The sequence below is a fragment of the Marmota monax genome, unplaced genomic scaffold (genome assembly GCF_021218885.2).
Source record: "Marmota monax isolate L192 unplaced genomic scaffold, Marmota_monax_Labrador192_F-V1.1 WCK01_AAM20220418_F8-fsc00099, whole genome shotgun sequence".
Taxonomy (NCBI): domain Eukaryota; kingdom Metazoa; phylum Chordata; class Mammalia; order Rodentia; family Sciuridae; genus Marmota; species Marmota monax.
The window spans coordinates 3,368,680-3,431,292 of NW_026692126.1; the positions used below are offsets into that span (position 1 = coordinate 3,368,680).

At 50.6% G+C, this 62,613-nt stretch overlaps 1 protein-coding gene across 1 annotated transcript; it reads right to left on the reverse strand.

Annotated features, from left to right (window-relative positions):
• Positions 1–14,317: 14,317 nt before the first annotated feature.
• Positions 14,318–48,597, reverse strand: Igfn1 (immunoglobulin like and fibronectin type III domain containing 1). The gene is made up of 25 exons (XM_046464402.2): positions 48,524–48,597; positions 46,054–46,104; positions 45,450–45,572; positions 43,907–44,046; positions 42,268–42,367; positions 39,873–39,917; positions 39,605–39,650; positions 38,853–39,030; positions 37,149–37,262; positions 35,600–35,768; positions 34,463–34,735; positions 33,191–33,242; positions 27,960–28,063; positions 27,376–27,500; positions 26,351–26,492; positions 25,691–25,990; positions 24,781–25,080; positions 24,123–24,296; positions 22,966–23,094; positions 21,352–21,654; positions 20,364–20,452; positions 18,749–18,944; positions 17,748–18,047; positions 16,428–16,754; positions 14,318–15,586 (listed from the first exon to the last, which is right to left on the reverse strand). The coding sequence occupies exons 2-25, from the start codon at positions 46,058–46,060 to the stop codon at positions 15,573–15,575; spliced, it is 3,750 nt and encodes a 1,249-aa protein (XP_046320358.1). The 5' UTR covers positions 46,061–46,104; positions 48,524–48,597; the 3' UTR covers positions 14,318–15,572.
• Positions 48,598–62,613: the final 14,016 nt, after the last annotated feature.

Sequence of the window (62,613 nt, forward strand, 5' to 3'; positions counted from 1 at the left end):
CCCGCAGCCCAAGGGTTCTGCTTTGAGCCAGCTGCCTTTCCATAGTTGGGCTTCAACATTTCAGTTGAAACTGGTCACCTCCTGGATAGCAGAACTGTCCCGGCCTCTAAGTCCAACCCTACTGCCTACCCACTGGGCAAACTTAGCAAGACCATTCAGTCCTTCCCACCATACAGGGCAGGGGATGATTGTAGGCCCAGACACACAGAGGGACCCAGAATGTCTTCAGAGAACATTTCCCTGCCATTCTCACTTTGGTCCATGAAACTCATTCCTTCCCTCTCCACAGCCAGAATTCCCCAATCCCACGCCCACCTTCAAAACTCTGAAACCACCTCCCAGGACAAGCTAGAGGTGAAGAGTCTGGGCCTTGAAGCCCTATAAACTTGATTTGAATCAGGGCTCTGTCCCTCACTGGCCATGTGACCCAGGTGAGCTGGTCAACCTCTCTGAGCCTTTGTTTCCTCAACCATAAAATGGAGGTAAGATTGTCTGCCTCATGGGCCTGTCACGTGATTTAAATATCACAGCCCATAAAGATCCCCCAGATGGCCTTTCTGTGGCTCAAAGCCTTAGTGTCATGGCTATTGTTTCCTTCTCACTCCTGACCCTATTCAGATGGGAGGCCGCTGGTGGCCTTGGACAATGAGGGTGTCTCTCTGGGCACAGTTCTTCACCAGCTCTGACAGGCTGCATGCAAGTTCAGCATGATTTCTGGGCCTCTGACCACCTGACTTTTCTTTCAGGCCTGTGCCTCAGACCACGTATTTCTGCCAGTCCAGGAGCGTGAGGCTGGGCTGCATGCTGGACATAGCCCCAGGAGTCCAGGGTGGGAGAGAACCGTATATGGAATTTTAATTTTTCTAGCAACTGCACTAAAAAAATAAAAAGAAAGAACAGGTGGAATGCCATGGTGGCATACACCTATAATTTCAGGAGGCTGGGGCAAGAGGATCACAAGTTCAAAGCCAGCCTCAGCAACTTAGTAAGACCTTGTCTCAAAATAAAATATTAATATTAAGTGCCCCTAGGTTAAATCCCCTGTTTCCCCACTCCCCTCCAAAAAGAAAGAAAGAAAGGAAACAGCTGAACTTAATTTTAATAACATATTTCATTGAAGTCAGTATGCCTGAGTGATATTTTGTTATCATTTCAGTAGGTAATCCATATAAAAATTATGGTGATAGTTTACATTCTTTTTCTTCTATAAAGTATGTGAAATCCATGCTTTACAGCCAAGGGTGGTATTGGACAGCACAGGTTTTCAACACAGAGGAACAAAGAATATCATGCTGAGGAAACTGGCGTGGTCCAAGGAAACACAATAAAACATTTGCTCACTCCTCCTGCTCTCCTCCTCCGGCTCCACACCAGAAGCCCCTTGCCCTGTGACTCTCCGGGCCTCCCCCACCTCCCTCACCCCCAGCTATCAGCCATTTCCTCTCCCTCCTCCATACTCCCAGCTCTTCTGTCTCTGCTTGCCCCTCATCCGGGGCAGCTCTAGGCTAAAGAGCGAGGCAGCAAGCCCCTTCCTGCCAGCTCTGCTCTCAGAAAGTCCCTATGTGGGGGAGGGAAGGGAAGAAGAGGGCTAGAGACAAGGCCTCTCTGGGTCTCTTCTCAGGGTGATTTGAGGACACAGGATTTAGCCCCAATACCCTTCCTACAACTTCATGCGACACACATGTGCAATGGCAGCCCCGTGACAGGCCCTGGGCAGGATAAGCCCTGCCCTCACAGAGCTTCTGTTTCCGAGGAAGCTGACTTCCCCTGTGCTCACAAAGGCTTCGTCTGAATGCAGAAGAGCCTGAGATCTGGAGACCCCCAGAGAGCCTGAAGAGCTTCTCACCTCCTGGCTTTCCCCAGAAACCCTAAAACATGGAGCAGAGAGAAGTCAAGCCCTCAGAATTGGGTCTGAGGGGTCCAGAACCCACCCACCAGGAGCACCCTTCTCTCTCTGCTCTTCATAGCTCTAGGTGCCCCAGGGAGATCCTTGAGTTCCACTCAGGAACCCAGTCCCACTTGCTACTCATGATGACATCAGGCCTTTACCAGGCCCCCTCCCATGCCCCCTGCCATCCTGATGAGGCCCCGGAAAACTGATCTCACTGGCCACAGACTTCCTGAAGCAAGGGGAGTTGCCATGTCCTGCTGTCTTGAGGTTGGGGAAGCACAACCGTTGAGCTCCTGGTGACCACAGTTAATGAGCAGACTGCCCCCTTCCTGCCTTAACCCAGACTCCCGACTCCATACCTTGCATGCTTGCTGAGTGACTGTCGGATGATGTAAATCTCTCAACGCGATAGGGACGCCCAACTGGACTGGGACTCTCCCACCCTCTGGACTCCTCACCATGACCAGACATTCCCCGGGGGAGTGGGGTTTCTGCCACTAACAATTGTGTAATCCTGGGCAATTTCCTCTCTACTATCTGAGCAGCCTTCCTCGTCTGTGAAATGGGATGGTAACATCTGCTTTGTGGATGGTCATGAGAATTACAAGATCATGGGTATAAACAGGGCACATAGTACTGGGCACAATGGCACATGCCAGCGATTCCAGCAACTCTGGAGGCTGAAGCAGGAGGAACACAAGTTCAAAGCCAGCCCCAGCAACTCAGCAAGGCCCTAAGCAACTTAGTGAGACCCCTTTCTCTAAATAAATAATTAAAGCAGGGGCCGGGGTTGGCACGGGGGATGTGACTCAGTGGTTAAGTGTTCCTGGGTTCAATCCCTGATCTAAATAAATAAACAGATAAATAAATAAATAAAGGCACATAGTAATGACTCTTTTTCTTCTCCACTTATTGCTAGATCCCTCCACAAGGGAGAGCCCACCAGTCATTGCCTCCCTGCTCACAGTGTGTATCATGGAACCCAAGGATCTCACTGGGGCCAACTAAAGCTACTGGAGGCAGAGGGAGAAGGGCATTCCTGGGGGTTGGGATTCTGGACTCCTCATGCCCAATGCTACCTGAGTGACTCCATCTTCTCTGCTCAATGTATTAGAGTTCCAGAAATCATTGCTTGAAAAGAAAATTTTGGAGGGGCTGGGGTTGTGGCTCCGCGGTAGAGAGCTCGCCTCGAACGTGCAAGACCCTGGGTTCAATCCTCAGCACCACATAAAAATAAAATAAGTGAAACAAAGGTATTGTGTCCAACTACAACTAAAAAAAAATAAATATTTAATTTAAAAAAAAAGAAAATTTTGGTGCCCTGAAAATCTGGAGTCATTCTTCCTAACCTTCTCATTTTATGATTGGAGAAATGGAGGCCTTGCCCAGGCAGGTTTCAATGAAGCCAAAGTGGACTAACGGCAGTCCAGGAGTCGGGGCGGCAGTGTGGGGGACACTGCTCACATACAGGGTCAGCACCCCTGGCTTCCCCAGGCAGCCCTCAGACTCAAGCCTGAGCTGTCAACCCCCTGGCACAGGCAGACGTTCGGCTCCCGGCTCCCTGCTTCCTGATGCCCTGGGAGGCATCGCAGCCAGGACTGAGGAGAAGCATGAACAGGATGGTGCTCAGAGGTCAGGAGCACCGAGATGTGGTGAGTGGATCCAGCTGCACCCCATGAGCTTGGTGGGGTGGCCCCAAGCTTGGGCACCCAGAGACAACCTCTGATAGGGAGAGCGTGGAGGAGGCACCTGTGTCTGAGGAAGGCAGCTTGGTCAAGGAAGGCCTTTCTGTGTACAAACTGCTACCTGGTACCAAGTGTTGGAGGGACACAAAGGTGGTCACAACACAGGCCTTGACCCAGGGCTACTGTTCACAGGGAGGAGCGTGGTTGGAATGTGCTGTGTCTTGGGTTTTATATATTGATTGGAAGCCATCCACATGGACAGTTAAGGACTGGGCATTTTACCGTATGTAGAAGGCCTCTCAGTGGCTTTAGAAAAAGTCACCTGAAGGAGACAAACTCAGAAGGAGGGAAATCATGAATTGGGGCCACCAGACAGGTACGTGCCTTCTTTACAAAGGCCGAGGAGAGAGGATGGCATTGAGAGATGGGTGTGGCTCCCTGGCCCAGCTGGGAGCCCTGGGAGTGATGAGATGGGTTTTCTGTCCAGAAACCAAGGCTGGCACACCCATCTGCGTGTGCACGTTTTACCAGAATCTGTCCTCAGCACAGGCCTCCTTAGTCGAGAGGCCACACCAAGACCTGCGCTCCAGCTTGGCAGGCTGGCTCACCGATGTCCCTTCCCATCCTCTGCCACACCCTCAGGGAGGCTGGGAGAATTCCCGGAGCTACAGGGGCAGGATCTGTCTGATGACAGCTTCGGTTCCCTCTGGTGTCCTGGTGATCCGTAGACTGACTCCCTCCTGAAGAGGGTCAGGGCCCAGGGCCACTCTCTGCTGGGAAAGTTGGGGCAGCCATGGGTCACTCTCAGAGAGGGGCCCTGGGGAGTGCTGCAGGAGCTGCGGCAGCCCCACAGGACAGGGTGTGAGCCTCCGCGGCTTGGGGAGGCAGGCTGGGAGCTGTGTCTCATCGCTTGGGAAGCTGGGTGCAAGCGCCGACAGCTCCCCTGACGCAGGCCAGTGGGGTGGGCAGGTGCTGCTGCCAGGGGAGCTGCAGATCTCACCCGGGGAGCCTCCCCAGGCCAGGGGAGGGAAGTCCCGCAGTGTGTGTCCCATGTACCCAGTGCACTTTCCCTGGGGGTCCAGGCCCTGGTGGCCCCTGGGCCTGGCTTCCTGCTGGGGAAGGGGCAGCCCTTCCTGCCTCTGGAGTAGAAGGTTCCTGGGTGACACCTCCCTGGGCGAGGCCTGGCCTGGGGGAGGGGTGGGTTCACTAGTGAAGCCCCCGGGAAATAGCCAAGCCACACCTGTCTTACCTGGAACAGGTGAGGGCTCCCCCACTCTGTCCTCCCTGAACCAAGTCCATCCTCTGCCCTCCCTAACCTCTCCTAACTGCTGAGATATAGCACGGCTGGCCCCTGCCAGCTGCCCCCTGCTGAGCTGTCCTGGCCGTAGGAGACCAGCCTCCTGCAACTCTGGAAGGGAATGGAGTGGCCCAAGGTGGGGGGTCCCCAGAGGACTCACGGAGCTGGCAGTGCCTGTGATGCCACAGGATGAGCCACATGGACCAGATCCCTGATGGCTAAAAAAACCAAACACACAACTTTGAGGAAGAAATCTGAAAATGGTCATCTCACCAAAACCAGGGAGCTGTCCTTCCCCCAAGTCTCAAGAAGCAGCAAGGCAAAAAAAAGGTGGGGTGGAGGGGTGGGGAGGGACACAACTGGTCCTCCAGGGGCCATCTCAGTGTGTGCAGCCCTCCCCACCTGTGGCAGCCCTGCCTCTGTCCAGCCCTGATCCTACATCTCACATAATGCCCATGGCTCCCAGGTCAATATATACATTATTACAGCTTTGAGATTGTGAGTGGGCTGGACTGGCCAAGGTTGGCACCAGAGATGAGACAGGACACTCAGTGCCAGTCAGAGTGTCCTGAAGGCCATCACCCTGTGGATGGGGAACTACACCTTAGTGAGGACACAAGTTGGCCCCCTGAGCAGGGACCCAGCCCGAGGTGGGAAGAGCCTGTGCCTTGGCTTTGTCTCTTTAGCGCAGCATAAACCATGGCGGGCTGGAGGACTGGCCCCTGGGTACGTGACCGTTCCTGGAGCTGGGAAGAGGCGGTGAGGGGAAAGGGATAGAGCTGATTTTTGCAGATGAGGGGGATCCGTGCAGGGAGGAGAGTGCCACAGAGAACTGCTCAGCCCTGTCGGGAGGGGTCTGGGACACTGCTGGCCAGGGAAAGGGGAGGTTGGGGATGGTCAGCAGCACTCAGGGACTGAGGAGCCACCCCGAGCTGGAGGCAGTCCTCACAACAGCTATGCGCCGGCAGTTTCCAGTCCAGCCGTTCTGTGGCCGTGACTACACCGACTGCTAGGAGAAGCTTCTGCCCCCTCCCTTGGGGCCCCACCCTCGCCAAGCCTGTGCCCAGCCTGTGCCCCACATCTCAGGCACCTCACCCAGGACACCACGTCCTAGCAGTGCGACAGAGCTGTCAGCAGCCATGGCCACACCCCTCCTGGACAGCACCCCCAGCTCCCCACCACCCTGGGCTGAGACGGGCAAGGAGGGAAAGGGCCTGGTGCCATCTTCCAGGGACAATAAAAACCTCTGGTTAGGCCCCTGTCTCCAGCCTTATCCACAGCCACTCTGTCCCTTTTTGGGGGACAGAAGCCCTGTCCAGGTCATCTGAATGGAGGGCCTGAGGAACTCTGCCTTTCTCCCCAGTGTCCATCAGGGGTAGAGGAGGAGGTCTGGCATCCCGCCAGAGATCCAGGAGGGAAGGAAGAAGCAGGCAGGTGCTGCTGAGGAGAGGCAAGAGGGCCAGACAGGCCCCAGAGCAGCAGGAACAGGAAGATGGCACCCGGCTGCGTCTTGCTCAGGGCCCTGAGCTCTTGCACGTGCCTTTCAGGACACCTGGATCACCTGACCAACCAAACTGCTGCCCTCCACTCTGAAGCCCACCTCTGTAACACCCAGAGCCTAAGCCCCAACCTCCAGAAGACCCCAGGCTGAGAGTCTTCTCAGAGGCTTCTGGGAGGCAGCAAGGGAGAAGCTGTGGAAAGAGACAACTCTCACTTGGAGCCAGAATCAGGGTTCCTGGGTCCAGCAGGCAGTTCTCAGAGCCCACAGAAAGAGAGGAAGGGACAACCTGCTAGTACTGTAGCTTCAGCCATCCTCCTCACCTGGTCGCTTGCTCCCAGGCTGTCCTCCTTTCGCCTTCTACTACCAGGGGCACCAGGCAGGGTCTTCTCTAGCTCTGCTGCAAAGCCTATGGCGCCACCTGGTGGCGTGTCTTGGCTTGCAGGCTGGTAGACACCAGGAACTTGGAGGAAGGGACCCAGCCCTTCCTGCAGGTTCCAGCTCTGCCCACCTCCTCCACCTCTGTGCCCTTTCTAGGGCTCCTGGACTCAGCTGGTTCCAGGCTCTAGTCACCTGCCACATGCTGCTCCTCAGTGATGTTAGAGAGCCCAGCCATACTGGTCTCCACCTGGGGAGACTTAGAAATAACATCAGTGTCATGATATGGAGCAACTGAATTCCCATAACACTCCGGGGGCTTCAGAGTGAAAGGCAGTTGCGGGTCCCTGGGAGGCCCACTATTTTTATGTCCATTTTATAAAGGAGTAACTGGGCCCAGGGATATTCCTAACTTGCCTGAGGCTATCCAACCAGTAAATGACAGCACCAGGATTGCCCCATGCATTCACAGCTCCCTTCAAAACCCTTCTTGGACTCCCTATGAGTCTCCAGCTTCTTTCTGATGACCAGAAGGTCCCTCCTGTCCTTGGAGTCTGCATGGACTCTTCTGCCCTGGAACACTCTCCCTGCCCTCCTGGCCTTGGCCCAGACTGCTGGGCCCCTCGTCTATGCAGCCCCACAGCACCCAGGATCATGGAATTGTCTGCCTGTGAAGTCAGTCACTGGGCCTCGCTAGGTGGAGAGCCCCTCTGTACCTGCACCCCCAGGGTCGGGTACTGCCCAGGGCATGCAACAGATTCGAAATTCTTAAGAACATCTGCAAATGCCCTAATGTGATCATCACCACCTAGTCTTGTTTCCTGCACGTTGAGGCCCTTGACCCATTCTTGCTTCCACCCACTCTCCTGCTCCCTGTACCTCTTCCTGTCATCTACAGAAGGAGTTGTGCCTCCTTGCCTCACAAAGGTTGTGGGGAAGCTGCCGCAGTGGGGACTTCAAACTGGACTCCAACCTGCCTTGGTGGCCACCAGAATTCCATGGTCACCATGCAGCACCCAGCCTGTGCTGCCCTCTCCTCCCCAGGGCAGGAGGGCCCCTTGTTAAATTCTGCGGGGAGGAGGCCCATTCCCAGCCCAACCAGAGAGGAAGCAAAGAACAAGCAGGGGGGCCTCTCATGCACAGAGAAGTAAATCGAGGTACAGACGGTGGGCCTGGGGTGTTGCCAAAGTCTCTCAGAGCAGAGGTCAGGGGCCAGGTGTCCTGGCCTGGGGTTTTTACACTGTCCGTGGTTCTGGTGCAGGAGGGGTCTCCATGGAAATGAGCCCCATGTCCATTTCCTGACGGGGTTGAGTTCTCTAAGATCTGAGGGTGCTGGCTGGGGGAGGCAGGGGTAGGGCAAAAGGGCAAATTGGGAGGATTGACATTCTCTTCCCCTTGGATTCCATTCTTGGAGGCCAACCTCCTGCTCCCCTGGGGGATTTAGAGCTCCAGCAACTTGGTGGTGAAGCCTCTTGTTGCTACTAATAGGAACAGCCTGATACTAATAGTCTCTAGTGTTCTAACAGCAACAAGTGCATTTGCTCATGGAGCCCCCAGAACCCTAAGGCACAGACCGGCCCTAAACCCTCTCCCTGCCTGGTTTCTACACCCTCCAAGGCCAACTCTCCTATCTGAGCCCAGAGGCCGCAGAGGCTGCTGGAAGAGGTCTCCAGGTGGCGGCCTGCGCTCCGCTCCAGGAGGCCCTGTGGGGTGTGCTGCGCCTGCTGCTCCTTGGCCAGCTCCTGGGCCTGCAGCTGCCATAGCAGAGGCCCGGGGCCAGAGGGGCATCAGCACAGGGTTCTGTGGCTGGGCTCGCCGATGGTCACTTCTTCATCCATCTTAGGTGGGATGTCAGTCTGGACAGTGGGGACCCCTGGTTGGGAGTCTGGACCCCCCTGTGCCTTTTCTGGCACTACTTGTCCCTCTTTCCCAGTCTGCCTGTGGTCACCACACTCATTCCCAAAGATACCAAACCCTTCCCACTGGGATGCCCCATGTGGACGTGTAGTCTACCTGGTGGGAATCAGGGGAGCCCAGAAAATTCTTCACTCTGCTCTCTAGAAACATCGCTTAAAGGAGGAGGTGGCACCTGAGTAGATCCTTAGAGGACAGATTAGAGTGGATCCCCCTAAGCTGAGTGAGGAGCCCCACTGATGCTTTTCCCTCAGGGTGGGGAGGAGGGGGATGGGAGACTACACTCTGCCTGGTGCATTCTCCTGTGGTCACTGTGAACGGGGCTCAAGGCTCCTGTCCTTGCTCCCATACCAGCTCCTCAGTCTTTCCAAGGGCCCAGCAGGAGGGGCATCTGCATGGGTCTGATACATTTGGACACAGATTTGGAGAATGGGGGTAACCTGCCCAGGGCTATACAACGAGTGAGCAAATTGGAACAAGAACCTGGCCACTTCCAGGTCTAAACCTTGAGCAGGCTGCCCATTGACCAGAGGACACGTGCCCACTCTTTCAGCTACACTCCAGGATCTCCCTCACCACTGTCCCTATGAACCCTACCCTGCGGCTACCCCGGCCCTGCCTCCAGAGCCCCAGATGCTGTGTGGTGCCCCCCACACCCAGGCCCCAGCTCTTCCTTCTCTGCCCATGAACAACTTGCTCTGTTTTGCAGGCCCCCACCCCCCTGCACACTTGCTGCTGATCTCCCCAACTTCTCTGGCTGCTTCTGAATCCACTCTCTTCCTTGGGGTCCACCCTAGCCCACCCTCTTCTCAGTCTACTCCTTTCTCCAGGGCGATCTCACCACCTCCCTATTCTCCTAGCAGGGACATGGATGCATTCCAAATGTGCATCTCCAGCCTTACACCTGAGCCTTGCCACTGAGATGTTCCAGCGTTCAACAGATTGTGCCTAAAATGGCCTCATCTCCATCCTCCAGAGGGGAGGACCCTACTGCCCCTCTCAGCTGGCATCCAATCATAAAGACTCATCTGCTTTACCTCCCCGCCTCCCAAAATACCAGTTCCCACTGGCACCTGTATCTGGATCTTCTGCCTTGCAACTCTAATCTATCCTCTAAGTGCCACCTCTTCCAGGAAGCCTTCCTTGATCCCCCTAAGCTGAGTTATGAGCCCCACTGATGCTTTCCCCGGGCTACCTGCTCTCATCTAAGCTCTGACCCAGCACTGACCCAGCTGTAATGGACCTGCCTGGCCATGGCAGGAGCCCCTAGGACACAAATCATGCTGTGTTCTTAGCACCCAGATAGTAAGTGCTCCATAACTACAGGTGAGGGAACTGATAGATTAATGAGGATAGCACTTGGGAAACACCCACAAGGGTAAAAGCAAGCCAGACCATGATGTCTCCATCGATGCTTCCCGGCTCCTCCCAGGGTCCACTGCCATGGGCGGCCATCAGTAGGACGATGCAGGATACCCAGAGGGGAGGCAGTCATAACATTACCAGGCCTCACTATTGCTCCGAGTGTGTTCATCTGCATTACCCAGTGAAGCAGGCGGGACAGGAATGTCACCCCACTTAAGGAAGGTCCAAAACCAAGGATGATTAAGTGAGGTGCCCAAGATCCCCCAGCAGGGTTGATCCGACCTCAGTGCAGTCTGTTTGACCCTTGCTCTCACCAGATGTTGTCCAGCTGCTGCACCTTGGGGCCACCTCTCATCAGCTCTGCCACACTGTCCACCTTTCCCAGATCCCACTGGTTCCTGTCCAGCAGTCACCATGGAGCCTGAAACCTGACCTGGCCAGCCTGTGTCTTCTCCACCCCTCCAGTACACTGAGTGGCAAGCCCAGCCTTTGTTCCAGGCATTCTCCTGGCCTCACATACTCCTCTCTCCAGGGGCTGGAGCATCCCCTGGGTCTCCTGGTGGCTGGTGGTCAGGGAGCCTGAGGCTTGGGTTCTGTATGCCCTTGGATGAGCAGAGCACCCAGGTCAGTCTCTCCCAGGCAGCTTTGATCAGCACCTTCTTGGCCAACCCTGTGAATTCTCCAAGCTTCAGCCCCTTCAGTGACCCCCTTCAGCTAGGCCTGCATCATCAGAAGCTCAGCCAGCTCCTGATCCAGGACCTCCCAGCCATGACTCCGAACTCATCAAAGCAGGGGGTCACTTTTCTATGTAAGAAATGTCCCTTGTCATCACTGCCACCTTAATCATTAATGGTTAAAACCCACATAACATTTTCCTACCAGCACCTAGGGAGTCACTGTTATGCACTTTTAATTCCCCCAACTCTGAAAAAGAGCACTGTTTCATGCCAATTTTACTAACAAGGAAGTCAAGTCTCTGAAGGAAAGGGCCTTGCCTAACTTCACACAGCTGCTGAATGCATTGAGACACCAGCCTGATTCTAATGCCTGTAGTTTAATTACTACTCCATTTGTTACTTACTAAATTTTGGAGATTTGAGAATCCGTTGTTTGTTTTTTTTCAAAGCATCAATATATTTCATTTTACTTTTTCATCCTATGTTTGCCCTGGGAATAGAACAATCAACAAAAAAGACACACACAAAAAATGTCCTTGCGGAACTTGGATTTCTATTGGATAAAACAAATACAGGGTGAAGTACAAAATAAATATGTCAGATAGTGATCGATGCTTTGGAGAAAGATAAGCCAAAGAAAATGGACAGAGATTTTGCAGCAAGGAAGGAGCTGCCATTTTAGATCAGGTGGCCAGAAAGGCACTGGAAGTTTGCTGGGCCCCTTCGGCTCCATCTGTGAGCCAATCATCAGCTGGCAGTCTGAAAGGGCTGGCAGCTGGAAGTTTGCTGGGGCCCCTTCGGCTGTGGCTCTCAACATCTCCCCTCTCTGTTTAAACAACAAGCATGTGGCTTAGGGACCGTGCCTGCCTTAGGTTGTCCAATAGTACATATGGTCCTTACCCGTTAGGTAAGGTCCATTGAAATTGGATCTTACCCGTCACTGACTACCGGTCCAGTATACAGCCACACCTGTGGAGAGGTCTTTGTACCAGTGGCGCGGGGGGGGGGGGGTGAGGTTCTTTGCCTCACCTCTGTTGGCCCCCAAATTTTAGCTGAATGATCATGACAAGCAGAAGGGAGGAAGATACACCAAGCCAATTGACGGCTCTTTTGGAAAAATTGTACCACCGATGACATCATCAGCAAAAATACCCCAACACTATCACAAGTCGCTGCACCAACAGATAGTTCACAATGCACACAGGTGAGTTCACAATGTGTCCAGGCAAGTTCTGCAAGCAGTTCAGTGATGGCTATTGCAGAAGCTGTAGATTGGTTTTATCTTTGTCTTCACCGGCACTGGGATGGAAAGGCCTGATGTACTGTTTGAGCTCTGATCTGAAGAGGTGTGGGAGTGAGTCATGCAGGTATCCAGAGGAAGACTACTACAGGCAGGGCACAACAAGGAGACCAGTGTGACTGGAAGAAAGGGAGCCAAGACCAGTAGCTGCTCTTGTTTTTCAGTTTTAAAAAGTCATTTGCTGGGCTGGGATTGTGGCTTAGCAGTAGAGCGCTCCCCTAGTATGGGGTGGGACTTGGATTCCATCCTCAGCACCACATAGAAATAAAGGCATTGTTTTGAAAAAAAAAAAAAAGTCATTTGCTATATTATTCAGAATAGTTTAACTGCTTAACCACCTCCAAATCTCAGGAGGGTAATACAATTCAGGTTTATTTCTCATATCATTTTTTCAGAGTATGTTAGCATAGAGGAACTTTCGAGTTTCTTTTAGCAATTATTTCCACCATACTCTGAATTACAAAGGATTCTTTGTAGATTGTTGATGAAGGAGGGAGGAGAGAGAGAAAGATAGTGGATGTTTGCACAGGAAGTTTGAGTGTCTGACCCGGAAGTTATTCATATTACTTCTCATTCCTTTAGCCAGAACTGAGTCACATGATCATACCTGAGTGTGGGAGACTGGAAAACTGTCTCCAACACAGACCTTAGCTCATCAATACCGCACTTTTGCTTTTCTTTTTCAGAGTAAGCATATAAAACTATAAACCTACATTTGGTTTTTGCTGGATTCTAAATTTTTTTTCATAGTTTTTAAAATTATCATTCAGCTCTAAATATTTTCTTCTTTTCCATCGGGGTTCCTTCTTTGACTAATTGCTCAAAGCTGTGTTTCAAAGTTTCCAGACATATGTACTTTTTTCAATATAGCTTTCATTATTGATTCCCAATCCAGTTGCATTGTGGCTAGACAGTGTGATCTACATGACACTAATCATTTGAAAAATTTCAGGCTACCTTTATGAACTAGTATCTGGCAATTTTCATAAATGTTTCATGTGTGCTTCAAAAGCCTCCAATTATTGGCACAGTGGTCTAGGTGAATCCATTAGCTTAAGTTCACTAATTTTGTAGGTCACAACTTCTTATATCCTTAGTACTTTTTTTGCCTACTTGATAAATTAGTTACTGAGAAGAGTATGGTACAATACCATGGAGTTTATTTTTTACTTTCTTTTACCCAGAAATTTGACTTACACTCATTGTGATTACTGATGTATTTCTATTTATTCATACTTGTTCTCGGTATTTCTGCTCCTCCTCCCTTTCCTTCTTGCCCTCCCTGGAGATACTGAAGTTATTCCTTAGCTATTTATTATTACTCTGACAAATAATGATATACCACCATTATGGGAGAAAATGCAAATTTTAGTAAAGGACATTTTGAAACACTTGAGACAACAATTAGAAAGAAAATCAGTAAGGACCTGAAAACTGAATAACACTATTAACCAACTTGACCTAATTGGTCAGAAAACTCCCCCCAACAGCAGCATACACATTATTTTCAAGTGCACAGAGAACACTGAATAAGGAGGACCATGTTTGGGGCCATGAAACACGTTTCCTCTTTTGAAGGATTAAAATCATAAAAGTATTTTCTCTAACCATAACAGAATCAAGCTAGAAATCAATAATAAATACTAGGAAATCCCACCTACTTTGAAGTTTAGCAACATACCTTTACATAATTTACGGGTAAAAGAAGAAATAATAAGACAAATTGGAAAATGTCTTGAACCGAATGGAAATTAAGGCCCAACGTGCAAAAATATGGGATGAAGTTAAAACAGCACTTAAAGGAAAAATCCTTGAATTAGAAGGGAAGTAAAAATCTATAATTTAATGATCTAAGATTTGACCTTAGCAAACTAGGAAGGGGAAAGAGCAAATTAAACCCCAAAGTTAGCAGAAGGAAGAAAATGGTAAAACCAAGAGTAGAAACCAATGAAATTGAAAACAGAAAAATAATAGAGAAAATGGATGAAATCAAAAGGTGGTCCTTGTAAAAGATTGATAAAATTGATAAATCAATTGACTAAGCATAAAAGAGAGAAGACATAAGTTTTACCAATCTGAAGGATGAAAGAGGCAATATCTCGGAGAGCCTATAGAACAGTAAATGGATTGATTATAAGGGAATGTTATAACAACTTTATGCCAATAAATTCAACAGTTTAGGTGAAATGGACAAATTCTTTGAAAGTCATAGATTATCAAATGTCATTCAAAAAGATGCTAATAACTTGGACAGCCTTATATAGCTATTGAAAAAATTGACTTACGCTTGGTGGCCAAATCCCTCCCACAAAGAAAACTCCAAGCCCTCTGGTTTTATTTGGTAATTTCTACCATATATTTAAGGAAGATAGAACATCAATTGTATACAACCTTTTCCAGAAAATAGAAGAGGAATAAGGAATAAAATGTTTAAAAATACACCCATAAATACATACATGGTCTCCGGGATTTTCAACAAACCTTGTAAGGTTTTTCAAAGCAAAAAAGAAAGGTCTGGTGCTGTCCTCACCCCCTGTCCTGTGATTTTTGTTCCTTTCTTCCTGAATCTGCCACAGAACTGGGGGAGAGGGTGCAAAGGGAGACTGTGGAAAGCAGAGACCAGGATCCAAAAAGAGGGAGTGAAGAGCAGATTGTGTTCCTGCTCTCTAGGATTCTCGCCAGCCCAGACTGTTTCTGTCTCTGGGGAGGGACAGGCATTAGACAGTCCTAGGCAACCAGTTCTGTGGTCCCCTGACATATACCCCCCAAGGCAGGGCTCTAGCCCTGCTGCTTGGAGGATGCTTGAGGGTGGAAGCATGCGGGAGGCCTGGGCCAGGAGGAAGGGAGGCCTCTGCTACACAGAGCCTCTAACCTTTCTGGGCTTTTCTGCCCTTGCTATTAACTGCGTAGGCCTACGCAGTTAGGCAGGAGAGCCTAACTCTGACCTTGTTCTTCCCTTGAACCAGAGCCCACCCCGTCTCCCAGCAGGAGCCTGGTATACATAAACCTTTGCTTTGGAATCTTTCCTACAACACACAAAACCCAAGTTGATTTGCAAAAATTTCTTAGATGTTTTAATGAAGGAAAGTACAGAAGGTGTCTCCCGTGCCCCAACACATACCCTTGATGCCCTTATTCTCACCCAGGACCTCTGACTTCTCTTCCTCTTTCCTTCCTGATGTCACAGAGGCTCAGCTTCTCCCACCCTCCCTCTAAGGGGCCCAGACTAGGCAAACAAGGAGCACCCTGCAGGCGGGCTCTTTCCAGGTCTACTGAAGTGGAGAAGAAAGAAATCCATGTGGGCAGATCTGGGAGGTTTGCTGTCATCCTTTTCAGTGACTATTCTGGGACTACCACTTGTACCCTTCTTTTTCTTCCCCAAGGACTCTCTGTCTTGCTGGGCAAGTATCCCCAGAAGCCCTCTTACTCCTGAGTCTCAAGGCATGGACTCCATCCTTCGGGATCATCTCCCCAGGCCGGCGTGTGTGTCAGAAGTGAAGCTTCAGAGTTCTGTCATCCATCCCGTGGCTGGGGGGCCGGGCAGGGCCATCCCAGAGTAGGGCGAGGCTAGGAGCTGGTTTCTGCAAGACACAGGATATTCCAGCTGGTCTACAAGGGGCAGCTGCCCCTCCCACACCTATCCATGGTGAAGGCAATACAGCTTAGCTCTGCGGGCTCTGCCACAGTGGGCCCAGGTTCAAATCCATGGCCACCACATGCTCTCAGAGCTTGGGTAAAGTCCTTCTCTAGCCCTCTGGGCAACTCTAACACCATCAAATACCCACTTCTTTCTGGAACTATGAGTATCTTCAAGCTGGGGCATTTGAGGGTAGCACCTAAGTGGCTCTGAACAGATGCCCTGAGAGATGCTCTGACCAGTGCTGAAGGGTCATGTTTGCACAAAGGTCAATTCTGAATAACTAAAAATGTTTAGGATTTATTATTTATTTTTTTTTCTATTCAAAATACAATATATTTTCAGTACCACTGGGGGGAAATGTTTTCTTATCAATAAATACTATTTGCTTTACTGGAGATTACAGTGAGAGAGTCAATATGGCCCTGTAGGCACTAAATGTCCCTATCTGGACATATTTATGAGTGGTCACAGAGAAGAAGCCTCTCATCTCTTATCTAGAAGCATGTGGAAGGCCACCATGGGATGCTTAGGTGGGCAGCATGTAGCCACTGAAGTTAAGAGTTGCTCATCTCACCCAGCTGGGCAAGTTTAGGCCACGGAGGGCCCAAGGTGGCAAGTTAAATGATAGTTCACACAGAGCCAGGTAGAGAAGCCTGTCTCCTGACCCCCAGCCAAGACACTCTAGAAGGGACAGCTCCCCGAAGGCAGGCAGGTGGCTGTTCCTCTGGCTCTCTTCCTGCTCCCTTGCCAGTGTGGCCCATTGCCAGGACAGCCACCCTTACCTGTGACGATGAGGGTGGCAGTGCTGACAGCCTGGCCCAGCGGGTTCTCAGCCACAGCCTTGTACTTGCCACTGTCCTTAGGGGAGACACTGGGGATGACGAGGGAGCACACGCCCAGCATATCAGTGCTGTATGCTGTGGGGTGTCCTTCCAGACTCTGATCATTCTTGAACCAGGTGACATGAGGCCGGGGTGATCCCTGCACCGCACAGGTCATGCGACACTCGCATCCTGGAGGCAGCAGGTGGGTCCGCAGGCCCACCAGGAACCGGGGCTTCTGGCTCAGGTCTGGTTCCCGGTAGCTGGGAGCCCTCACTGTGAATCTGCCTGCATGGAAACCAGGGCGACAGGGAGGAGGGTCAGAAAGCGAGAAGACCTGTCTGGGCCAAGTCTATAGAAAGTTCACGGTGCTGACGCCCATTGCCTAACACACATTCACTGCGGACAAATTAGAACTCAGAATCCAAAGGATAAGAGTAAGAACCAATCATGATCTCTCTACCCACATATATATATATATATATATATATATATATATATATATATATATATATATATATATATATATATAAATGACTGAAGCTAATATTTTGGTGTAGAAACTTCTAGATCTTTTTGCATTTTATTAGAAATTAAATCACCCATCTGATTTTATAATCTGCTTTTTCTAGTGACCTCTTTTAAGTTCCACATCTATTTGATTGTAACATACACTTTGTTTTCAGAAACATGATAACTTCTAAATTTATGGCTAAATTTATAGCCCTCATCTCTCATCTAGAAGCATGCAGGAGGCCATTCTGGGATGCTCAGGTGGGTAGCATGTAGCCACTGAAGTCAAGAATTGTTCATCTCGCCCAAATGGGCAAGTCAAGTCCAAGGAGGGCCCGTGTTGGCAAGTTAAACGACAGTTCACACAGAACCAGGTAGAGAAGTCTGTTTCCTGATCCCTAGCCAAGACACTCTAGAGGGGACAGCTCTGATGGGCTCCCTGAAGACTCAGCAGGGCTTCTGCTGTGGTCCCCCCAATATACAATCCACCCAAACACCCACAGGCCAACTTGTTCTCCCTGCAGGGAGGACCCACCCTGAGTCAGAACACAAGGAACATCAGTAGAGGAGGGGTCAGGCAGGAGCTGGGAAGACCAAGCCATGGCTCTGGTTCTGGATGGACCCATGGTCCAGTTCATTGGACAGGCTCCCCGCCATCTCTGCCATAGCTGCCACTCTGCCCCATCCTGCACACTCCACCGCCCTACAATAGGTGGCCTAAGTACAGAGCATAGTCAGCTAAGTTCTCCCCCTCCAGGGGACCCTCACCTCTCTGCCTGGGGAGGCACCAGGGTTCACTGGTGTCTGAGGGTCTGCTGGTCCCCAGCTCATTCTTGGCCACTACTCGGAAGTGGTACTCAATGCCAGGAAGGACGCCCAGGAGGGTGAAGTGGTTGGTGTGGATGCGGTCAGCCACCTCGTGCCAGGAGCCGTGTGACGAGGAGCGCATCAGCACCGTGTAGTGCAGAGGGGGACCCTGGACCTCGTCTGGAGAGGGCTCCCACTGGACTGTCACTGTCCTGGGCACATTCTCCTGCAGGCGGATGGGCCCAGGAGCCTGTGGGCATGCTGCAGGAGATAGGGTAGAGGGAGCATGCACTGCAGGGGACCCAGCAGGGCTTCTGGTATGGTCCCCTCCAGAGCCCCTGAGTCTTCTGGGGGTTGCAATCTTGGAAGGCAGGTAACTGGAGGGCACTTGGTCAGGGGTGCACAGTTATCTGTAGAGGGTAGGAAACCTTTCCCAAAAGAATACGTTTTAATTCACCCGAGTTTTTAGGGAAAATGACATAGGACATGGACAGAGGTTTTCACAAAATCAAGGTACAGACTCCCTCCATTCCTCTGTTTCATCTTGTCTGAATATCCAGAGACTTCTCCAGGGTAAGGGCTGCCTGGGAGTTACTTCAGGGGAGGGCAACCTTTATCCTGTACAAGGGACCCAGACACTTCTTTCCATGGGGTCTTTCCAGTGCTGTAATGGTGGTGACCACCGTTGCTCATGGGCTCCAAATCAAGACTAACTGGGGTCTAGGGAGGGGATGTGGCTGAATTGTCCCTAAGGTCCTGAGTCAGAAGAATAATTAAAGCCCATAAGGGACCCTCCCCCTGCCCTTCTTCCTGTCTTCAAGCACGGAGGAAAAGAAGACAGTGTGCCACCTTGCACACACAGGCCAGTAGAATGGCTGAGACCTGTGCCCAGGCAGGGGAAACCTCCATGCCTCGGTGAGTGGCCCAGACAGTGCTTGGAGCCCAGAGCCATGCCGCCTCACCTGCCACCCTGATGAGGAAGTCGTAGGCAGCCTCCTTCCCCTGAAGGTTCCTCAGCACCACAGTGTAGCGACCACTGTCTGAGAGGCCAGCTGTAGGAATCAGAAGCTGGGTTAGGCCATCCTTGGTGGTGGTCACACTTCTCTTGGACAAAGTCAAGCCATCCTTCAGCCAGGTCACCTCAGGCATGGGGCCAGCCTGGAGGAAAATGAGAGGAAGGAAGGGTTGAGAAGTGGGAGCTTTGGTGGTGGTGTGGAAGTGGAGCTATTCAGGCTGGGCCTAGAGTAGAGGTGGTGAGAAGAGCATTCTGGGAGGGGAAACGTCTGCGCAAACTCAGAGGTGGGCAAGTGCCTGTTCAGAAGCAGGCCAGTAGAGAGGCGGTGATGTAGTGTGGGGCTGGCAGGTGGGGGTGGTGGAATAGGAAAGGAAGCTGGCCAGGCAGGCCAGGCAATACCCTAGCACCCCGCCCATGCAGACATCCAGGTCTTATTCTCTAAGCACTGAGCTGCTGCTCTAAGACGTTGAGCAAGAAAACATCACTGAATCTGGATTCACCTGGTGCTGGATGGGAGTGAGAAGGACCAGGCAGGGGGTGACTTGGTAATCCCTGTGATAGGCAGAGAATGCAGGAGGGCGATTATCGTGGTCTGGTCTAGAACTGAGGTGACCCTGACTGACTGGGAGACCAGTCCAGCTGCTTGATGACCATACTGCCAACCGCCTGTGGGAACCTCAGTGGCAGGCACACTGGGGAAGCTAACAGTAACTGATTGTTAGCACCTGGACTAACAATCCAAGGACTCAAGGAGTTACCAATACTTGGAACGCACAGAGAGCAGGGCTGAGAATGTAGAGAACACTCAGTACATGTTTAACATGTCATCGCTGCCATTGTCCTCCAGTGTCTAATAGCTAAAAACATGTCATTTAGATTAAGGCAGAGATGCATTATGGTTCTGCCACTGCTGAGCCTCCCACACAGGTAATAATGATTTTGATAACAATAAATATGATAATAATAAAAGTAACACATATTGAATGCTGGCCATACACCAGGCTGTTCATGTGCTTTCAGGGGATTGATTCCTTCTGAAAACAACCCTTTCAGTTAGGTTATATTTATCTCCATTGAAAGAGGAGGAAGTTGAAACAGAGAGGTTAAGGTATTTGTCCAAAGTCAGTGATGACATTGGAATTTGAACCCAGGCAATCTATGCTTTTAATCACTATGCTAGTGCTATGGTGTCCCTAGAGCCGGGAGGTGTTAGCATCGGTGGAGGATCATCCTGAGACCCTCTGAATTCGCAGACGAAAGTGGTGAGGAAAAGTGAGAGCCCTAATTTGGAGGTGCAGTACCAGAAGGTACCATTAGAGGGTTGTGTATACTGTACAGGGAGCAGAAAGGCCACCCAGCCACCAGGGATGTGCTATGCCACTAAAGAGGACCCTCCTCCCGCCTTCCTCACCTGTGGCCTGACTTCACTGACTACAGACCCCCACCCCCCAAAACAACAACAACAACAACAACAACAACAACGAAGGCAAGAGAACCACAGAGCTCTCTGTCTCCCTCGGCCACTCTGGATTCCCTTCCCCACACCTTCGAGACCCACTCACTTCAAAGGAGACAGGCACACGAATGGTGTCCCCAACTCTGACCATCACTGAGTCCTTTGCATTGGAGTCCATGAGGAATTTGGGGCAGCCTGGAACACATAAAGTGGCTCGTCACCTCCCTCCACGGTTGGACCCCAGCCCCCGGTCACCAACGCAGCAGAGCAGAAGGGGAGGCCAGGCCAGTCTAATTGCTGCTAAAATCCCATCCAGCGGAAGAACCTCACAGGAGAGGCACTGGGCAGAAGAAAGTGGGGAGGGGAGCCCCAGGAGTGGTGGGGACATGCTGGAGGAGAGGGACAGGAGTTGGGGTAGGGAAGGCAGAGGGTTAGGGTTAGCCTGGAAGAAGGAAGTGACAAACAGTCCATCTTTTTGGTTCTGCAGGTGACATAACCACCAATCTAAGACAGGAGGTGACTTGCCCGGGGTCACACTGAGTTAGGAACAGAGCCAGGACAAGATTCTGAGATTTTGGACTCCGGTGCTGTGTGCTTTTCTCCTTTCACATGATGACTAGGGTCGGCTGGGCTGGCCCAGTGTCAACTTGGGTCAAAGACAGGTCAGCTGGTTCTAGTAACTAAGACCCAAAGGGAAAGACAGTCTGCCTTTTGGTAACGGGGTCTGGGGCATGCTCCACCCTGACCAGGAACTGCCTGAGCTGAGCGGCCCTTGTGCCTTGGAGTCACCTGTTTCAAATCCCGGCTCTGCCTCACACCAAGGGTGAGACATTGGGAAAAGGACCTGGGATCTCAGTTTCCTTCTCTGTATATTGGGCATAAAAATAATATCAACTTTGTAATGAGCTGCAATGAGAAACCATTTCCAACTAGGCCTGCCCGGCCCAGCACCTTGCACATGGGAAGTGTCAACACATGTTACTTTGTTAGGCTGGGGAAGGGGATCCTGGCTCAGCACGTGCATGGTGGCTGCTCGGCAGCCCCCTCTCAGGAAGGGCCTGCAGGGCTCAGTGTGGGAAAGAGGTGGTACTCACCAGTAACAGGCACGGTGTGCACTATGGTGTCCAGGGCAGTGGGCTGGCTGTGGCCCCCGTCATTAACTGCTGTCACCCGCACAAAGTAGCCCTCTCGAGGCCGAAGCCCCTTGACTGTGAAGGAGGTCCCAGGCACAGTGCCCACGTGGCATGGGCTCCACTGGAGACTGTCTGAGCCACACAGCTCCACCACATATCCCTGAGCTTTGTCCCCATCCTGGGCATCTGGCCCCACCCAGCTCAGGGTGATGCTGGTGTGTGATGTGTCCGTGACCTGAAGATCCCGCACAGGCCCAGGGGGTCCTGGTCAAGCACAGTGGAAATATCAGAAATGGCATCAGCCTCTCTTGGTGGAGGTCACTCAGGTGGACATTGATTAGCCTTCCCATGGGAGACAGTTTCTTTCTCTTGGGGTCCTTTCACTTCGTGGCCCCTGAAGCACCTACCTGAACCAAACTCTGCCTCTGTCCAGTACCTGACCACCCTCTCTAATTCTTGAAAATGGGGACTTTAGTGGATGACCTCTTAGGATCCTTTATCCCTGAAGACTAGAACTCTGTGTCTTTTTTTCTGAACTGTAAGCGCTGAGTTAGAACTGCCTCTGGGCACGCAGAGCAGACACATCTGTTAAACAGAAACAATAACAGCACTCCCTACCCCAGAAGGGGGCTGTCTGGAACACAGGAAAGCCAGGGTACATGTAGAAGGGCTTTGGAGAGTGCTGAATGTTGGACCCACCCGGGAGCTTAAAAATATGGGCAGCCCCAGAGATTCTGATTTGGGTGCATCCTGAGCAACAGGGCAGGAAGAGCTCCCGGGTGTCTCTAAATAAATTCCCAGTGAAGTTTGGAAAGTGTTGGTCTAGGGCAGTGCTTTCTGTATACAAATCACCAGGGAATGTTGTTAAAAACACAGATCTGATTCAGTAGGTTGGAGGTGAGGCTGAGCGAACTCTAATAAGTTCCCTGGTGATGCTGCCCAGACTTTGCTCAGTAGCAAGAATCTAAGAAACATAGGGCGAGGGTGTAGCTCAGTGGTAGAGCACTGGTCCAGTATGTGTGAGGCCCTGGGTACAATCCCAGCAACCCCCCTCAAAAAAATCTAGGGAATGTAGTCACCCTTGTGACTACTACCCCAACACTGCCTATCCTATTTGCTATCTCCATTTTCATCACTGATTATAGAGTAGTCAAGAGAGATTTTCCTTGACAAGAAAAGGTGCACAGCCAGTTCTCCTCCCTCATCCCTCCATTCCACACTTTGCCCTTCCTAGGACTGAAATTTAGATGCCCCTTTGAACAATTAAATTTATAAAATATTCTATTCCCAGTGTATTCATTCAAATAGACTGCTGCCTGGCCAACTTTGGGACTGACCTGCCCAGAAGCCAGAGAGCAAGTGACATGGTCAGGAAGGAGTCTTCTAATTCTGATTGATTTCAGTAGAGGGCCCCTAAGATATGCCTCATCCCAGTGGCCTTTTAACCTGTATCTTCCAGCCCTCCTGGCCACTTTCTCCTACCTGTGACCTCCTGTCCTGTCCCACTGGGCTTCAGAACCATCCCATGCTCACCACCCATCCCACCACCACCCCTTGGGTTGACATCCTACTCACTCATGGGGTCTTGGGCAAAGACAGCATCAGATGGGGGCCCAGGCTCTCCAAGGCCTGAGGGGGCCACTGCTGTGACCCGGAACTCATACTGACAGCCCTGCCGCACATCTTCCACAGTGCACTTCCTCTCTGTGAAGAGACACCCTACATTAATCCCACACTGGGGGACCAGGAGATGAACAGACATCTTGGTGCTTCCAAGTTCAAAGGAGAACAAGGCTGGGCCCTAATACTTCCCTTCTTTGGCCATCCACGTGTGACTCAGTTCTCTCCAAGGCGAAAAGATGCTGGGGTCCCAAATCCCTATCTGGTTCTGCCACCAATTTGCTGAAGTGCCTTAATCTCTCCAGATTGTGCTACCTTACAGAGCTGTTCATTTAAATGAAGTTGAATCAGTAGTGGAGTTGGGAGGGTGGTGCCCTCCCTTCATCTCCGTCTTTCTGGAGGTGGAATTATAAGGCCCTGAGAGGGTTCTGCTCCTAAGTAGCTCAGCCACAACTAGAAGCCAGTCTCCTGACTGTCTGCTCTGGTCCCTTCTCTCCTCCACAAACCTGGCTTCCACAGCATGCAAAACACAGAAATGCAAAGGGTCATGGGATACCTTAGCATCTGCCCAACGCTTTGGCTTTTTCAAGTTCTTTCTGATCTCAGAAAGCAGCTGGTTCTTAGGAATCTACTTAATGGGACAGAACCATGAGGATTGTTCTCTTCTCTCTACTTGTGGATGAGGAAATAGATCTAGAGAAGAAGAGGGCTAACCAAAGACAAGGTCAGAAGTAGGGGGCCCAGGACTCACACCTTCATCTCTGGCTCCAACCCAGGACTTCTGTAAACCAGGGTTATTCAACCTCAGCACTGTTGATGTTTCTTGCCAGATAATTCTTTGGTTTTGTTGGGAGTAGGGGAGCTCTTGTGTATTGTAGGATAGTCAGCAGAACCCTGGCTCCTTCATATCAGGTACCGGTATCATCTACTCCCCACCCAGTTGTGACAATCAAAAATGGCTCCACATATTGCCAATGTCCCCTCGACACAAAATCATCCCGGATGAGACCTATTCTATTAAACCAATTTGGACTGGCAACGCTCCTATGCCAAGAGGAAGTCTAAGCAACTTGGAGCCAGGGCAATGAGAAGCATCCCTCAGGCCTGCTCACCAGACATGGGCTGATCGTTCACTGCTGTCCAGGTGTTGCTCCCCTTCTTGCGCTTCTCAACCAGGTAACCCAGGATGTGGGCACTGCCAGGGCCCCGAGGTGCTGTCCATGTGAGAGTGATGCCCTGGCTGGAGGCCGATAGAATGGCCGGGGTGGAAGGGGGCCCTGGGATTGCTGGCAGCAAAGAAGGTGAAGGTCAGCCAGAGGCTAAGGCTCATGAGGAGATTCTGAGGTAGAAGGCACGGAACATCTGGCACCCTACTCTTTCCTGGGACTGTAGGAATTGGCTAGACTGCTCTGGGACACTGTTCAGATGCAGGCATGATAGGTTCAAAATCTTTCAGCCTTAAGTCCCCTGTTAGGATATCCCAAACTAGGAGGATATGATAGAGAAAGATGCTGGCCTCTACTCGGGCCCTGAGAGAGCAGGCTGTGTGCTGGTCCCTTCACTCCCATAGACACCATCAATCTTATTTCCTGTCCTGGTTGCCAGATCCCAAATCAAGCTGAGGCAAGGAGTCTCCATTGGGCTTTAGAAGGACTTCAAGGCCCCAGGCAGAAGCCAGTGTCCTTTAGCTGCAGGGGCAGACCTGCTTGCCCTCTGGCCCAATGTGGATCTAAGAGTGTTCCAACCACCAGCCCCAGCCCTTTCTCTCACCGTCAGGAGCCACCAACACCTCCTCAGACTCCAGGGCCTCCCCAGCCCCCTCCGAGGTCACAGCTCGCACACGGAAAGTGTACTTTCTGCCCTGCTCCACGCCGGCATCGGTGAAGGTAGTGCTGTCAGTGGGGGGTTCGCCCACCTTCAGCCAAGTGCTCCTGCCAGCCTGTCGCCTCTCCACCACGTAGTGCTCCACGGCCCGGCCCCCATCATCCTTCGGGGGCTGCCAGCGGAGGCAGACACCAGCCCTGTGGCCATCCTGCACCTCCAAGGGGCCCTGTGGGGGCTGAGGCTTGTCTGAGGATCCACGGAGAGGAGCAGGAGGAGAAAGGGGTCAGAGAAGTTGGAAAGAAGCCATGTTGGCCTTCCCTCAGCAGTGGGCAAGCCTGCAATGGGGTGGACTACCCAGAGAGCCTTGGACATTACCCAGAGGTTCACAGGTTTCCTGAGACAGACAGATGTCCCTGGTCTCTATTTCCCCAACACACACACACACACACACACACACACACAGATGTACCATGGAATGCTTTAACCCATACTAGCCCCATTGGGTGGGCGCATGGGACCAGCTCAGCCTCCTGGACACAGCAGTCCTATGTTGTTGGCACCACTGAAGCTGGGGGCCTCAATCTCACTCCAGCAACTTCCCTAGCACCCTGTGCATTGGGGCTCGTGGGAGAATAACCACATCTCCCAGCAGGAGCCTGGGCCTTGTTCATCCAAACTGCATCTTCCTGCTCAGTATAGGGAGCAGACAGAGGACAGACAGGGGTGGCTTTGGATGCAAAACAGCATGCAAAAGAGCCCACAGAGACTGCACCCCAGACCTGCCCCTACTGTCAGGGAGGACCTGGAATCCCCGGGACCCTCAGGCCTCGGATGGGGCGAAGGCTGGGGTTGGCACCTATGACTTGCAGGGTGAGCTCAGCCTGCACAGAGCCTCCCTCGCTCCTTAGCATCACGTTGTACTGGCCACCGTCCTTCCTGCTCGCGCTGGGAAGGCACAGTCGTGTGTAGCCATCCCCCAAGGCCACCTGGGCCCCCCTGTGGCTGCTGCCCACCACCTCGGCCCCGTCCTTCCTCCAGGTGGCCTGAACAGGGAAGTGGCTCTGGAAGGGAATCTTCATTGTCACCGGCTTCCCAGCCTTGACCACCAGTGGCTTTCTCAGTTTCTCTGTCACATCTGGAGCAATTACGGGGGGATCTAGAGGAAAAACAGGACAAGGGAGTCAAAGAAGACAGGCACCAAGTCCCTGGGAACATTGAAAGAAGAATCCAGAGGGAGATTGGGCTAAGAGTAAGAAACCCCACACCCCACCTCATGAGGACATATAAGGGAAATGGACTTTAAAGCAGGAGGGACCAGGGTTAGACCTCACCAAGGACTTCCTAGCAAGGAAGGAGATAAGACACTGGAAGGGGAGGAGCTTGGGTTGGTTTTATAAGTCATCTTCTCAGTTTGAAAAGCTGAAGACTGGTTACAAAAAAATTAAGGGGTTTCTAAGTAAAGCTTATCTACTTTTGCAGAGACTGCCAGACAGGTAAGGACAGGGCTGGACCTCACCCTGGACGGTCAGGGTGGCCTCACTCTGCTGGTTGCCGGCCACAAAGGTGTACCTCCCAGCCTGGGTGCCCTGCACGCAGTCGATAAGGAGTCTGTGCACCAGGCCTTCTTGCTCAAAGACAACCCCATCCTGGGCGGTGAGCTGGAGACAAGGGCCAAAGCAAGAGACAGTCACTCCCAAGCGCACCTGGCACCTCCAGCGCCCTCTGCTGGTGCAGTTGCTATGGGATCTGATAGCTTTGTGCCTGCACAGGCACTCCTTGCTTCCTACCTCATTTAACTGTGACAACAACCTTATCAGATAGGTAGCAGGGCTCAGTGGCGCATGCCTGTAATCCCAGCGACTTGGGAGGCTGAGGCAAGAGGATCACAAGTTTGAGTTGAGTCTTAGCAAGTTAGCAAGGCCCTAAGCAACTTAATTGCTAAATTGTCTCAAAAACTAAAAGGGCTGGGGATGTGGCTCAGTGGTAACATCCCTTCTGTGTTAAATCTCCAGTACAAAAAAAAAAAAAAAAAGGTAGTATTGATAGTTCCATTTTATAGGCAAGGAACTTGTCCAAAGTCGCATAACTGGAGATCTGGAATCAGATCTCCCGGATGCCATGTGCTCTGAACCCCTATGCTATCTCCTCCTGACGTGAGAGCTATGAGGGAGCACAGAGGAGCTGCAAGACTGACGAAAGAGGCCCCTGGTTGGGATGGGAAGGTGCATTTGTATGATGCCTTGGAGGGTGGGTGGACCTTGGCAGGTGCAGGTGTAGAGAAGACATTGGGGGAGGTGGAAGAACAAGGGGTATGCCACGGGATTGGCTGGCACCACATTCATTTATGATTTTTTTTTAATTTTAAACACACCAAGTTTCTGGCTATTTAAGCTTCTCTCAAAGTGGGTACATAAGTAAAATAAGAGTAATAAACAATTTTTTTAGCCAACCTTCTATCCTCTATCCCTCTGCTTTGTCCCTGCCCCCACCCCCACAGGCACCCACATTGGTTGGTAAAAAGAAAGTGTGAGGGGACAATACCTTGACTCCATCCTTAAACCAGGCACCAGGTCCCAGGTCCCTGGTGAGGGTACAGGAAAGCGTGGCGGCCTTCCCCTGCTGCACCTCTGTGTCAGCCAAGCCCTGAGAGAAGTAGCCCCTGGGGCCTGGAGATACACAAAGGAGTCCTCAAGGCCCAGCCTCCCAGGTCATAGCCTGCGCTGCACCCTGGGGATGGCCACCACGGTCCTGCCCACTGGGATCCCCCAGTGTCAGCACAGACAAGCCTCCACTTTTCTCAGCAGGACCTAGGCTGGTAGAGGGGCCCCTGAGTCACACAGATAAGAAGTCCCCAGGGTCTTCTGGGGGAAGGGGGATCTCTGGCCTGCTTCACAACTCTGGTATTTCTGTCATAGGATTTTAGGACCAGGTGCCCAGGGGGCCTCTGAGTCTCACACAGCCTGGAATCAGTCTACACAAAGAGGAAGTAGTTGTTTACTGAATTTGCAAGAGGCTCCTGAAAATGGGGGTGCTGGCACGGATGGGAATGGCCCAGGCATCTCAGTGTTCAGGACACTTCTCCTTTGCTGCACCCCACCCCCAATAGCCCAGCCAGGAATACCTACCTCGGGCCGTCGGGGAGAAACTGCCAGTGCCGGACTTGTATCCAGACCTGGAACTCTGCCCCTCATCAAGGATGTCCAACCTGCAGTCTTTGGCACTTTTCCTTCTGCCAAGATGTCTGGGGGTGCCCTGGCTCACATCTCCACTCTGAGTCTCCCCCAGGTGCTCTCCATTATCACTGCCAGGTAGCTGCCTCCGGCCTCTGGCCTCCTCTGTGCCCCCTCTCTTCGCTGCCTCAACCCCAGACTGTGCCTGATACCTGCTCCAGCGGGGACCTGGCCTCCTGCCTGACCTGCCAGACTCTCCTGCCTCCCATTTTTCATACTCCTTTAGGGTCCTGGGACTTTGGGCTTTGTCATTCTCAGCCTCCAAAAACCCCTGCTCCCCAAGAGACCCCCTTCCTCCTCCCTGTCCTTGCCCTAATTGAGAGCCTGGGCCCTGGATCCTCCCTGATCTACCTCCAGAGCCTTTTCTGCCAAAGGAATCGTCTGAGCCATTCCTGGATCCCTGCAGTCTGGACTCCCCAGGTTTGGGGGCGAGACCATCCTCCCACTCTGTGGAATTCCCTGTGCCTAGGCCACCTGAGTCCTCTGTACCACCAGACCTGCCCCTTCTAGAGATTGAACCTTTGCTTTCCGGGGACCATGGGCCTTGATGTCCACCAGCAGCCCCGTAACCTGGTGCATGTTCCCTGCCTCTAGAGTCCCCTGGCCCCTCATGGGTTCCCCTGAAAGTGGAATCTTTCTCCTGCCGAGAACCATGGGCCACAGAGCCTGGGATGCAGTTCCCAGCATGTGTGCTGCTTTGGCCAAACTCCTGATCTTGCCAGGCTGGGCTACCAGAACCTGCTCCCATCCTTCTGCCTCCTGGTAGTGAGTCCCTCCCTCCCTGGGGTGCCTCTCCCCATGGGCCAGCCATTCTGCCCTTGTCCATGGTCCCTGACCCTGCTTTCCTTAAGTCCTGTTCATGTCCAGACTCCAGAGCAGCTGTCCCTGCCCAGGTCTCACCTTCTACTGCCTTCCTACCATCAAGAAACCTAAAAGCCCCCAAACCCCCTGCTTGGCCTGGAGACTCACCCTCCCCCCTAGGAGCTCCTCTGTCCCTAGGAGACTCTGGAATCCCAGAACCATCTTGCCACTCTCCAACACTTGATTTTCCTTTGGAACAAACAGCCCCCGAGGCTGTAGGAATCCCTGAGGTTCCATAGCCCCCAAGACTGGTCTTGGAGCCCCTTCCATCTGAAAGAGTCTGTGGCACTTCCTGTGACCCCAGCATCCCTGGGCTCCTGAGGCTGTCCCTGTGTGCAGCATCATCTGCAGTCCCCAGCATTCCAGCTATCCCAGGACCTTCACCATGTGCACGCCCCATTCCTCTGCCCTTTTCTGGACCATCATAGGAGCCTGTGCCACCTTCTGATGCTACCCCGTATCCTACCCCCTCCCCCATGGCTTTGTGGTCTCTGGGTCCTGCATCGTGTCTCATTCCCATCAGTGAGCCTGGTGTTCCAAACTTCCCAGAACCTTCTCCATAGTGCATCTTGCCCTCAGGCCCCATTGCCCCCGATCCTCCTGAGCTTCCTCTAAAACCAACCTCATCCCCTGACCCCATTCTTCCAGCTCCCCTTACACCATCCCTAAAACCTGCCTCACTCCATTGCAAAGCATCCCCAGAATGTTCCAAATTGCCCCTACAACCTGCCTTGCTCCCTGCCCTCATGTCCCCAGGACCTCCAGTACCACCTCTGTAACCTGCTTTACCCCCTGACCCCATGTCCCCAGGACCTCCAATACCACCCCTATAACCTGCCTCACCCCCTGAACCCATATCCCCAGGACCTCCAATACCACCCCTATAACCTGCTTTACCCTCTGACCCTATGTCCCCAGGACCTCCAATACCACCCCTATAACCTGCCTCACCCCCTGACCCCATATCCCCAGGACCTCCAATACCACCCCTATAACCTGCCTCACCCCCTGAACCCATATCCCCAGGACCTCCAATACCACCCCTATAACCTGCTTTACCCTCTGACCCTATGTCCCCAGGACCTCCAATACCACCCCTATAACCTGCCTCACTCCCTGACCCCATGTCCCCAGGACCTCCAATACAACCCCTATAACCTGCCTCACTCCCTGACCCCATGTCCCCACGACCTCCAATACCACCCCTATAACCTGCCTCACCCTCTGACCCCTTATCTCCAGAACTTCTAATATCATTCCTATTACCTGCTTTATCGCCCAACCCCTTATACCCAGAACCTCTAACACCACTTCTATAACCTGCCTCACCCCCTGACCTCATATCTCCAGGATCTCCAATACCACCCCTATAACCTGCCTTTTCCTCTGATCCCATGTCCCCAATATCACCCCTATAACCTACCTCACCCCCTGACCCCATACCCCCAGAACCTCCAATACCAGTCCTATAACCTGTCTCATCCCCTAACCCCTTAGCTCCAGAACCTCTAATACCATTCCTATAACCTGCCTCACCTCTTGACCCCATGTCCCCAGAACCTCCAATACCACCCCTATAACCTGCTTCACCCTCCAACCCCTTATCCTCAGAACCTCTAATACCACTTCTATAACCTGCCTCACCCCCTGACCCCATATCCCCAGCACCTCCAACACCACCCCTATATCCTGCCTTATCTGCTGCTGCCATTCCTCTGAGGCCTCCTAAGCCATCTCCAAAATCTGCCTCATCCCCTGGCCCTATTCTTCCAGGACCAAGATCCTTTGGCCCTACTCCATAAGCTGTTCTGCTCCCAATCCCCTGAGACTTGGGAATTTTAGACCCATCCCCATAACCCAACACATCACCAGGCCCATGAGCCCATAGGCTCTTAGAACCAGCCCCAGCATGAGAAGCTAATGTCTCAGGATGCCTGGTATTGTCCCCAAACCCTGTTCCAGTTCCAGAGGCCCTGGCACCAAGGCACCTAGTCCTATCTCCATCACCCTCTTTTCCCCCTGCCCTCAGAGACCCTGGCTCCATGGCTCCTGGACCCCCTGTCCCATCTTCAAAACTCCCTTCTCCAAAGGTCCCCAGGGCCCCTGAGGCTCTGAAGCCCCCCAAATCTCTAGTCTGACCCCAAGGCCTTATTGTTCCAGACCCCCCTGGTTCTGCTTCTGCATATCCCTCCCCAATAGCATGCACTGTTCCAGGGGCCTTGGGGCCACCTCTACCCACAGGCCCCACTGTTCCAGGACTCCCTAAGCTACCATCAGGACAGTACCCTCCTGCAGAGCCTATTTGCCCCTGGCCCTCGGGTGTACCCCATTTCTGGTCTTCATCAATGAGCATTCCATCAGGGCCACCTGAGCCATTCCTAAGACCAACACTGCTCCCAGACCCATATCCTATAGGACCATGATGATCTTTATTTCCAGTCCACATCCCCCCAGATTCCCCTGAGCCATGCCTGTAAGTACCCCCTTCCTCAGACTCTGTTCTCACAGGCGCTCCAGAGGTGACTCTAAAACCATCACCAGGAGCAGACCCCATTTCTCCTGGCACTTTTGAGCCATCTCTATAAGCAGCCCTATTTCCAGGATCTATTCCCTTAAAATACCCTGAGCCATCCCCATTCCTAGATTCCTCTCCCCTGCTACCTCCTGGGCCATACTTATAGCCCATCTCACCTCTGGCTCCTTTTTCTCCGGAGCTACCTGATCCATTCCAGAATTCGGATTCAGGCCCTATTGCTCTGGGATTTCTTAATCCTTCTGCATCTCCTTGTGTTCCCCCAGACTTCGACATACCCAGGCCTGGAGACCTAAGTAACCTGTGGCTTCTGCCATCTATCCCCTGACCAGACTCCATTGGCCCAGCTCCCTGGGCACCAACCATACCCTTTTCCCCTCCACTGGACCCCCCTACTTTAGGTCCAAGGTGGGTCCCAGTCTTTCTGAGACTGGACCCTGTGTCATCCCAGAAACCTGTGCCCTCAGACTGTGTTCTGCTGGGGTCCCCTGCTTCCTTCTGCCCTTCTGTCCGGCTATGGGGAGACTGGGAGCTTCTGGAGCCATCCCCTGCCCTGCTCAAGGCCCCATCTGTGAACTGGCCACCCCTTCCCTGAAGTTCATGTTGGCCACTTGTCCAGTCTCCAAGATCTCCTGGGCCTCCAGGGCCAGTTCGGTAGCTCCTTCCCACATCCCCAGTCCTCCCTGGCCTTAGATCACCTGCCTCCCGTAGTGAGCCCTCAGCTTTGGCCTCAGGACTCCTGCCCCCCAGAATAGATTTTCTGCCTCCAGGTAGTGAAGGTTCTTGGGGGTGCTTGCCTCCAAATATCTTTCCTGGATACTCCCCTGACTCCCAATAGCCCCCAGCTTCCTGATGGTCAGCATCTCCACTTCCCTGGGAGCCCCAAGATTCAGGGCCCATGCCTGCCTTGGAGCTAAAACTTCTTCCTCCAGGAAATTCTAGGGCACCAGGGCCTCCTGTCCCATTGTCTCCAGCATTCCCCAAGCCAGTTCTGCCAGCCCACGCTGCCCTGGCTGCTGCTGTCCCCCTTTCCCTACTCAAACCATCTCCTCCCTCCATCTCATCCAGGTGATCTCCAGCCAAAATTTTCTCCCTTCCTTCCCCTTTTAGCCAAGACCCCTCATGATCAGACTGGGGTCCCCACAGGGCCTTCTTTCCTGTTCCAGGTCCCTGATGAGTATCCCAGAGTTGTTCTTGGCCATAAATGTCCAGCTGACTGCCATTGACCTCTCTGGGCTCCTTTCCTCCCCTGATGCTCCCCAGTCCTCCAGCCTGAGAGTGAGTGGACCCAGCCTCCCAGCCTCCTGCTGTTCTCCAGTTTCTGTCCCCATCACCATCTCTGCCATGACCTTCAAGTTGTCTTTCCATGAAGTCCAACCCTGATTCTGGGCCTTCTCCCTGTAGATGAGATCTCCCTGGAAAGCTTCCGCCCCCGTCTCCCTCTAAATGGGGCTGATTGTCCCTGAGAAGAGTGACTCTGCCTTCCCCTGATTCTAGAAAGCCCTTCCTGTCCTGTCCAGGGCCCCAGGCTGAGTCACCTGTCCCTTCATCCCCCATCAAGGAGTAGCCCTGCCTACCAAGGCCATCCCTGTCTGGGCCTGCTGTGAGCTGGAGCCCAGAAGCAGGCCCTGCCCCTTCTAGGAAGTCACCCTTGGTGCCCAGTTCCCTGGGCTTCCCTCCCTGGCCACTGATGTCCCTGGAGTCTTCTGCATCTGAGGCTTGAGCTCCTGGTGTCTGCAGCTGGTGGTCAGCACTTGTGGTCTGCAGGCCTTTATCCTTCCCAGCTTCTGTGAGATATTATGCACATGGGAGGTCAATGGGCCCATAGAGAGACAAGAGGAAAGACCAAAACTTCTGTTAAATCAGACCAAAGCACCTGCCTGACACAACTCTTTTGCCTGACTTTCAGTTTCCCCAGTAGAAAATAAGCTGCCCATCTAAGAAGGAAGCCAAGATGTTCCAGAGATTGGTGGCTAAATCCCATCTCCATTTCCCCCACCCTGTACCCACATTCCACTCCACATGCTTCATGAGGATTTTGACACATAAGTACATAAGCCAAAGTCATTTGCTTATCAAACTGCCAGAAGAAGTTGCATGATATTTAAAAGATTCCCTTGCCTATCTCCTGCCTTACATCTGTCTGATTTATAAGTTTGCAGATTCCAGTTCCAAGGGAGATATAAGAGTTCTTTCTGGCCTGGCCTGGAGTCTCCTTATCTACACTGAACCTGGCCCAATATTTCAAGCCCTATGCAGAGCCCTAGGGCCATTTTGGATCTCTGTTCCCAGAGTAGTTCCAAGAGAGCCAGTAGGACAGAGGCCGTGGAGGAGAACAGGAATGGCCATGAGAAGACTGTATTGCAGTGGAGCAAGAATGGATGTAAGGAGGGCTGGGTGCGGGTGGCTCAGTGGCAGAGTGCTCACTAAGTGTGTAGGAGGCCATGGATTCCATCCCCAGCACCCCCCCCCAAAAAAAAGGTGAAGGAGGAGGAAGAAGAAGGAAAAGAAAAAATAAAGCAGTAGATTGTACCCCCCCCCCCAGTGTGGTGGCACATGCCTATAATTCCAGCAACTCAGGAGGCTGAGGCAGAAGGATTGCAAATTTGAAGACAGTCTTAGCAACATGGTAAGGCTCCAAGCAAACTTAGCAAGACACTGTCCCAAAATAAAAATGACTGGGGATGTATGTAGCTCAGTGGTAAAATGTGCCTGGGTTTGATTCCCAGTAGGGAAACATGCACGCATGCGCACACCCACACAGACACAGGATAGACTACATCTGGCATTAGTAGACATGGTGGGTGAGGGATGGACCTAAAACAGTTGCTTTAGGCAAATCAATTTTTAAAAAGAAGAGCTCTAAGGAGCTCCTTATTGTGAGTGAGGGAATGATTCGAAAGTAAATGACTGACCAAAGGAAACCCTGACCCTGTTGCCCTGACCCTGACCATGAGTCCTTGCCTTGGTGGAGGCAGGGAAAGACAGAGGTATGACCACTCACCTTCAACCACCAGCCAGGCGCTAGAAGCATGGAGCCCGGTATCCAGCGAATAGAGGCCCCTGTCTGAGAACCGGGCCCCTCTCACCACCAGCCGGTGGGTCAGACCATCAGGGGACACAGATACTTCATATTTGTCACTGAGTCGGAGGGGCCGGTGCTTGAAATGCCAGGCAGCATTGGGACAGGGGTTGGAGAGAGTACATTCAAAGACTGCCTCACCATGTTCTTCACAGTGGGCCTCGGCCAGTGGGACCACCACTCTGGGGGGGATGGCTGCAGTGGAAACAGGAATTGGAGTGTCAGCTTGGCAGCATGACATGGTGTGACCTGATACAGAGAGGCTGGGAGTTCAGAACCCAGGTTCAGACCAGCTTGGCTACAAACTCCTATGACACCTTGGATGGGTCACTTCCTTACCCAGGGAATCAGTCCTCCACACACATAAAATATGGGGATATAGTTAGATTGGGATCCTCTGAGGCTGTTTTCAGAAATGGTGCCTCACTTCCTTCTCTTTCCTTGGCCTTTGTTCAGCCATGTTCTTTATGGTCTATCTACCCAAAGCTTCCTTCCCCAGGCCTGTTTGTCCTTCCAAGAGCCCTCCAGAGCTGCTAGGTGCTATGCAGTGACAGGGACACGAGTCCTCGCAGGTATGGAACAAGGTTTAATGAGGAAGGTGGGGCAGCACCCAGATTGTGGGGGTGGGGGTATGGGAAGCAGGAAAAGAAGAGATCTATGTAGGACACAAGGGCACCTACCCCAGGTGGAGATTCTTGCTAGGGAATTGAGAGAGATGAGGACATGCATCCCACTGAAGTAAAGTTATGGCAAGAGGATGTGAAATCAGTTTGGGTGTGATCTGGAAATAATCAACTGTGGTAGAAGGTTTGTAGTTAGGGGCATGACATGTCTGTTCTGTGTCCATGACTGTAACTTGGTAGAGCGAGCTCGGCACCAATAGAGGACAGCATGGACCAAGGCTGAGCATCATCATTTAGGTACCTGACTCTGCATCCCTCTCCCCAATTGTCTTTGCATTAGGCCCTGTCACATCTATCCCCTCACCACACACCCTGAAATGAAGCCCATTCTTAAATGATGTCCCCTATTCAAATTTCTGCAGTGTAGACAACTCACCACTGGCCTCCAGTTCTGTTGAGAAGACCACGGCATCCTCCACCTTGACCTGGTAAAGGCCAGCGTCCTCAGGCCGCAGGTCCAGGATCTGGAATTGGTAGCGCTTCCCCAGCCGCCGCAGACAGTGCTTGGTCTGGTTGTCAAAGCCATAGGGGATCATCTCACCATCCTGCCACCAGAAAAGGAAGAGGGGTGGTTCAGGGACTCGGTAGGTCCCCAGAACCTCCTGCTCCACTCGGCTACAACTAGCAGTTTTCTCCTTCTGGCCCAGGCCACAGAAAACCTGGTCCTGAAGCTATAAAGGGCATGGTGGGCCTGGAGGGCATTAAACAAGCAGATGGGAATACCGGGCTAGGAATGTTACACTCCTTACCACAGAAGGGAGATTGACAAGAAGATGCAGAGGCACTAGACTGCTGACCCAGCTCAGGCTGGGAGGAGAGTTACTACCAAAACAGCCCCATGGTTAGCAGGGGAGGCATTCAGCAGACTTGGGGCCCCAGGGCAGGGAACGCCTCTATTCATCAAAGGGAACATTAAGGAACATCTTTAAGGCTCTATAAAACCCAGTAATTTACATACATACACCTCCTTTTACTAAGCCTTCCCTAGATTTGCTATTTGCTGAATATTAATAATAGCACTTAACAGATGCCCATTGTGTGCCAAGCACACAATGATGTTTGGGACACATCAATTAAAAAAAAGAAAAAAAGATTTCTGCCCTCAGGGTGCTAAAATCCTGAAGGATACAAATAATAAACAGTATAAATAAGTAATTATTTGTGTTAGGAAAAATAAAACAGAACTAGGAAAAACAGAGGAAAATAAAAGATACTGGGTGGAACATTAGGGGGTACATGAGGTGGTTAGGGTCAAGAGAGGTGTCCCTACAGGGAAGGAAATTAGCCTATAGATGTTGGGGAAGAGCAGACCAGGCACAGGGAGCAGCTGGAGCAAAGGAATGAACTAGGCCAGAGAGCAGACTGGCACAGCAGTGGGGGAAGAGGGGCAGGAGGGGGGGGGAGAGATGGGGGAGGGGCATTTCATTGTGCACAAGACAGTCCTGTATCACCCTCATTTCACCAATTAGGAAACTGAGTCTCTAGGAAGATAAAATGTACCTTGTCTGAGTGATGTGATGGAGCAGGAATGAATTTGGCTACAGAAGTAATGTTATGCCCCCCAAACCACACACTTCCGCCCCAACCTCTAGTGCGTTGATAGGTTATTTCTTCTGGAGCCCCGGTAGGGATGTGTCAAGTCTCTGGGGCAGGGGTCAGATGGAGAAGAGTGCCCTCTCTCAGATCTCTCTGCTTACCCCCTGCTGTGGAATTAGACACAGCTAGGAGTGTCTGTGGAGAGCCTGGCTGTGGGCTGTCGACACCAGGATTTGACCTAACCCTAACCAGGAACTCCAAGGGATGAGGGTTTTACCACTTGTGTGCTCTGGTGGTTCCCACAGGGGCCCTATGAGATCAATTGTTTCCCTTCCCAGGACCTGTGACATCTCTGCCAGTTTCCTCTGCCATGGGCCCTCCAGCCTCACCTTATACAAGTAAATCTTGCTCTCAAAGTCCTTGAGATCCAGCTCCAGGGCAAATGAAGCGACCCCATCCTTGGAGACCTTGATGTGTCTCAAGTTAGAGATGGCATTGATGTACTAAAGGGGAGACAAATCAATCAGGAGAATGTCTCGAACTCAATCTTCGGAGCACTTCCAACCCTTATAATCCCTGATTCCATCCCTGGCCCACAATGCCCCAGTTGAGAAAGCATTTGCTCATTTTTTAAGTGGGGAGACTTAAGTCCTCAAGGAAGGAAAATTTCCAAGAAATCAGGTCAGAAAGGCAAACAAGGTGCTCAGGTGCTCTAAAAACATTCTAGCGCTTTTCCAATTATCTGTTTTTCCAGCTAATCAACATCCATTGAGCATCTGCTGCATGAAAATCTCTGTGCTGAGTCCTGTGTAAAAGCAGATGGGAAAGCTTGGAGGAGAGAAAGTTGAAGTCCCAGGTGGGACGTTTAAGTGGTAAAATACTATTTTCCAAGTGATGAAATACCATTTTCATGATAACTAAAATATGTGTTTTCCACTTACAAAAGAAAAATTAGACGTATACTACAGTTAAGTTAGATGCAGGAAAAAACTTTCTACAGAGTTTATAAGATGCTGGAATCAGAATGCTAATGGCAACTGATAAATTCCCTTCCCTGGAAATCTTTTTTAAAAAGGCAGGTTCCCCATGTCTGGTGACGATGATGACAGCTGACACTAGGCCTTTACCATGCACCAGGCACTAGACTAATTGCTTTAAATTTTCATCCTTTCAATAACCCCATGAGGTAGGTGCATCATCCTTAAAGAAAAAGAGGACATCTTAGCATGTCCCTGAAATGCCCCTGTAGTTCCCAGGAACCTGGTCAAGTCAAGGGAAGAAAGAGCAGGCCTGGGCCAGGAATGCTAGATAAACTAGGACACTGACTCTCTCTCATGTACGCTGGGAATTAGGGGAAGTTTGTGTTATCTGTAGAAAACTACCTCTTGCACGTACACCAGGACAGGTGCTCCTTATGATTCTGGTCACACAAGCAAAGTAAGCAAGTTCAAGCTGATAATGTCACTTTTTTTGCAGCCTATTATATAAACCCCGCCTCTCAGTGTGATTGGTACATTGTGGAAACAGTGTGTACACAAAGTGTACAGTGTACACACTGTACCTGTGTCCTCAGTGGTGACTGAGGACATTGTGGAAAGAATAGGTGTCACTTGTCCAGCAGGCTGCCACTGGACAAAACATCATGAGGGGGAGGGGACACTGCTTGGAGAAGCACCCTGAAGGATGGCAGTGCTCTCTGTCAGCCTATACCACTGGACCTTCCCTCATAAGCATTTCTCAAGGAAGCCTTAAGCCCCCTGTACTGCCTCTGGGTGTTTTCTTTGGTCTCTCAGCAACCTATGCCACTGCCATGGCAGAACTGAGCTGTGCCCTTGACAGTAGTTATAACTATGATTCCCATGAGGACACCAAGTCACAGAGGGCCTCACTTTTTTAAAATTCCAGTTTAGCAAGTATCGGATTTTACAGCCTGGGTGTCAGCTTGGAACTCGGGTCCTTAGCAGGATACTTTATTGGGAACCAGATAGAGGCAAGCCTTTGATAATATTGGGTTTCCCAAGCCCAATTCCAGGCATGAGGCCCCTCCAGGCCCCTGTGCTGTAGCTGTGTAGAGTGGGGCAGGGTGAGGGTACCTGGGCCATCTTGTCCTCCCGCTCTTTCTTCATCTCCTGCAGTTTGCGCAGCATGCCCCGGAAGTCAACGATGCCATACTTCATGCAGATCTTCTCGTAGTCCTTCCGGTCTGCTGTCATCAGCAGCTGCCACACCTGCTCAGTCTCCATCTTTTTTTCTGGAGCTGGAGGAGGGGCCCTGGGGAGCAGAGGCAGCAGGTCAGAGGTTGGAGGAGCCGTGGGTGTTGACCACCTGGTGCTGGCACTCAGAGAGGTCCAGAGAAGCTTCCCTACATGCACTTGAGGAAACAGCAAAGGGATTCAAATCTCTGAGACTGATCGCTGTCTGGGCTAGAAGGACCCAGAAGGGCTGAGCCGCACTCGGTAGCTCTAGCTTTCAGGGAAACTCGGCTTCTAACTACTTGTATTGTTGATTTCAGAGTAAGATGTCCTTGGGTGGGGTCAGGGTGGGGTAGAATCATTCTTTTGCTGTAAACATTTTAGAAAATTATAGTTTTAGTAGGCCACCCCATTTTGCAAGTGAGGAGGCTAGGACCCAGCGAGGAGAGATGACTAACTCAAGGATGTAGACAAGGACCAAGCTATACCCAGAATTTCCAGTGCAGTGCTCTTTCTAGCCTCTCACCTGGTAGCAGCAGTCTAGCTGCCTGCTGAGGGTGAAGGCAGAGGCTGAGCCCAGCTTGTGATACAAGGGAGAAGGGGGTGGGTATCATGGGAGCTTCTGAATCCCCTCTGGGCAGGCCCAGACCCACCTCTTTTTCAGCATGTTCCGGAAATCCATCAGCTCCTTCCTTAGGTCTAGAAAAGTAGAAAGGATGAGACCCCACTCCCAGGTGAGAGGCCAAGGGGCTAGGCTTGTCTATGTGGTCCAGGGCTGACAACCAAGCTTTTGGAAGAGGCTCTCCTGGGGACTGGTGATAACCCACAGGTGTGCATGAGGGTTTGAGCAGATAGGGAACATGGGGCAAGGAGCAGCCTGTCCCCAAAACCTCCAAGAAGATTTCTACCAAATCCACCTACCCTCCTGTGGTTCCTTTTGCCTTTTCCGGTTCTTCCGAAAGCCAACTGGACCATCCAGGGAGAAATGGAGGGCGTCGGTGTAGACAGGCAGAGAAAGGCAAGAGACATTTATGGTCTTCCTAAGAAACTGCTCAGTCCCAGAGCCCTGACCACCCTGCTGTCCTCGAAAGCATAGAAACATCCCAGCTCGAGGCATGGAGCAGGTGGAGATCCATCTCGAATGACCTTTGACACCCCAGAACCTTAACCTGACCTGGGAAGGCCTGCCTGAGTACTTCCTCACAACGGGAAGGCTCGCTCACATGTCCACATGGTCAAGGAGGTGGCATAAATGAGTGAAGTGACCACTGACAACAACAGCAAACTGGGCATCTAAAGGGACAGCTGGTGTTTGTGTCTGAGAGTTGCCATTTCAAGGTATGGGCCCCATAGCCAAATGTCAGACACTGCTCCATAGTCATCCATCAGCCTCTTCACCAGCTTCCATTGGAGAGGCTGGAAAAGCTATTTAGCAAGTATTTACTTGCCTTCCCAGCTTTCTTTGCAACTAGCAGTGTGGCTACAGGACACCATTCTGGTCAATGAAATGGAAGCAAAAGACTCAGGAGTTCTTGAGAAACCTTTTGCTTCCTTGATAAGAGAGTCAGGTGTACCTGGGACCACCTCTTCCCCCTTCTTCCTGACTTGGACATGGATTAAGTGTGGACCTGCAGCAGCCATCTGTGACTACAAGGTGATAAACCAACCTGCTAGGGATGGAGAGCAGTGAGACAGAGGAATCCAGCTCTCCAGCTGCACTGTGCAGTGAGCCCTGGACTCCCATCTCAGGACTTCTAACTGTGTGAAGTAATGACCTTTATTTCTTGGGCTGTTCTTAATAAGAATTTCTGGTACTTGTAGGCCAACCAATGGTAAGCACGATTCATCAAGAGACTAGATCAGCTTTCTCAATTACCTTCCAGTTATTACAAATGAACAATTGATTTCAAAAAAATTCAAGCACCATGCACATCAAACAAAACCTGTCTGAGATAGGATTTGCTCGTTGGGTTGCCGGTCACCCCTGATGTAGGCCTGAACAAAACATCCTTTGTACAGTGGAGAAACTGAGACCCAGAGAGAAAAAGGAAGTGAACGAGCAGAAGACCCAGATTAGAAAACAAATTCCAACCCAATCAACAAATGGGCCAAGGACCTGAACAGACACTTCTCAGAGGAGGACATACAATCAATCAACAAGTACATGAAAAAATGCTCACCATCTCTAGCAGTCAGAGAAATGCAAATCAAAACCACCCTAAGATACCATCTCACTCCAGTTAGATTGGCAGCCATTATGAAGTCAAACAACAACAAATGCTGGCGAGGATGTGGGGAAAAGGGTACACTTGTACATTGCTGGTGGGACTGCAAATTGGTGCAGCCAATTTGGAAAGCAGTATGGAGATTTCTTGGAAAGCTGGGAATGGAGCCACCATTTGACCCAGCTATTCCCCTTCTCGGTCTATTCCCTAAAGACCTAAAAAGAGCATGCTACAGGGACACTGCTACATCGATGTTCATAGCAGCACAATTCACAATAGCAAGACTGTGGAACCAACCTAGATGCCCTTCAATGGATGAATGGATAAAAAAAAATGTGGCATTTATACACAATGGAGTATTACTCTGCATTAAAAAATGACAAAATCATAGAATTTACAGGGAAATGGATGGCATTAGAGCAGATTATGCTAAGTGAAGCTAGCCAATCCCTAAAAAACAAATGCCAAATGTCTTCTTTGATATAAGGAGAGTAACTAAGAACAGAGTAGGGTCGAAGAGCATGAGAAGAAGATTAACATTAAACAGGGATGAGAGGTGGGAGGGAAAGGGAGAGAGAAGGGAAAATGCATGGAAATGGAAGGAGACCCTCAGAGTTATACAAAAGTACATACAAGAGGAAGTGAGGGGAAGGGGAAAAATAATATAAGGGGGACAAACGAATGTCAGTAGAGGGAGCAGAGAGAGAAGAGGGGAGGGGAGGGGAGGGGGGATAGTAGAGGATAGGAAAGGCAGCAGAATACAACAGACACTAGTATGGCAATATGTAAATCAATGGATGTGTAACTGATGTGATTCTGCAATCTGTATATGGGGTAAAAATGGGAGCTCATAACCCACTTGAATCAAATTGTGAAATATGATATATCAAGTACTATGTAATGTTTTGAACAGCCAACAATAAAAAATTAAAAAAAAAAAAAAAAAGAAAACAAATTCCAGGTCGTGCCCTGGTTCCATTGGACCAAAAGGGAATCCTTCTGAGCAACCACAGCAGGCTGTCTACTGCCAAGAGTACAGATTTTACTTGCATGCAGATTTAGTGTGTGAGTGGCTTTGGGGACAAACCCACCTTCAATGACAGTGAGCCTTGCTGAGCACGTGGCCTCTCCATACATGTTCACTGCTATGCAGCGGTACAGGTCCGTGTCCTCGCCTGTCAGCTTGTTGATCTGCAGAGAACCAAGGGCAGGGGAACAGGACTATCACTTCCCTTCCTCCATGGCCTAGACGTGACAGTATGTTGAGTATAGAAAGATGGACAGGACACAGTCTTTGTCCTCATGGAGCTCAGTCTTTATCAGAAAATATAGACATCAAAACAAAAACCTGTTCAGCGGGTGGATGTCTTTGCCATCAGAAAAAAAAGTGAAATAGCAGAAAAACTCACTTCGGAGGTCTGATGGATCTGGAACTGAAAACCATCTCTATCCTATGTTACTAGCTGTGGAACCTTGGGCAAGTTACCTAATCTCTCTAAACTTCAGTTTCTTTACTTGTAAAATAGAGATCATAATACCTCAAAAAGTAGTGAATGGTCAGGATTAAATCATCTAATCAATATCATATGTTTAGCTCAGGGCCTGGCACATGGTAGGTGTGCCATGGTTAGTGTCTATAATAGTACTAATACTAACCAAGGTTGATTGAGCACAGATATTCTTTGACTTACCATAAAGTTACATCCCAATAAACATATTCTAAATTGAAAATATCACAAATTGAAAACGCATTCAGCCAGACCTGGTGGTGCATGCCTGTCATCCCAGCCACTTGGTAGGCTGAGGCAGAAGGATTGTGAGTTCAAAATCAGCCTCAGCAAAAGCAAGGCACTAAGCAACTCAGCGAGACCCTATGTCTAAATAAAATATAAAATAGAGCTGGGGATGTGGCTCAGTGGTTGAGTGCCCCTGAGTTTAATCCCCAGTACACATCCCCGCCCCCAAAGAAAGAAAATGCATTCAATACCCTTAACCTATGGAGCATCCTAGCTTAGCCTAGACCACCTTATATGTGCTCACCTAAAAGTACACTTAAGTTAGCCTATAGTCAGGCAAAATCATCTAACACTAGACTATTTTATTATACAGTGTTGGATATATCATGTAATTCATTGACTGCAATACAACATACATTATGAGCTATTTGTCCACCCCCAATGGGGGTCACATAGCTGTAGGGGAGGTGTGGTTCTCTGCCTCTGCCTAGGACGAGACTATAGTACCGCACATTGCTAGCCCAGGAAAAGATCAAAATGTAAAGACAAATTTTGAAGTATAGCCTCTACTTAATTGCACATCACTTTTGCACTTTATCATAATAAAGTAAAAGAATCTTAAGTCAAATCATAAGCCAAAGATTGTGTACTCACTTCAGGCAAGACTCTGGCTAGACCTTTATGTAAACCTTTCATCCTCATAACATCTCCCTAAAGTAGGTATTATTATTATCCCATTGCACGGATGACGAAACAGAGGTGGAAAGAGGTAACTTCCCAAAGCCAAGTTGGTAGGCCTGAGATTTTTTACCCAGGCAGTTTAGCCTAGGCTGTCAGCAGAGATATCTGTGGCTCAGGAAGCCTTGAGCCATGGAATGAATTGAATGGACCCAGTTCGACTAGTAATTCATCTTTTACTTGTTTGGGGACTGCAGCCACATAGGGGACAGGAATATAGAGTAGACTCTTGTCAGAGGAGAACTGCGGTGCTTACCTGCAGCACGTGCTCCTTGCTGCCAGGGGTGGAGGAGATCTGGTACTTGCTAGAGTTGCTGAGGTCTCCTTTGGTGCTCTGCCAACGCACCTCGGGTTTGGGCTCTCCACAGACCACAGCCCGAAAGATGGCATTTTTCCCTGTGGCAGGAAAAGGCCAGTAGGGAGACTGATAATTTGGGGTGGAATGACAGCAGAGTTTGTGGAGATTTTAATTTACATCATCCTCCCCACTCTACGTATTTCAACTGCCTGTTGCAAGAAAGGTGCCAGGCCTTGGTCCCCGTGACCCAGGACCCAGGATGTCAGGTGGAAAGCAGCAATTTCTGGGCACCCAGAGCAGTGCTGGCCTGTGCTTCATGAAGGAAAGAGGCAACTAGACTGTCCATGGTGAGAAGGGAAGGCGAGCAGGGCTGGGAGGAAATGGCTCCTGTTTGAGAGTGGATGTGTAAGGATCCCCCACAAGACTGGGAGGGAGATGAAATTCTGAGTGTTTCAGAAAAGAATTAGAAAGAAGTGGCTGTTTGTTTGGTGCCCAGAGGAGCCAGACCTAAGACACAGGACCCCAGCCTCAGAAAAGACCCAACCTCTACGGCAGGCAAGAGAGCCTGGGAAGCAAGAGAGCCTCAACCATCCCCTAGGCCTCCCCCCAGGAACATCTCGGGGGGAAAGCATTTTGACTGAAGCCCCCAGGGCCCTCCCCAGTTTCTCACGACCTTGTTTTGGATTTAGAAATATTAAGCATGGTACCATTGTTCCTTGGGCGGCTCTTGGTAAGAATTTCTGGCAAACCAATTGTAAGCATAACTAACGGAGGGACTAGATCAGCTTTTTCAACAAGCATCTAACTTGCGATTATTACAAGCTGGCAAGTAATTCCGAAAACTTCAAGTGCCGTGCCCACCAAATAAAACCTGTCCGAGATAGGATGTGCCCTTTGTGTTGTCTGTCTGTCTGTCATCCCTGACGTAGGCCTGTACAAAACATCCTTTGTGTAGTAGAAAGAATGCGGCCAAGAGAGGAAAAGGAAGCGAGAGAGCAGAAGACCCGCCCTCACGCCAGAATCTCACGAACTAAAATCCATAGCAGGGAACTGTGCTGGGGACAGTGCCACTCCCAGCCCTTTCCACTACCTTCCTGGGCACTTTTCTCCTGTGGTCTTTTAGCATGGCTTTCCTGAGCCTAACCTGAGAGCCAGTGGGCACATGGCTGTCAGGAGACAATTGTTGGATGGAAGGGTTTTGACACTGACTCTCTGCAGCAGTGACTTCAAGGCCGAAGGGGAAGAGGAAAAAGAGGCTGCAGCTTCTCCATCAGCACAGGATGGCCTCAATTTATTCCCTTCTCCCCAAGACTTTTTGTCCCTTCTAGGGAATCCAGGCAGGCAGACATCCCTGGAGTACAGGAGGGAGACATATGGCCTGGTGACAGACACAGGGACTGGGTGCTCAGGAAAGTGGGCACCCACGTCTTCTCCCCTGTGCATGATGAGAGGTGGAAGAGCAGGCATCGTGCCTCCCCTGGGCGCTGCCCTCGGGCCTCACCCTCCTGCAGAGCCAAGGTGATGGGCTTCCGCTCAAAGTCCGGTGTGCTGCAACCTTCAGGGATCTCCTCCACCAGCTGCCGGATGCTCACCCCGGGGATGGAGGACTTCTTCACGAGCTTCCCTGGAGAAGGTAGGAGAGGGGGAGATGGGCCTGCCCTTTCCCGTTCTCAGGTGCCCTTCAGTAGACTGAAACGTCCAACCTCTCAGACAAGGAACAAGGCCTCTTCTCCCTTCCACCTTGGGCACAGATGTGTGGCCCACCTCCCTGTGACCAGTGCTTTTTAACTTTCTAGTGGAAATACAGTGGTGGCCCTCCAGGCCCTAGAATGTGGCACGGAGCACCCTAAGAAGGTCCCAAGCATGTCACTAGAGAAAAGCTGGGGAAGGGAGAATAGGAAGAGTTCCTTCTTAGGAAGCAAGGGCTCATGTGGGAGGCTCTGCACCCTTCACTCAGGAAAGCAAAGCCAAGCCAAAACTGAAAAAAGCAAAGAGACAGGAGACTTCCCCAAATCTCCTGCCTCTCTTCCTTCCCGACTCCGCCCTGAGGGGTGCCAACCAGGGGTTGGGGCTGGGAGGGGAGGTGGGGAGGTAAGTTCTCTCACCTGCCATAGCTCTGGCTCCTTTTAGGCTCTTCTGAGGGTAGAAATTGATATCTGAGGGTAGAAGATGAATTACTTATCAGAGGCCCAGGCTGTTCTCACCCCAGCCCATCTCACACCATCAGTACATCAACCCATATCTGGGGAGGAAGTTAGGAGAAGCTGCCACCCCCAAGAGTTAGTCTAACCCCAACTAGATGCCATTTGGTTTTCTTTTTCTTTTTTGGAACGTGAAGATTGAACCCAGGGCACTTTATCACTGAGCCACATCCCCAGGCCTTTTTATCTTTCATTTTGAGACAGGGTCTCTCTCTAAGTTGCTTAGGCCTCACAAGTTGCTGAGGCTGGCTTTGAACTTGTGGTCCTCCTGCCTCAGCCACCCAAATTGCTGGGATTATAGGCATGTGCTACCATGCCCAGCTGCTGTTTGGTTTTGTCCAATTCTGTCTCTAGCAAACTAACTTCTGAGACACCAGGGAGGACAGATTGCTGCCCAATCAGTACCTTTCCCAGGTAAAGGAAAGCACAACACTGACCCTGCCTACCGTGGTGGGGTCTAGACCCATGACCTCTGAGAGGGTGAGACATACTTTCCCAAACCTGAGGAATCACACTTATCTGAGATTCTTCCATCTGTTTAATGGCAATGGCCTTGCTCTCTTGACTTTGGAATGTGAATCCTCCAGGACATTCTCCAGCCTCCTGGCTCCTCCCCCAATTCTGAGATTTTCTAAGAGTCCAGCAGCCCTTTACCTCCCACCCTCAACCAATCTGGAATCCTTCAAGGTCTGCCGAGGAGTGTCCCTGACTTGGCGAGTCTTAAGCTTCTTCTATGCCCAGCCAGTGGGATCACCATAAATCCATCTGCTCCCCTCTGAGGCCAGTGAATTATAGTGTCAGGTGATCACGAGTGTTTCCCAGCCTCTCCCAACCTCCACCACCACAATTCCTCTGATTTCCTCTCCACTGAATCCATCTGTTAAGGCCAATGCCGTGTTCCACACAGGAGAAGGGGTGGGTTGGTTCTGGGATGGGATGGAGCCATGAGTGAGTTGGGGGAGTCTTCAAAGAATTCTCCAGCAAGCCCACCTCCTGTGTGGTTGGCTAACGGCCAAGCGGTTCCATTTTGGAGATTCCATTTCCTGCCCAAAGAGCCATCCATCTAGAATCGCCCATGACAGCAAATTCCTCATTTCCCTTTCACAAATGCCCACCCACTGGCACTTCTAGCCTCAGCTTCACCGCTGCAGTCTGGCCGCTGCCCCCCAGTGTGCTGGAATGCCATGGTGCGCCAAGTGCGTTCTGGAGCGGTCACAGGCACCACAGGCGCCTTCACGTCACAGCCGCTGCTCAGAAGGGAATCATGAGGGAGGGCGGGGAGAGAGCCGCCAATGAGGAGGACCCAGCAGGCCAGGCCTCACTGTGGGGTGCCTCGGCCTCTATACCACCCTTTCCCCAGGACAGTTGTCTTGTAGAGGTGCGTGCACTGGCACCTGCCCATGACCCCCACACTGGAGTAGTCTGAGTTCAACACAGCTATCTTAGTCACCATCTTCATCATCACCACCACCATCTATCAGCTGATTACTTGGCTATTTGTCACACATGAATTATCATGCAGGTGCTGGCCCCCCTCCCTTAGTCTCCTGCCTACAGGTTTAGTGGAAAATCAGAGAAGCAAGACCCTGGGGAGCTTAGGGGTCTGAGGGTAAACCACCCCACCTGCTAGATCACTGTCCTCTTCAGGAATAAGTTAGATCAGGTACAAGGTCAATGACACATGGGTAAGACATCTGTGTGGTTGGAGATCAGGGGAATGTTGACTCAGTTGGAGGGAACAGAGAAGGAAAGGAATTCTTCCCTCCATGATTCAATCCCACTTTTGAGAAAAATCCTAATTCTCTTGAGCAAAAGCAGTGACTTGTGCCCTCACTTCAGAACAACAAGGCTCTCAGCCTGGTCCCCCAGGCTGTGTCTCCCTGGCCTGTCCCCAGGACCCACACTCTCCCACCCTCTGCCCCAGCTGCTATTCCGTTCTGCAGATCCAGGTTCCTGCCACCTCCAACTTCTCCACTTAGGAAGAGCCAGACAGTTTCTCTCAACTTCTTGACCATGTTATTAATTAAGATGTTACAAGTCCCAGCCCCAAGGTCCCCATTCTGGACTGCTAGTGAGATTTTAATCTGGCTGTCATTTCATACTCTAAACCAAGCAGTGCCCAGAAAATCAGAGCCAGGGCAGAATCACCCAGTCAGGACTCACTGAAATTCTTTCCTCCAAATATCCTGGGGTTGACTGAAGGCAATGTGTATGCACCCCAGTGTTTGATCCACAAGCCAGAGAATGTTGCTGGGGCTGATCTCATGCCCACTGTCTGACCCTTCCTAAGTAGAAAAGTTAGAGGACAGGCCACTGTCAGCACCTCTACTGCCCCTGGCCTGGGTGAACAGCCAGATGTGCAGGGCCCACTTACCTGGGTGCACCACTGGCCTTCCTCCTTCTATCCACTCCCTCCTCCCTGTTTCCAGCTGCTGCTCCTCACCAGAGCCTCTGAACCTTCTGGTGCTGGACAGCCGGTGCTGGAGCAGATGTAGGTCACTGCAGGCGCCTGGGCTCCCTCGCCCCTCCCACTCACCCCGCCTCCCTCCTCCTCTGGCCAGGCTTGGCAGGGCCAGGCCCCCCCACTCCTGACCCTGGAGCTAACACCCTTGCCTGGGAGGAGGTCAGAGATGGAAGGGTCCTGTGACATGTGCCCATCCAGCTCCTGGTTTTGCAGCACTTTTAGCCCTTAACCAGATTGCCTGAGCATGTTTGCCCCACGGTACCTGGTTTATCTGATCCCTGTTAGCAGGGGTGTCTTCAGTCCAAATCCTTAAATTTTCAGTTAAACTCATCCCTTGGAACCCTTGACATCATAAGTCACACAGATATAAAAAGCTGCTGTCCTTTTGAGAATCACACCCTAAAGTGGAACCAAACAGTTGACAAACTTTGCAAACTAGTTGCTGTCCCAAATAGGCAGAAGGGGCGATCCTGAAGGCTCCACCTGAGAGCAGAAGGGAAAGGGGACACCTGAGAACCATAAAGCCAAGAGATCTTCCAGGGAAGGTGAGCTTGCCCAGGATGTTTTTAAGGAATTGAAGAGGAGGGCTGCCCAGCTGGATGGGCAGAAGCCGGCAGGGCAAATGGATGGGTTTTGTTTTGTTTTTGGTATTGAACCCAGGGCCTCTTTACAATTGAACTATATCCCCAGTCCTTTTTTACTATTATTATTATTATTTTAAAATGTCTTGCTAAATTTCCCAGGCTTCCCTTGAACTTGCGATTCTTCTGCCTCAGCCTCCTTCATAGCTGGGGTTACAGGCTTGTTCCACCCCTGGGGCGAGATAAATGAGTTGAAGGATGCATGGATGAAAAGTGAAAATTGGAAACAGGCTCACTGGCAGTAGATGTTCTCGGGCATCAGGAGGGTAGGCAAGGCCCAGGAGATGAGGGGATAAGGTCTGCTTTGGAAGAGCCACCTGCTCTTACCTTAAGGACAGAAAGCTGGTTTATTGGCTCCTACAAGCAAGATGTGGTCAAGGATTCAGGTGAGCAGCTGGAGACTGTTCCTGTCCAGCTGGTGCCTGTCATCTCAGCTACTTGGGAGACTACGGCAGGGAGTCTGCTTCAAATTTGCCTAGCCAGGGCAACATCATAAGACCTGAGAACCGTCTCCATAAAAAGGGGGTGGGTGAGAGGATTGGAGGAGTGGGGCGGCAGCAGTGCATTTGCCTAGCATGCATGAGATCTGGTTCCATCTCCAGCACTGCAAAAAAAGGTGGGTTTGGGTGAAGTAGAAGAGAAGTGGGTGTATGTTTCCAACGCGGGGATGGGGAGTGTCACTGGATATTCCCACAGATTCCTTAGTACCTTGCTAATTCCACAGGAGCTCCTTCTGCCTGAGATCTGAGAGGGGAAGTTTCAACCTCTTTGTGACGTGCATTTGTGTATGTGTTTCCCCTCTGTGTGTTTCTGAGTGTCGGGCCAGTCTTGTATTTACTCAACAAATACGTGTTGAACACCTATGTGGTGTTGGGCCCTGGCTCAGGTTTGGCCCTGGGAACTCAAGGGGAAGCACACTCCCGGGCCCTCCCTTCATGAAGTTTACCATTCAGTGGGACAGACAGATGCTAGATTCCCCATTACAAACTGCACTAGAGGCTCTGAAGGACCGAGAGAGTCAGAGAGCTTGGAAACCAGGGAGATAGCAGCACCAAGTGAATTTGGATAGGTAGGCTTTGGAAACCATTGAGGCATTTTGATCTCTCTGGTAAGGGCTATTGAGGTTTGTGTACTCAGGAAGGGTGACAGGATTCAATTTGCAATTTTTAAAAGCTTGCTCTGGTGGCAGAAGAAGGGACTGGAGAATGGTGGCCATGAGAGGCAGGAGTCTGGCTCCCAGGAGGGCAGTCCATTTACCCCGAGGTACTCTTGCTTGTGGCAAGCGCTGTGCTCCAGGGAATCTCAGAAGCCACAGTGCTGCAGCATTTGGGGATGGGGGAGAGGGAAGCTGCGGGTGTGGCCAAATACAGAGGGCCTGTAGCAACTCAGACCCTCTCTTGGACCCCAGGGAGTGGATGGGAATGAACAACAGACCTATGAGTCAGAGAGTCCACTATAGCCTGATCTCTATTTCCCAGGTTTTAAGAGGAGCAAAGTTTGGGGGTGATTCTCATCTCTGCACTTGGATATCACTGCATATCACACTTGGATCTCTCTCATTGCAGTAAGATAGAAATCTTAGGATTCCAAGGAACAGAGATGGGGAGATACTTTTCACTGCCTTTATCCTCTATTAGATGCAATGCCCAATCATATGTAGCTATGCCTGGATGTCCGGCATCCACATGAGGGTGAGAATCTTTGGTTCAGAAGGTCCTGTCCTAGCCACTGGTGGTGCTTACTGTGATTGGCAGTGAGAAAGGGGTGGAAGGTGATGCCCAGTCCCTGCTGAGAATTTCCTGGCTAGCCCTCGAGCCAACAGATGAGGCATTGTGACACTCTCCCAGTGATCTTTCCTGGTGCCTAGAGTTTAACCAGTGGTCACATTTCTCTGTCACCTCTCCAGGTGAGCAGAGCCTTGTAACATCTGTTAGACTTTTCCTTTGGGATATAAAAAGCAAGTTCTGGACAGAGCTCAGAGCAGGAGATTTGTATTATTCATTTTTCCTCAAAGCCTGACAGCAAGGGCTCAGTGACTTTGGGGAGAGATGGTTACTATATGTTAAAACTCTCCCTTTTGCACAAGAGGAAATGTATTTTATGATAGGGAGCAAGAGGCTCAGGCCCCTGAAGTCTTCCTTTGGGGCCTCCTTGCTCTCCATTGAATGGGGTGGATGGAAGGGTCTCCGAGATCCTGGCCATCATTAACATCTTATAATCCTGTGACTTCTGAGTCCCACAGATTGAAAAGCAAGAAATGTGGAGTTTAAGGAGAGAGTCTGAATTCATTTGCAGGCTACCATTGCCTTTGAAAATGGCCCTCCTCCAGCTCTCCATGGAACAGTATTTCCTTGTGCCTGGGGAAATGGGTTGGTAAAATGCGGGTCTAACCAGAGACGTGCAAACACACACATACACATACCCTGCCACCAAAAGAGCTGGACTCTCCTGAAAGATAGAAAATCACGTGCTGCCCTTTGGAAGTGGCTTCAGACATCTGGGTTAGGTCATAAGACTATTCTAACAGCAGCCTCACCCAGAAAGACTGAGTGGTGAGGGGTGGTAGGGGTTGACAGCACCCTCTCCCGCGCCATTGTCAGGGCGGCCCTCAGGTCTGCCTGCTAGAACCATCCACCCATCTGCCACCCCAGCTGCCTGCCTGGCTAGTGTGCCTGCCTGTCTCCAGTCCAGCCCGCAGTCAGCATTAGCTCACATCTTTCTCACCCCACCTGCAGTGTAATGAATCCCATGTGGCCTCATAGGAATGAAGACCTTGGAGACCCCAAGGGCAATTTCATGCTTGCAAAGCCAGCTTTCAGCCACAGAGAAACTTGAGTCAGGAGTCCATCCTCTAATCTGAAGAGGCCTTGGCCAGCAGGCCAGCTGGCCCCAGGGCTACAGAAAGGGTCCTCTGGACCCCAAGGGAGGAGAGGCTGGGGAGGATGCCCCAACTCAGTTTGAAGAGGGCTGAGGCCACATATGCATGATTTATTAAAGCAGTATAGATCTTTACAGGTGACCAGAGCAGAGCAGGACCTCTGAGATCATCTCACAAGAACAATAAAATATAAAAAATAAGAAAACAGTTCTTGACCTTAATAGAGCTCTTGTTCCAAAGACATTCTTATAAGTCTTTATATTTATTAATCCATTTAATCCCTCAGTGAATCCTTAAGGTAAAATTGATTACTAGCTTCACTTTACAAAAGGGAAAACTGAGAGAGATTTTTGCAACTTGCCCAAGGTCACACAGCTAGTGTGTGGCACAGGAAAAATGTTGACCAAAGCAGTCCCATTCCAAGCCTTTGCTCTTAATGACTAGTAGCCTGTGGATCTAATGTAGCTCCCTCCTTTTCCAAGATGGACAGGGAGCTGGTAAGGAACGGAGACCTGCTGGAAGGCCCACTGATGTGGCAAGCAGGAGATTCACCTCTCTAGGTCATTCTGGAATGCCAGGTCCTTCCAGAAATCTGCTCCCTTGAGGTCTCTATGAAGGGGTAAGGAGGTAAATGGTCTACTCCAGGCTCAAACCTACTCTAATTGCCAAGGTCACATTTTGTGTAGTTGGTTGTTTTACACACACTTGCCTAATCATCATAATCCCAGCAAATTGCAGCACTTAACTAGGACTCCAGCTACTGTGTGACAGTCTTTGCATGGGTGACCTCATTCAGCCCACATAACACCTGTGAAGTAGAAACATGTTGTCTCCGTTTTGCAGAGAAGGAAGCAGAGGCTAAGAGCGATGGGTACCACCCCTGCTGTGACCCAGCTGGTAAATGATGGAGCAGGAAGCGGCAGGCAGTCTGATTCTACTACGCTTGTGTCTCATGGCCCAGATATTCAGAATCTTAAAAATGAAATAGAAAAGGACTACCATTTTGCAACCTTTGTGGCTGCATTATTTTGGTCATAAACCTTATTGTCAAAAGATGTGTTAGGATTTATCAGAAGTTGAAAGGGACCTGACCACTTGCAATTTTGAGAATGAGAGATGAAACATGGGATACCTTATTTTAAATATTTACATTGAACCACTCAACACTTTAGTTCATAGGGACAAAATGCCCTGTAGTCATCAGGCATTTGTAGATGGTGACAGGATTTATATGGTGGCTAATTCCCAGTGTCTGCCAGTGGCATGGCATGAGAAGGAACATTATTCATACATGTCTAAGCCACTTGTCCCCTTCACCCATTCCCATCAGTGGATTTTCAGTGATGCTGTGGATCATTCACTGGGACATGATGTTAGAGCCCTTTAAGGAGCATGCCCTTTCCACCCCTGGGTTGTCTACACCTTAGACAGAAGCCAGGAGGGCAGAGGGTCTCCAGGGGTTCTGAGGAGGGGGTCTCTCCCCTCTTATGGCCAGAACAAGAAGGAAGCAAGCCACTTGGGAAGAAGACGTCCTCCCGCCCATCTCTCCTGAGCGCTATGATGAGGTTGGGCGTGGAGCCCACCTTGGCCTCGTGGCAGTCATGCTGCATACCCTGGCAACCATGCTGCTGCCATCTCTCCTGGCAGCACAGCAGCAAGAGATTTCTTCTGGCAGGAGATGGGGAGGGAGCTGGAGAAACCACCTAGACAGTCTTCTGGAATCCTCACCCAGCCTTCAACTGAGTCAGGGCCCGAGTGACTCCAAGCACTCCAAGTTTCTCAGGTGGAGAAACTCCAGGAGAAGCTGGGGATGCTGAATATGTAGAAGTGAGGCAGTTTGGAGGACCCAGGAGAACCAAAAGGGCACCGCAGGCAGACTGGGGTGGGAGAACCAGGAACCCTGAGTCCACGAACTGGTCCCTAGGAGCCCCAGCAGACCAGCCTCACTCAGACCCAGGTTAGAAATCGGCTCCCTCTGGCTGGGTTTGGAGTGAAATCTTTTCCTCCAGGGTCAAGAGGCCCCTGTCTGGCTCATGCAAGGAGCCTGCACACAGTAAACCTAAACCTTCACGGCACACAAAGCCTTTCCACAGACCAGCGCCCTCCCGCCTGACCTCCTTGCCTAGTTCTCTTCCACTCAGCAACCTGGCCTCTGCCCCAGACTTCATTCTCTCTCCGGTCTACAAAGCTAACTTCCCTTGCCCTCCTATCATCCCCAGACTAAGTGGCATTTTCATCTGACAGCATTAATTCACCTCAGTGACAGCAACCTGTCCCAGAGACATGCTTCATCTTCCTCCACATCCTGGGATTTGTCCTAGTGCCAGAATGTGCCTCTCCTTCCCTTACACCTCTCTGGGGCTCTGACACCCTGGAACAGGACTCTTAGAGTGCATCTTCATCTCAAGGCAGCTTCTCCGGAGCCCACAGTCCCCAAGGTGAGGAGATGGTCAGAAGCTGTACCTACCCTTTCCCTCCCCTGACTCTGCGAGAGGGAGTTCCCTTTAAGCACAGAGTCCTGGCCAAACACACAGATTCTCATAAAGGAGCCTCAAGGAGGTCAAATTCCTTGACAAGGCAGGAAACAGCTCTTCATCAACAGGCCCACCCACCCCGTGGGCCTCACACCGGGAAGGTTATAAAGTGTCTTTTGTACCTTGCTGTGGAGTTCCATATTTGTTTTGGAGTCGATGTGGAACTGTGGGAGGTTTTCAGGCAGAGAAATAATATGTGTGTTTTAGAAACAGCCCTGAGGTATTGTATATTGATTAAATTGGAGCAGAAAAATAATCCGAAGCAGGACTCCGTCTTCTTCCATCAGACTAGCACACCCAAGAGCAGGGGCTGTGTCTCCCACAGCAGACTGGGGGCTCCTAAAGGAGGGGCAGGTGCTAGCAACCTCTGTGTATAAACCTGAATGTGAACCCAGGGAAAGCTCGATGCTATGGACAGATCCACTTGAGGTAGAAATTGAGGCCTAAATAGGACATGACTTGTCCCTGGGAAATTTCACTCCTCTGGCCCACTGAAAACAGGATCCTGGGAATGAGACCCTGTGACAATCCCCTGCCTCCAGCATGGCTCCTTCCCTGGGATCAGCTAGCCTCCCCCTGGCACCAACTTTCCAAATTCCCAGAAGCCTAGCCACATGCAGCTGGTGGTAAAGATCAGGCTGAAATCCCATCCCTGACCAGTGGTGTAGCCCTGGAACACGCAGTCACTGCAGGCCACCACAGACAGGAGCCAGGCTGAAGGCTGAGCAGGGAGCTGGCTGGGGCTTACTGGACCCCTTATGTCCTTGGGAAGCCTCAGCCCTGGGAGGAAAATCCTCTGCCTAAAATTCCAAAGTCAGGACCTCTGAGGGCTGGGGAGGAGACAGTGCCTAGCCTCAGGAGGCTCCTCCTCTGATGGGGGACACAGCCCCTGCCTTGCATGTGTGGTATCAGAAGCAGAGAGCCTTCAGGGAGCTGCTGGCTGACTGGGGAGACATGATCTCCACTGTCAGGTGTCCAGTAAACAGTGTCCCTTACTGCTGTGGTTAGCTCCGACAGCCACTCTATAGCACAGAGAGATGGGAACGAGCATGTATTAAAAACTGGCAGTGGGTCAAGTTTAATTTTTGGAAAAGAAACTCAAAATTTCTTTGGCATCATGTTTGAGAAAGTAAATGATTGAAATTAAATAATCAATTATGGTAAAGACATGTGGGGAGGCGGGTGGTCAAAGAAAAACTGTGAACTTAAAACAACAAGAGCCCACAGGGCCTTTTCTAACAATTTGGCTTCCAGGTTGTGTAATTCCAGTGAGTCCTATTCCCACCCCCAAATTGACAGTGCATGCGAGTTACCTGGTATTATTATCTCCTGTAATCATCTCCTTTCATTATACCATTTCCACATGGTTTATAGGGAGGAATTTGTGCTCCAGTTGCCTCTGCCTAGATGACTCCTTTTCATGTTGGTTAGATGTGACCTTAGACTATCCAGTTACCTAGTAACTGTGCTTCTTGTCATTGAAATTGTCTTACAGTCACTAAAATGATCTTATCTGTCTCAGGGATGTGTTTGTTGATTGGCTCTCCCTCCACTTACATATGCAAGCTCATGAGATAGGAATTACATCTTGCTCACTGGGTTGAGAATAGTACTTGGCGTTTATCTTTTGAAACAATAGGGTCTGAGAGAACCTGCTGCACACGGGTTACCTGACTACTATTTGGGGCAGGGACAAAGACAGTTTCTCCACCACTACTTGATTGTATGGCTAGAGACATGTGGACACTCGTATGTAACTATAATGTCTAGAAGACAGTGGAGAAGATGCCTATCATGGCTCTGCACAATGAAACCACAAGACTGGTTAGGGAGGGGGTCCTCACAAAAGGGACCAAGGAGATTTGGGGTGGGAATAGGACTCACTGAGAATTACACAACCTGGAAGCCAAATTGTTAGAAAGGACCCCATGTGTCTTATTGTTTTAAGTTCACAGCTTTCCTTTGACCCCCCTCCCCAAATGTCTTTACTGTAATTGATTATTTAATTTCTCAAACATGGGCCCAAATACGTTTTGAGTTTCTTTTCCAAAACTTAAATTTAACATTCTGGAAAGTGTGTGCCATTGTCAGAGTCCAGTGAATGACAGCAAGGTCAGATGGACATGAAGATTTTTGCCAGGTCAGGAACTAAGTGTCCTGGCTGAGAGGCTGCTGCCTCCCTGGCCTCTTACAGGTGTGATAATCACCCTGTGGGGTGAGATTCTTATCTGTTTTCTGCAAGAGAGGGAACTTAAGACAACAGAGAGGATGTGAATGTGGGCAACAGCTGCCCTGACTGATGCAGGGGCAGAGCTGGGAATGGAGCCGGGAAGACAACTCTCTGCTCTCCAAACCTGTCCAGTTGCCATTTATAAAACACATGAAATCCAGGCCTGCTCACCTGCGACCTGGTTCAGGTCCCTTAGAGAACTTTCTCCTACGGAACCAGAAAAGATCAAAGAAAAAGAAAAGAGCCAGGTGCTGTGATGTGCACCTTTTGTTGGTTGAGGCAGGAGGATCTCAAGTTCAAGGTCGCCTGGACAACTTAGCGAGACCCTGTCTCAAAATAAAAGATAAAAAGGGCTGGGAATGTGACTCAGTAGTAGAGCACTTCTGGGTTCAATCCACAGTACCCCCCAAAAAATTAACAAAAAGAGAGTGAGTGCTTAAAAACAAAAAGATTGAAAATTCCACCACTGGAAGAATATTATCAGTGCAAGTTATCGGGACCAGTGACAAACCCTTTGGTTTGTTTAGCTCTATGACACTGTTTGGCACTATCCTGTCCAAATTCCCAGCCTGCAATTGTGAGTGATTTCAGGAATCCACAGGGTGCTCCTTCCTCTCTTCCTTGGTCCTTGTTTCCTTTTTCCTAAAACTCCTATGCTTCCCACCTTCCTGCAGTTAATTCTGGAAAGTGCCCCAGGCAGTCCCTGATCTAACTCAGAGCATGTCCCAGGGGACCCACCTGTCAGCCTAGGTCATTAGATGCTTGCTCCTGAGAGATTGACGGGAGCCGGCTGGATCTCATTAATGCCCATGGTGAAAAAGGGCTTTGCTGTCTGGTGACCTGATTGGTGACCCGCCCCCCCCCCCAGAGGAACTCAATCAGGAACCACTTGACAGTGCACCAGACTACATGACATTGAGAACGTGAAGACCTGAGGTCCATTCATTTTCCAGCCTCGTGTCCCTCTTAGAGTTAGTAACTCTGGTGTTCATCTCCATGTGAGAGAAGATTCTCTGGGACCCCCTTCTCTGTTTCTTCTCAATGCATGGGTGTAATGGGATACATGAGGGTGGGGCATGGTGCCCTGAGCCTGATGGTTCTCTCCCAGAATAATCTGCCCTGATGGCCTTTCTTCTGTCCCCTCATGATGCTTCCCTGAGGATAAGATGAAGGCTCTCACTGGCTTCTCTTCACCCTAACCCTGGGTGCCTTCTCTGCAGGAGTCTGGGAGCAGATCTCCTGGAGCCATGCCACAAAAACGTGCGGATATAAAACTGCCCTTCCATTCTGGGTAGCATGAGAATTTAAAGAAAGAAAAAAATTTCATTTCCTGACTGACTTTCTGGATCAGGTGAAACCACCTTGGGCTAAAACGGACCCAAATTACAAGCTAAGTAGAATTGCAAATGACGGAGGGCTTGGTATGTTGGAAGTGCCTTGAACTGTCAATGACACTGTTCCTTGATCTATATCAGAGGACCTTTGGGCCCTCTAGAAGTGGTAAGGAGTCTACCTCAGGAGTTACAACTATGCAGACCTATGTTCAAGTTTTAGCTGTGGCATTTCCTAGCCATGTGACTTAAACTCCTTGAACATCTATTGCCTCCTATGTGAAAAGGAATGATAATATTATCAGTGAAAGGGGCATAGACTTTGGAACAAGACTGAACCAGGTTTAAATTCCACATTTTCTATCTGGAGACTGTGAGGCTGCGAGCAGAGGGGGTGTGAAGGGATATTATAAGGGAGAGGTAAGGGACTTGATACATAGGATCATAGGTTATGGCATTGACTTCAGCTTTTTCTCTGGAAAACCATTGCAGTGTTTTGAGCACAGGTCACGAGACCTCAGTCAGGTTGCTACAGGACCACTCTGGCTTCTGGGCTAGGGGAAAGGATGGGTAGAAGGAAGAAGACCACACAAGGAGCCCCTGCAATAATCTAGGTGGGAGAGGATGACACCAGGGACCACAGTGGAGATGGTGAGAAGACTGGATTCTAGATGTGTGTGCCATTAGAGTTTGCAGGATTTGTTGGCATGTCACAGTTTATCATTACATAATTAGGTAATTATTTTTTTCTCTTTCCACATTTTTATTGGTGCCTTATAGTGTACATATTAATTGGATTTGTTGTTACATATGCGTACATGCACACAGTATAGCAATATAATTTGGCCAGTTTCACTCCCCAGCACTTTCCCCCTCCTTCCTACCACTTGATTCCTTTCCACTAATGATCTCCCTTTGATTTCCATGAGATCCACCCCAACTTTCTTATCCTTTTCCCTCTCCAGCTGCCACATATGAGAGAAAACATATGACCCTTGAACTTCTGAGCTTGTCTTATTTCACTTCATATAATGATCTCTAGTTTCATCCATTTTCCTTCAGATGACACAATTTCATTTTTTTTATGACTCTATAACACTTCATTGTGTATGTGTGCCACATTCTCTTTATCCATTTATCCACTGATGGACACCTAGGCTGGTTCCATAGTTTGGCTGTTGTGAATTGTGCTGCTTTAAATATGGGTGGTAGCCGGCACATGGCACATACCTGTAATTCCAGCGGCTGGGGAGACTGAGGCAGGAGGATTGCAGTTTCAAAGCCAACCTCAGCAACAGTGAGGCACTAAGCAACTCGATGAGATCTTGTCTCTAAATAAAATACAAAATAGGGCTGGGGATGTGGCTTAGTGGTTGAGTGTCCCTGAGTTCAATCCCCGGTACACATATACAAACACACACACTCACAAAAAAAGAGAGTGGATAATTTTTTTTTTGTAGTATTACCTATTCCATTAGACTGAGAGCTCTATGAAGCAAGAATAGTGTATTTATCTTATTCACTGATGAATTTCCTGCACTCAGCCCAGTTCAACAATCATAGCGAAGGAAGGAATAAACCTGAGTATCTTCTTGATGTGTTGTGTCTGCTGTCCCTGAGCCTGAGACCTCTTGCCTACCCCCGGTACCCAGCAGCTCTCAGACGCCAAAGTAAGTTCCAGCTTGCTGGAGCTGACGCTGGGTCAGAGTTGCATACTCAGATAGAGAGGGGTTCTGGGAATGGTGGGAAAGTAGAAATGGAAGCAGAGCAGAAAGCCCAAAGAATCAAAGAGTCAAAGACAGGGAGAAACGATGGAGAGCAAGTCGCAGGGAGATGTGGCTGGGACCAAAGGAGAAGAAAATGGGGTCTGGGCTTTTCTACAGAGTAGCACCATGGTTAATGGTCCAGTTGCTTCCTTGAGATGAACCCACCTGTGACATCGTTCACTGGCACAGTGTTGGTGGACTTGACATCAGAAACCCTGGAAGCTGTGGAGCTAGGGGTCTGTGCTCTTCTCTGGGCACTAATGGTCAAAAATCTACATCAGTCTTCCTGTATCTTTTGTAGCTTGGAGGTTCTAGGACAGGGTAGAAGTGGATGTGGGTGCATGGAGAGGATTATGAGTGAGACAGCAGGGGTGGAGGAGGAGAAGGGAGGGCTACAGATATGCTGCAGGGAGAACCAGGGAGAGGGTCACTGCTGGGGCTGAAGAAATAAGAAGACACGGGTCACAGGGAAGAGGAACAGGGCTGCCCCTCTTCCTACAGACTTGCCATTCTTTCCTATTTTTAAGCCAGTGATCTTTTTACACCAAACTGCAAGCTCCACTGGCGACCCCTGTCCTCAATAGGGGTTCACACATGCTCATGGGCTGCCACAGCTGTTGCTGAAGCTCACCCCATCCCCACACACTGCTCACACACTGGTGCACACATGCCTTGCTTTCCCTGCTGCTCATTCACACGAACCCCACATATTGACTGTCTAGCATGCATAAATGCGTATGCATACATACCTGGGTACCAGACCCTTGACCGTTCAAAGATTTAGTCTGAGATCTTGAGTCCTTCCCTGGAATGTGAAGCCTCTCTTATCTCATCCTTCTCCCTAAATGTCTTATCTAGAGAGAGAAAATCTGATGATGCTGGATCTGTATTCTAGCCTGACGTACCTACAAGGACTTTATTCTAGTCCTTCTGCAGAATGCCTCCTTTCCTACCTCTGAGCCCTGTTTTTAAGTCACTTATTCTGCTCTGAACCTGGATCTCTTTCTTCCTGTCAAGCAACATTCTTGACAGTTTATGGAAAGCCTGTCTCTGCCAGAAACCTTGCCTGGCTAGGATCTCTTGACTCGTCTCCCCCCGCCCCAGCATCTTCTTCCTCCTTCCCCTCCATCTGCTGCCATTCCCGCATCACACACATGCACAGAAGACGGCCAGGGATTGGACCTGTGTGCCTCACCCCTGCCCCAATTCATCCACAACATTCATGAGCTCCCCAAGGAGAGGACAGTGTCTCCTTCATCCTCTGCTATCCCTAGAGCACCTCAGCCTGGATTCTGTCCAGGAATTACTCAGCCCAGAGTGTTTTGCCAGGAGACAGGAACTTTAAGGACAGAGATGGGGACACACTAAGCACATCACATGATTATCAAATAGCTGTGCAAGGAATGGAGGGGGTGGGCAGGGGGGTAAGAGAGTGGCTGCTCAGAACTGCAGGTGCTGGGGTTAAGCTCCTCGCCCAGCAACGCCAGTCTCAGAACTTGAGAGGGACCTGCCCTACTGAATGACCTACAAGCAGTTGCCCTTGACAGGTTGGAGAAGATTTAGCACTTCTTACCCTAGCAATGAATGAGCTGCCCGGTCTGTTAGTTGCTTTGTCAGCTTTTCTACCAGGGATACTCTCTGGTGAGGAAAGAAGGGAGAAGAACCTAGCTAGAACTATCAGGCAGACCTCCTAGGCGGGGAATCTGAAGTCAAAGGGAACTAGGGTGAATAAATCCCTGTCCCAAGGACCACCCAAGGAGGCAACAGGTCACAGGCACAGAGGCAAGAATAGAAAGACAATGATATATTTGTTTGCAATCTGCTTTTACTACCCCATAAACATACTGTACTCGGGACTAGGAACTGCTTTGCTCCTTACTAGCACCGCCCCCAGCCTGCCAGGCAGGCTCATTCCAGTTGCCTCCCAAGAATACCTCAAGGGTTTTTCCATCAAAGGCACAAAACCTGAAGTCAAGAGGCAACAGCTCCTCAGTAACAGACCCGGTACCATCCACGGGCTGTAACTGATCATTTACAGCAGGCCCCAAAGAAAAGGGCGAACAGAGATCAGCACAGGTGACTGCTGCCCAAATTCAAATTCTCAGTGGTAACTTCAACTTGTACTTCAATGTCCCTGGCTCTACAGGACCCATCTCTGTTCCTCCTTTCCTTTCTGGGGAAATTAGGAAGGTCAGTGAGGTATCTGGAAGGTTTTTCTTGCTCTTTGGGATACAGTTGCTGAATCTGAGGGGTGTTATCAGGATCTCTAGGCCACAAGCTTGAGCTTGACCCATGTTCCCCGAGCTGGTGGCAGGCAGGGGTGCAGGTAGATTGCCATGGTGTGGAAATTCTAATCCCAACTACAATTGGAGTTTTCCAAAGAACACCAAAGAGCTAGAAAACTCTCCTTTCCAGAGAAAACCTGCTCAGACTCCAGAGGGAAATGTTCACTCTACGGAGGTTCCATTCACACACACCCCACACATACCACACACACTGTACCTTCCTGTTTTTAAAGGGGGAAACTAAGTCACAGAGAAATAATATGGTACCCAAACACAGAGGGGGATAGTCAGTCTCCCTTCCAGAAGGAGTCCAGGAAAACGTTCCTCTTACCACT

Coding starts and splice junctions, on each gene's coding strand:
- Igfn1 (XM_046464402.2), bottom strand. Junction 39,651..39,872: donor GCAAAAGGAACCACAGGAGG/GTAGGTGGATTT, acceptor CTACTTTTCTAG/ACCTAAGGAAGGAGCTGATG. Junction 35,769..37,148: donor GCAAGATTTACTTGTATAAG/GTGAGGCTGGAG, acceptor TTCTGGTGGCAG/GATGGTGAGATGATCCCCTA.